The 72,089-nt window shown below is 43.5% G+C and overlaps 2 protein-coding genes across 2 annotated transcripts in view; one reads left to right on the forward strand and one right to left on the reverse strand.

Annotated features, from left to right (window-relative positions):
• Positions 1-23,053: 23,053 nt before the first annotated feature.
• CHIC2 (cysteine rich hydrophobic domain 2) lies at positions 23,054-46,969 on the reverse strand. The gene is made up of 6 exons (XM_044417858.1): positions 46,604-46,969; positions 34,624-34,678; positions 34,319-34,474; positions 29,200-29,256; positions 28,971-29,030; positions 23,054-24,883 (listed from the first exon to the last, which is right to left on the reverse strand). Exons 1-6 carry the CDS (start codon positions 46,720-46,722, stop codon positions 24,833-24,835), a joined length of 498 nt encoding a protein of 165 aa, XP_044273793.1. The 5' UTR covers positions 46,723-46,969; the 3' UTR covers positions 23,054-24,832.
• Positions 46,970-70,401: 23,432 nt separating this feature from the next.
• GSX2 (GS homeobox 2) overlaps positions 70,402-72,089 on the forward strand; it is a 3,806-nt gene continuing 2,118 nt past the window's right edge. Inside the window, exon 1 of the mRNA XM_044417855.1 lies at positions 70,402-70,936. Coding sequence (XP_044273790.1) covers positions 70,402-70,936 — 535 coding nt within the window. The remainder of the gene's footprint in view (positions 70,937-72,089) is intronic.

Genomic DNA, 72,089 nt, shown 5'->3' on the forward strand with positions numbered 1-72,089 from the left:
AGTTGTTTAAATTGTTTTAAATTTTGTATACTGAAAACTGATTGGATTTGTTCTTTATTGTCATTTTTCCTGCTGTACCTATGTTTATGAGCTTCCCAGAGTGTTTCAGTTATTGGATGGTATAGAAATGAAATTATTATTATTAATGATAACAACCCTGAATAATAACAAAGTTACCTAATCTTATAGGCACTAACTGCATGCATTGTGGAAAAGAACTATGAGAAATGTTCCCACTTTGCCAAGATGAATGCATTTCATTTTGCAGCAAGGTTCAACATTTCTTTTCAACAAATACTTTAGCAAAAGCATGCTAAAGATATTGCACACTCACATGGAACTAATAGACAGTTAATTGAAATTAAAACTGCTATTTTATTTAAATCTAGCCTTTCGTAAACAACAACAAAATGGCAGCACAGTTTCTAGGAGATATCGCTGCTATTAGCAAAGCCATCAATAGGCTTATTTTGGCTTTTGTTTCATTGTAAATAAGAACTAAGTCACAAATTCAGTCTGGACAGTCCACAGAGCAGTATGACGGCCAGGTGCAGGGATTCTATTTTGGTGCTAATCCCCTCCCTAACTCCGTACCACTTGGCAGTTAAGCATTTCCTGGTGTGCATGGTAATAACAGGCAGCTGTCCTGTCAATTCCCTCTGAAAAATGAGATAATAAGGCAAGCTAATGATTAGCATTTTATGCCCTACATCATCCATAGATTTTCTTCGGAAAGCAAAGGTAGTCCTGTTGGTAATAAGAATATTTGCAAAAAATTCACATTAGTGTAATAACTTGATTAGGCCTATGCAAAGGTCACAAAAGTGTGCAAACTTTCCTGATCTCTGCATCATCAGGTAAGAGGTGCTTCCAAGCACACTCACAAACCTGTGAAAGCTGCACTGGTAAGTTACACACAGAATCCTGATGAGTAAATTTATGCACACAGTCCTGTGGGTTGCACCCTCAACGACCATAGGCTTGAAGGGCTTTAATGATTTTATGGAGGGCAGGACGAGCAGCAGAGGCAAGCTTCATCTCCTTGTACTCCCTCCCTGAATATTTCACTAGAGAGGCATATTTGCCCTTCTAGCTGGGGCGCTGAAGAGATGTCAGGTCATGTTGCACCCTGCCCTTTGCAGTCTCTTCCCCCTCTCACACCCTGAACCTCCCTTTCACCCCATCTCTGAGGTCAAATCGCCAGCCTTGGAGAGGCAGCCAGCACAGTTCCTTCTGCACCTGCTGGAAAGGGAGGGTGTTGGAGCTCCACTTCCCAGCTCCAAGACTGAACACTCTTTCTGACCATGGAACTGGGAATAAGAACTATTTTATGACACACCAGATGCTGTTTAGGGGCTGTAACTTCCCTCCCTTAGTTTGCTAGTTTGAAGTTTAATATTCATTTTAAAACATTTTAGAATTTCTCTGTGCTTGTCCTTGGATTCACTTCTAACAAAGGGTATTTATTCATTTAGGTTAAGTTTAGATTACCTTAAGTTGTTCCTTGGTTGGCATGCCTGCAGCACATAGAATGCATGCTGACTTGGCTTTTGAAGGCATTTGGAGGACGTTCTGATGAAAGAGCCTATATATACACCTGGATTCATGTGCATGCAGCACACTAGAGGTACTGAAAAATGCGAGTGATGGTAGCAATACCTCTGGTACAGCCAGAGGTGGCTCAGTGTTTGGAGTGAATGCAGCAATGATCCTCCACCTGCTTGTGGCAGAGATATCTTTTGCTCCAATGTGCAGGGTGCGCTTCAGAGTGCCTTGCATATTCTTCTTCTCTCCTCCTCCCACAATCTCAGAAGAATATTGAGCATCTGCTGATAAAGACAAAGACTGGCTTTCATGTTGGGCAGCAGGGTTGGAGATGCAGACGTAAATCTTGCCTAATGAAAAGATCTGGAGATCTTGAAAGCTTGCCCATTCTTAAGAATGATCAACCTGGTCTGTGTGCGATGAGGACTGACCATGCTTAGTGGCCATGGAATGCTAAATGTCTCTCTCTCTCTCTCTCTCTCTCTCTCTGTGTGTGTGTGTGTGTGTGTGTGTGTGTATGTGGAGGAGAAAGAGGAAAACCAAGGCAAAATGCAAGGGCCTATCCTGGGAAGGAGTATGGCTGGTTGAAATGACTGGACACAGCATACATTGAAATAGTGGAACTTCTTAACATACCAAACACTTCCCTTACCCTCTAAAACAATGACAGGCAACCCGGCACCCTCCAGATGTTTTGAATGGCACCTCCCATAATTCCTCCACAGTGAGCAAGCTGGCAGATGGTCACTGCAGTTGTAGCCAAATACACCTGGAGGGCACCAGGTTCGTTATCGCTGCTCCAAAGACAGTAGAAAAGTCCATCTCCTGCATTGCCTACATGGGGAACTTAAGTCTGATGAAATCTCATCTCTACATTCTAACAAGACTTGCAAAACACGGGCAACAGGGTGAGAGATATGCAGTAACTCCTCTGGAAATGTAATAGTGCCTTCTTCTTTCAGGAAATCCCTAGGGTTCAACTTGTTTCCCCTGATTTCTCATCACAAATCAAAATAATTGAAAAAGCAGTGCACTGCATCTAAAAATAGCATTTTCTCAGCCTCTAAATTATTTTGCAGCTGAGATTGTATTTGAATGGAACTGAAGGTACTTGCAGGCAATAGTTTTTAAGGAAAGCTAAAAGTGGCTTGGGTGGGATGTTGCTTTCTATGGTGGACAGCTGAGTGCATGTCTTTCTTCAGTTTGCACAGTCACCTCCGCTCATGAAGGCTCTGCAGGCTTTGAGAACATTATATAGTACTGAAAAATGTGGGAACCGTATCAATCGTAATGGGAAAGCATGGTTTCCATTATGAGTAGAAGGGATAGCAAGCCTTGGACTCACGCAGTCCTTCCCCTCTTTTTCCACAGCAGAATAACCACAGTTGCCGTGATGTCCAGACGCAGGGAACATCGGCTTCTCTAAATTACCATCAGTGAGGGGAAAAAAACCAGGCTCAGACGATAGATCCAGATGCTGACTTGCTCTAAAACCAGAGCTTAAACAAACTACAGGGTTTTTTCCCCCAAGTTTTAATTTCACTTGGGAGTGTTCAGAGATGTTCAAGTTGGAAAAGAACCAAAGATCCTGCTCATGAAGTCATGAAGTGGTTTGGAGCCTTTTCCATCTCAGGGCCAAATTCAATTGCAGAGAAACTCTCAAGGGCAGTATTCCAATGGTGGGAAGGGCTGAAGGGCTGAGGGCAAAAGGCATGGGGCAAAAATACAAAACACACACACAGTATAATCTTGCTTAGATCCCCTTTTGCTGGCGAAGAGACATTTCAACCTCTTAGAATGAGAAAGGTCTGTGCAAAAGCCAGTAAACAAACTATTGGCAAAAGTGGTGGAAACCTGGGAAGGGAGCATGACCATCCTGGGAATGCCCAAGTGCCAGATTTGGATGCCAGATGAGCCTGGTTTGGCCTGTAGCTTGAGGTTAAGCACCCATGGGGTAGAGGAACAAGGCTGCTTGTACTGTCCCAGTTCCTAATATTTCTGTGTAGGTCAGATCCTGCTCCTTTCCTGACTCCCCCACATTGAGCATGGAATCTGAACAGCAACTCAACTCCACTCTCCATGTGGCTGGAAAAACTGACTGTGGGAAGAGTTCTACCCGCATGCAGGCAAGCATGAGTAGAACTCTTCAGAATGTGTTGCTCAAGGTGACTAGGGCAGGAACCAAGGGGACAGAGTCATGCACACCGTGGGACACTGGCAGCAGGCCCTGTCTGCACAGCTCTGATCCTCTGCATGCTGTTAGTCCTCATGAGTTTGCCAAATGCTTCAATGGGGTATAAAGTTCAGAGCTGATGGGATAAAATTTCATTGGTGTTTTCAAAGACATCTTGGGAAAATAAAAATATATGAAACAATCCTGCAATCATGCTGAAAATCCTTGCGTCGACCTTAAATGAAGACAAATGTTAGCTGACTGGTTTGAAACTCTGCACAGAACATCTGGTAAGTTGGGGGGTTGCATTCAGCAATTTTCAGCATGCTACAAGCATGTCTTTATGGCAGATATTCCAGTCCTCTGTTACAATTGCAACTTTTGCAAGTTGATTGTGTTGCAATTAAGCTGCTCCATAATTATGAGATAGCACAGGGCTGGCCAGACTTGCTCAAGGGAAGAGCCACATACAGTAAATGTCAGGTGATTGATAACCACGAGCAGGTACCCACAGGTGTTGAGTGGCAAGTGGGTGCCTGCAGGCAGTGGCTGTGGGTGGTGAGTGGCAGGTGGGCACCCACAGGCAGCAAGCCACAAGCTGTGAAATAAACTCAAAGAGCTGCATGCGCCTCCAAAGCCTCAGTCTGGTCACCCTGATAGAGCATAATTTGCAGATTCCAAGGAGGTTCACATTTTGTCAGTTGTAAGGTCCTGCTTGTGTAAGTCAAAACAGAGTGGCTGAGTCAAAGAGAATCTTCCAATTTTAAGGAGATATTCTGATTAATGTCTAGTATTTTTTATAAAGGTTTACAAGTCCAACAGAGGTTGTGTTTATCCTAAAACCACATTCAGTGAAACTCTCAATATGCCATGCCCAAAGGGCACCTGTATCTTTTTGAGCGTATGCTGATGGATTTTCAAAACTGACCCAGTCACTTCAACTGGTTTGTTTAAAACAAATGAAATAATGATCAATGTAAGGGGAAAGAGGAACACAGATAAAAATTGTAATTTGGTGAGAAGACCTCCTCACACTGCTTTTCCATTGCAGGGAGAAACATGTATCTTTCTCTTGGCAGCTGAAAAAGTTTCATGGGAAAGGAAATCTTAATTTCTGAAACATAATGCCACATTGTGGTGGACATGCACAAATTTCTGTCCTTTTGTGCTGTGCCAGTAAGAAAAGTGATTTTGTATGTTACAAAGCTTGGTTTAGGAAGACACCCCCATGTTACACTGTTCCGGAAGACACTGTTCACAGATAGGTTTGTCTTCTCACCCAGAAACTTCCTGCCCATACACAGAAAATGTACTCCTATCACCACTACAGGGACTAAAAGAGGGGAAAGATTTTATTGACACCAGTGGAGTCCCCCACCCCATTTTAAGTGCCTGAAGTACAGGTGCATAGATAGAGATCTCCAGGTGTTTGGGACTTCAACTTCCAGCATTGCTGACCTTTGGCAACGATAGTAGGGACTTTTGGAAGTTAATATCCAAAATATCTAGCAATCTACCTTCAACCCCTTCTGAACTAAGGTAAACAAAAGTATTGGGATCAACTGTACATACATTAGTTTAGAACTTAATCTAATAAAAGGTAGCATTTTGTCAGATCCATGTCTATCAGCAAGAATTTCAGCCAAGGATTTGTTCCTATCAAATGCACACAGACCGGCAGACCCAGGAGAGAAGTGTAGGATCTTCTTAAGAGAGACAGAAAGTTGCAAAGAATGGAATCAAAAAAGAGCAGTGGGAGAAAGTCCATTGGAAATTTCACTTTTAAAAAGAAAACTCACTTTTATCCTGTGAATAGAAGGCCAAGATTGTCACATTTTTCATCACTTCCCAGTCTTCCATTTGCTGCTTTGCTTTGCTTTAGGTTTCATTGGGAATAGTGACGCCTATTACAAGGAAGACAGACACAAGCTGCAGATCAGTAGTTACTTAGCTAAGTTCCAACCTATTTGAAATGTATTTAGCATTCTCTGTCCTACTGTGGGATTTGTCATAAATCTTGAGCAAATATACTTAGCACAAGGCTCAAACAACTGAAGACTTGAATTCTCAGAGGGCTCAGATCTTTAAGCCCTACAAACACCTCTTGTTTAAAGACAGATAAAGGAAAAGAACCGATTTGTCAAAACAAACATTATTGTCTATGTGGCGGAGCGTGGCAGGATGTCTCAAGAATACCAGACAAGCTCCTTGGAAGTGACACTCCTTTCTGTGCTTTGAGAAGCTATTTTTATCTAAGGAGCAAGACCTGTTCTAGGAATTAGTGGGTAGCATCATATCATAGGTCACTAAGAAACCCCTGAATATGCATCCCTCCCCGAACAACAGGATTCATAATAGCCTTCAAAAGACTCCATCCCATCTCTGGTGGGCAGGGCTCCCACAAGCCTGGACAGACACTTTCAGAAATAGCATCTCATTGCAGTGCTGGAGATAGCTGTAATTTTGTCTTCTCTCCCCTCAAGCCTCCTGTGCCCCATCCCATATTTTCCAGGATGAGTCCGCTAATTCTCAGGAAAGGCTTTTTTAGGGACTCAGGAGACTGCAAAGAGAAAGAGGAAATTTCCCACCTATTCATTTTCTCCAGTTAGCTTTTCTTAGAATCCAAATCAAATCATACAATGATTGAAGACATGCAGAGAAACCCAACCCTGTGGTCCTTTCCTTCCGGGGGCGGGGGGGGGGGTTGAGTAACAGGCCTCTGTGTGCCTCACATTACATTGCAGGGGGGGCCCTTATACCGCTCTATGCGACTGAGTTTCGCTTGGGGCAAGCTTGCACAGCCTGTACGTCGCCAAACTGAATACACCCCATGACCCAAGCATGGTGGGTCACCAGAGGCTTGATGAGGAGCTTAGACTGAGGGTGACTGGCCAGATACCACCGAGCACATTTTATGCTCAAATGGGAATTTTCACCTGGATCTCCCTCATCCTATTTATATTTGCTCTGATTTGTACCCCACCTCTGCATACAAGGTGGGCATAATTTAAAACTAATTAAAATGGAATACATTACAATCAAAGCATAATTACAGAATAAAAAGTAAAAGCTGCACCCAACCCAATAAGCCAACGGACAAGGCCAAAGGCCTTCTCGCATAAAGTGTTTTTTGCCAGCCAGCAGAAAGTCCCAGCCCAACATTCTAACAGCTACACCACACTGGCCCTCAGTTTAACTTGAGACCTCCCTCCCATCAACATTTGTAACAAGGTGTCATTATACTAAGGGATGTAGTATAACCCTAAGGGATAAGGGATATAGTTACAACCCTAACCCATGACTAGTTTTTACTGCATTTGGCATCCACTGTAAGAACCCATGGTTTGTCGCAAGGCTTGTTTGACCCACAAGAGGCCATTGTGTCATCCAAACCCAGGTGACCTGATCTATCTGAGGGCCAAGCCCCCCAGCGTGGAAGCTGCTTGGAAAGAGCTGCAAAATCCCCCCGCTGCTCCTCACAGCAAGCCTGGCTGACAGCCGCCCCAAGGCGCCCATTCCTCACTGCTCTGGCCAGCAATTGCAGGCTAGCAGCAGGGGCAGGGAGGAGCTGCTGCTGGCTATGCAAGCACCGCTGAGCGCTGAGCGCTGAGCGCTGCTCTCCAAGCACCCAGGCAGCATTGCCCTCCCTGCTGCCACCCCCGTAGCTACTTCAGGCCAGAGGGGGCAGCCGGCAGTTGCTCTTAAAATGCCTAAGCGTACCGTACCTGGGGTGGCTCTCAGAGTCCTCCTTTTCTGCTCACAGGAGGGGGGAGGGGGTCTGCCTTCAGGCCTGTTGCTTCAGCATACAATGGAGGTAGGTGGTGGCATCAGCCAGCTGCCCTGCCCTTCCCTGCCCTTGTGAGCAGAAAGGACGATCTTGTGTTGGTCGCTCATCATTCTGTGTCTCCACTCCAAGCTAAAAGAGGCTGAGGCTTGGGTTGGTCAACCTGCCATCTGGCTGACTCAGTCCTGGCTCCCCTGCTGGAAGCCGAGAGGGCTTGCATTGGCTCTGTGGGTTGGAGATGTGGTTGGCTGACTCACAGGCCCAGTGCTGCCATCCCCCTGCCTGCTGGCGAGCCAAAAGGGCTCTCACGGCCAAGCAGGCTGGACATCACGACAGCCCACTTGACGAACAGCCGAAGCAAAGTCTATGTGCTCATTGCACTTCAGGGAAAGAGGCCTGTTTGCAGCGGGGACAGCTCAGAATTGCAAAAACAATTTATTTAAAAGGCCCTGCCAGGCACAGGCAGCCCTTCTTGTGCATTTTGAAGAGGCAGCTCTTGTCTGCCCCTTAACAGGACTGCGAAAGCCTGTTCTCCCTCCTGCTTTACAGTCTTAGGGACTTTCTCTTCCCAGAGGGACGGTCAAAGGTCATGGTTGTCAGGGACTCACTGCACCTTTGGAGTTCCCTGGGATACTGTGGGGAGGAAGGTGTGGGAGGGAATCAAGGCTCCATCATGAGCCCAACTCACTGCGGCCGCTTCATGGCTACAGTGGACTATGTCACCTGCGGACACCACAGCTGAGAGGACGTCCCCTTTAAGGTGCCTTGCCCAAGGGCCCTCAGACCCTGACACTGGCCCTGGTACTCAGGTGCCAGAGGGAAGCACATTTCCAATGGCAATTTTGAAGGGAGAGTTCAATCCAGAAGTTTAGCTCTCAGGTGTTTTTGACCTCCTTCTTATGTTCCCTAGCGAGATGAGTCAGATGGCTTTGAGGAAGAGGTCCTTTTCTATGATTGCAGATACTTCTGACCTTCCCAGAGAGGCTTATCAGATGCTGCACTGCACAGTCTTGAGAAAGCCCTTCTATTTTAGTTTTTCAGCTGCTGACTTTTGGTGATTTATGCAGTATTTCAAATCTTTGCACGGCTGCTGCATTCTCTGTGGGTATTATTTTTATTTCATACTGTAGTTTTAAACTTTTATATTGCATTTCATAGTGTTGTATTTTACGGCTTTCATTGTAATTAACCACCCAGAAAGCATTGGATATGATGCAATATAGCAATTTGATAAAACATTACAATTTCTGCTGTCTGTGTGCTGCTGTTATCTCCTTGTTGGGCACAGAAACCATGCAACAGGCTTATCTATCCAGGCATCCTCCAGATCTATGGAATACAACTCCCATCATTGGGCCATGATGGAGTTGCAGTCCAAACTGCTTGGGAAAGGCTACCATATAACATGAAGATGGTGTGAATTAACCAGTGCTGAAGAAAGATGGCTTTTGTTCAAAAAAATGGAAGCAAGCAAGAATTTGTGGAGCAAGAGTGGGGGGAAAATTAAAGTATTCACCCTAATCTCCATATGTCATGGTGAGCAATGAGAAAACTCTGAGAAAGCGAAACATCCATGTTGTCTTGTGCTGTTTCAGCTGAAAATCTAGAGCTTTTGAGTCAGTGTAGCCAGAGAGTGTGTTTAATCCTACACAGAGTTGGCGCTGGAATAGTTCAGTCTGTCATGGGAACACTTAGCTCTGTGATTGGTAGAATGCCAAGCATTTCAAATGGTTTTGTGTCAGCACAATGATTACTCCCGTGAGCCCTGATGGGGAAGGTTGACATTAATTAAACAACTGAGTAATCAAGAACTTGTCTTGGAGGAACAGGAGAAGGGCTTGGATCCAACTGTCTTTGAGGTATATGCTGGCCTATCATGCCCCCCTCCCCCCGAATCAGGGCTTCAGTGCACTCAACATGCCAAACATCCCCATTGATGAACTGCAAGAATGTTGAATAGCCATTGCAAACTGTAAGACTGGTCTTCTACCAGAGCACCCTGCAGATGTGTGGCTGGGGATGATAGGAGGTTAAACACATCTGTTGCCCAGCTGAAGAAGGCTGCCAAGGACCATTACATGATTTCCACAGGTATTTTCAAATTGGAGAGCACTAGGTTAGAAGCAACTATTTGTAATGAGAGTTCAGCGTAGTCCAGTGGAGATAGACTGAAGAAATTTGGCATGTCTCGCGGCACAGCTAAAGATTCACAAGATGAACTTGAGCTACTCTGAGGGTGGGAAACCTGCAACTGACATGCCCCGGAGGCTTCTCTGTGCTTCCCCAACAACAGTTAGGCTTTTGAAAAAGCCAGTGAAAGCAAAGCAAAGCAAAGCAAAGCAAAGCATTTAATTGCATCATGGGAAGAGGGTGGTTTGTGTGCGGCAGCATCACACCCGGAGAGGCAAGAGTTAACCCCTCCCCCTGCACACATATACATGCTGTGATTCCACCCCTCCACAGCAAGGGGGGGAAATCTCCCTAGAGAACAATGTGTATGAGTCTAGGTCATGCGAGTAAGCGCCAGTCCCAGGCCATGATGTCCACAATGGCCAATTTAAATCTCTGGGAGTCCACCCTACAGCTTCTAGAACAGAGCTGCTGCTTCTGAGGCGTGCAGTTTCCATGCAATCTGTGCCATGTTGAACTTCTTTTGTGGTGTGTAAGCTTCTACAAATTCACATCTTCTCTAATGGACACTCACACTAACGTGCATTTAGGCAAGTGCCACAAAATTCTACATCCCTAAAAACAATTCAGATTCATCAATGAGGGGACCACTGAATATAAGACCCCCCCCCCCGACAATGAATGGAACACAGAAGCATCTCTCTCTCGCCCCATGTTTTGAAAGGCGTTTGGACAAATGGCCTCCTCCTGGTGGAGCTGCCTTGTCACCACAGGAGGCATCAGCTGCTCTTGCATCATCCAACCATCCTTTTCTCAGCATTGAGCAGACGAAGGCATCTGCTGCTCTTTCCCCCATATCCACTCTTGCCTGAAGCAAGCTGAGAGGAGGGTTGCAATGGCAAAGAGAAGGGACAGCTCCAAGGGGCCCTCGCCAGTGTGTCCTGCTGGGATCTCAGGACTGATGTCAATCCTGGGGCGTACGTGCGTGGCTGTGTAAAAATGAGGGGATGACCCACTGCCGGCAAGTGTTCCCCAGAAGGTTAGCCATGAGAAAATGATGTCCACAGGCTAAGAACACTCACCCCCTAATCATCTCCCTCATGTAGCATACTTGCTTGCGTGCGAGTTGCAAAGTCGTGTCCGACCCGTTGCAACCCCATGGACAACAGTCCTCCAGGCCTTCCTGTCCTCCACCCCCCCCCCCCCCCCCCCCCTCCCCCCCCCCCCCCCCCCCCGAGTCCACTTAAGCTCACGCTGACTGCTGCAGTGACTCCATCTAGCCACCTCGATCTTCTATAAAGGAAGAATTCACCTGTGGCTCCAAACCAAATCAGTAACTAACCTTTCTGGAGCTTTCTTAGAAATGGAGTAAGCTGGGGTGGTGAAACAAGACCTCCAACCCTACTCCTCTTATTCACTAGCAGATCCTTCCTCCATACTATTTATGTCCTTATATTGGGTAGTGGGACAGGATGCACTTCTCAGTGGAGAAGATTTTTGGTGAGGTGGACTCAGGTTTCCATGCCTTCTAATTTACACACTCACCTGGAACATAAGGGACAGAGTGCTTTATAAGCCTGATAAAAGGCACCATGAGCACAGCATCAAAAGCACCTAAAACCCCCACAAAAGTAATAGTGCTCCTGCATGATGATAAGTTCTATGGAGCTTGCTAAGGAGAGCTTCTTGCTGGGTGGGAGCCTTCATATTTTTGCTTTACATTTATTTATTCCTAATGCTGGCACTGGAGCATTTTTAAATTACCTAATTATTCCAGTTTTGATAATTATGCTTAATTCATCATTATTAGTATTTTTAAAATTTATGTACATGAGAGGATTCTATCCTAAGAGGTGGCTTAAAGTCATTTAAAATAAATGAATAAACAGTTAAAACTCTTGCTCAATGCAATTCTGATTCAGGTCTTTTCTGGGAAAATCAAAACTATCTTGTCCCCTATGCACCATCAGAGTATTATGCATCTTTCAAGTTTCTCACCACTTTTGCTCTTGGGACTCAGTTTCCTTATTTTCTCCATGAACTTCCATTGCCAAACACTACTTCATCAATAGCTCATTCAGACAGACAGACAGACAGACAGACAGAATTTACTCTCCTTTAGAATTCCACATTTTTATTTCCTGTTTCAGTTGGACCCATGACAAGCACATGGTAGAATGTGATCAGATTTACTCTGTCCTAAGCAAGGCAATTATACCAGGCATGCTTAAGAAATATCCCCCATTCTCTAGGAAACAACAGGTTGTATTGTTTCCAGCAGGCCAGGTGAAGCCCCTGATTTTGTCTGTCTCCCTTGCCTGGAGCAACTCAAGGGGAGTGCTTTCATCCACCAAGAGAAGGTTATGGGTGGTCCATGGTGGCAGGGCTGGGTAGAGAGGACTGACAAAAACCAAGTGCTTTCCCTCATTCAGGGACACTTTTGGATGCAACCTTGTGGCTATAATGCTGCAGCCATAATTTCATTTGCACCCACGGTAGCATACAAGGGAAAAGTGTGCCTGACTTCACTCAGCTTTCCATCAAGATGTCTTTGTGGGACCAATAAAATGTATTCTGTTTTAAAGACAGGCAAAGGATAAGCAACATGGCCAGGGATTCATAAATTCGTGGCAGTTCTAATGTCTTGAATCTCTCTGATATTTTAAGGTCTGCCTTTGTCTTTTATCTCATGTCTGGCCTATACCACTTCTGAGAGCAAGAAGCAGGGCTACCTAGTTCTCTCTACATAAGGCACTGGATGTCAGAGAGAAGCCTATTTTAGAAAATCTGGCTTTTATTATTATTATTATTAATAATAATAATGGCACACAGGAGCAAAACCTCTAGACTACTTCTTGGTGAGATCCACAACAGCTCTTGAGGGAGAATAAATCCTGGCTAGAAACTAGTTTTATGGGAAAGCTACTTTGAAAAAAGTGTGGTCTACCATCTCACCCAAAAGTATAGAGCCAGAAAACCCCACTGTTTACAGCTTCCTCCCCTATATCTTTTTTTCTTTTTTGATTTCTGAGCTGACAAGAATAACGTCAGATAGTGGATCTTAAGTGATCCAGATTTTGCACTGGGTCCTCCAATTCATGTCCTGAATCTTTGAGGTGGTTGCTATTTGGGGCAGTAGGAGAGTGTGTGTGGCCATTGAAGGTATTTCCAATTGAAGACTCCTGACCACTGCCCAATCCCTTACTTAGTATTCAGAAGCCCTAGTGAAGTCAATGAGATCCCTTGCGAGCAATATCATGAGGGCAAAATCAGGCCTTTTCGAGTGAAAGTGGAACTAGTTATAGCTTCAAAGTGCACAAGAGACTTCATTTCACATACTTTGAAAGCCATTCAGAAAGATTATCTCTGTGTATGCAAGGAAAGGGAAGGACTTTAATTAAGGTAATCATCATGCTAATGGAAAGTGGTGGAATAAAGGCTGCGAATAAAAGCTAATGGTAAAATTATGTTGGCAGTAGTTTTTAATGGAACATTTACCTCCTTGCCTTTTGTTCAAAGGAGATGAGTCATTTAAAATGACTACTTTCTGAAATTTTAAAAAATATATAGGTATGGCTGATCTAGTGGTATTACAGACTCTGCTCCCAATTCCACAAAACCCAGAAGCGTAGTTCTTACTGTTGTGAGTGATCCTGTTAGAGTGCAGAAACTTTTATGTCATAAACACTGTGGGAGGAGAAAGGTTGTAGCAGAACATGAGAGCAAGATCAGAACTAAAATGAAAGAACTTCAGAACTTTTGTTTGTTTTTAGAAAAGGCTGGCGCATGAAGGTTGCATTGTTCCATGAGCAGATCAATCGTGCAACTTATTGCCCTGAAAAAAGTCCCACACCATTATAAAATCTTGACCCAGGGCAAACATTTATTGTATCAAGATGGCACTGTATGAGCTCAAAGCTGATGGATATCAAAGAAATCACATAATTTGAAATTGGTGTGTGTTTCTTGAACAGCAACTTTTGGTCTTTGTTACTTTTTATGCTATTACTATTTAGCCAGATACTCTTCTATTTAACTTTTGGAAGATGATCTATCAGTACTATTGTTTACATTTATACACTGCCTTATTTGCTACATAGCCATAAAGGCAATGTACACCCATTTAAAACAATAAAACCTTAACACAATTAAAATATAATCATTATGAGTACATAATTTAAAAAGCTGAGACATTATGTCTTTCTAACCTTTTTAAAGTCCAAGAGAATTGGGCCCATTATTTTGGAGGAGATAAGTTCTACAGTTTGGGAGCAACACAGGAGAAAGTCTTTCTACACATTCCTGAAAATTAGGTCTATGCAAGTGAACCTTTCCTGAGTTCTTAATAACTGGACAGGTTCCTAAATGACAGGTGAGTCCTTAGGTAGCCAAGTTCTAAGCCATTTATGGCTCTAACAGTGAGAACCAACACCTTGAATTGATATTGGAAAGCAGTCATTAGGCATTAAAACACCTGACATTTGTCCTAAGAATATCCACTAGTTATCAGCCTAGTTGCACCAGTGGAAACTTTGAGCCAACCTTTAGGAGTAGCCCCAAATACAACCCAGTTCAGTAGTCTAAGCACTGTGTAATCAAGGCATCGGTAACTGCCAGCCCAATTTAGGAAGGTCTGCCCATGGCATGCCTGTATAATGGTGCAAAGACACTGCTTGCCACTGAGGATCCAAGGATGGATTGGTTGAAGGTATACAGCCAAGCAAGGGACCTTCTCCCTCAGGAGTACAACCCCTTTCAGAGGAGGCTCAGTCTTAATCTCCGGACTGGGCTTTCTACTGACCAACAATTCCTTGGCCTGGGGTGGGTTTAACCATGCCTTGTTTTCTGTGTTTTTCCAGACAAGCAACCACTTATAAATAGCTTTTCGTAAAACTTTGCTTTATAGTATTGGTACCCCTGCTTCATCCCAGGATCTCAGAACAGTGCATCTGGTTCTGTCCCCAGCCCATTTTGCCAATATTATTCTATGAAGGAGCTTATTTATTTATTTAATTTAGGGGACTTCTATGCCGCCCCATTCACTGAAGCCTCGGGGCAGCTCACAACCATAAATAAATAGAATTCAATGAAACAATATAAATTAACAATATAAATTAAGTCACCCTGGCCAAAGAATGAAATGAATAAATAATATTAACAATTAAAATAACATTTGAATAAAAAGGTCTTTGCCTGGCACCGAAAAACAAATAACGACGGCGCCAGGCGGACCTCTCTGGGGAGTGCATTCCATAGATTGGGCACCACCTCAGAGAAAGCCCTCCTCTGAGTACTTACCCTCCTAATTTCCTTCACGGAGGGTTCCCGGAGAAGGGCCTCTCCTGCTGATCTCAAGGGTGGGCAGACATATATGGACGTAAGCGCTCCTTCAGGTAACCATTTCCCATTTGCGCATACAACGTGCTAGGTGATGTCTGGCCAGTCACCTGGATCTCCTTCATTCTATTTTTATTTGTTCTGATTTGTACCCCACCTCTGCATACAAGGTGGGCATAATTTAAAACTAATTAAAATGGAATACATTACAATCAAAGCATAATTACAGAATAAAAAGTAAAAGCTGCACCCAGCCCAATAAGCCAACGGACAAGGCCAAAGGCCTTCTTGCATAAAGTGTTTTTTGCCAGCCAGCAGAAAGTCCCAATCCAACATTCTAACAGCTACACCACACTGGCCCTCAGTTTAACTTGAGACCTCCCTCCCATCAACATTTGTAACAAGGTGTCATTATACTAAGGGATTCTGTACTGATATTTCTTTACCTGTATAGACAGTTCACGTTCAACAGTAGCCACAAAAATTCTATAGATACTTAAACTCTCATTTTGCATTATTGCATTGGAATATTGAGGCAGATTCTTCCAACACCTCTATCGTATCCCAACAGAATTTGCTCCCCATTCGGTCTGGAGCCTGAAATGGTACCATCTCAGAGATATATCATGTTATTCTGTATGTGAACACTGGCTCTAGGGTCCTGTCACCATGCAATTTTGTTCAGTGATGCACAGCTCCTAAAGATGCAGGAGTGTTTTGAGCGTATGGTTTGCTGCCAATTTGTTATCAATGTGAGAGGAATAAATGTAAGCAAGGTAGTTGAGAATTGCTTTTCCATTCCAAAATAAGAGTTCCATCTAATTCAATCCGTGTCGCCTTATATGCACACTGCCGTAACGAACCTGTATCTTTTAATGACCCCAGCAATCCTTCACTTGAAGTTCAAAATCAGAAAGCTCGTCAAGGAAAAGAGCATGGAACCCAGAGACAAGGTTACACTTTTCCCCCACTGTGTGTGTGCTTTGTGATCTCCCATATTAAAATCCATGAGGTAATCCATGGGCTGCAGAAAGTGGGTGGTCTTTGCGGATGGAGGCGCTCTCTTCACCCTCCACATCTCCCTTTGGCCCAAGCCAGTTCCTGCAGCTGGAGCGAAGGCAGGCCGCAGACTGTCCTCAGCACATTTCTTCATTTCTCACTTGAGTGCCCTTCTTTAGTTGCTTTTCAACTGCCCACTTTATATCGGCTTCATTACACCACCGCTCCATTTATCATGCAAATGGCGAAACTCAGGGAAGTTTTTCTTTTGGCCTTGTCTAAGGAAGAATACCAAGAGGTATTCAAAACGTATTAACACAAATCAATGGCACCAATAAAAGCAAGATCTCCTTAGCAACATAATCTTGATTGCAAAGGGAGAACTGAGAGCATTTAGCAGAACAGTGGTCCACATGGAATACGCATTTGTCTGGAAGAATGCGGCACAAAGCCTAAAAGAGGGATGCTGAAAAAATCCAAAATTAACTCACACCGAACAGTTACTCTTTTTTTTTTTTTTCAGAAGTGCACAATTGGCTACATTAAATCTATCATGGGCTTTTCTGCTCAGCAACATTGTATCATACCGCTTTGCAAACTGAAATTACAACACCCTGCATGCTACAGAGCAGCTCCAGGGTGTTTTTTTTTAATTATACATATAAAGAGGCTGTTAGGGATTTTTTCCCTTTTCTTTAAAGAAAGTAACTAAAAGGACTTCTGAAGGGGGAAAGTGTCACACAAAGATAGAAGTAGATTGTTTAAATTCAAGTTCTTGCTTATATAATGCTGGGCAGTGTTGGGGGTGCTCCACACTATGGTTTAAAGGAGAATTTTGAAACAACTGGAACATATTAACAAATGAAACATTTAACATGTTCAACTGGATGTAAAGCTTTGCTGCTATTACTGCATTCTATGTAAGTAGCTGGAGTTATTTTTAATTTATATATCTGAAGTTCTTGTACACAAGACAGAAAACACATAATGTGACAGAATGAAAACCACAAGTGATTTGAACCATGTCCTTCATTTAAAAAAATAGAGGGGGACATAAATGGGAGATTGTGCATAAGATTCAACGTAATTTTGTTCAATGTCATGTTTCCCAGTTTTAGCAAATGCAAAACCTAGGAATACTAAGGTTCATATGCTCTCTGTTCTGTACAATTCTGCTAAAAGATTTCACAAAAATAGGGATATTTCATCCTTAAAACTAACCCAACATTTTTCAATGCTTTGAAATAAAACTTTTTTTTACGAAGGAAAGACAAGGCCATATCAAGGAGCATTAAGAGAGCCCAATGCCAACAGTGTCACCAAGTCAGAAATACCCTTTCTGCATTTTTAATATCATTAATAGTACATTCCTCAAACTATATTTTCATCTAGTTTTACAGCCACTTTCCTCTACACAAACATGAGTCTTATTGAGTTCAGTGGGGCTTACTCTCAGGCAACTGGATATATACTCACCAGGAAGCGACAGTGAAAAGCCTAAGAGATTTCTATTCAGAAGCAAGTCCAACTAAGCCATCCCCCCAGATAAGAGCATATAGCTTGGTCATTGAACTGGGTGGAATTTATTTCTAAGTAAGACAGAGAGGGGGAGTGCTAGAGCCCATGGCTTTGCAGGCAAAAGGTCCTAATCCTTGCTATATCCAGGTAGGGTCAGGAAAGATAGCTGTCTGAAACCCTCTGATGAGCTGCTTTAGTAGTGTCAAAAATACTGGCCCTGAAGCAAGGCATTGCTTCCTGGTTTTTACCTGCTGAAATGAAGCCAACCAATTGTGTGTACCAGAATGATTGTTTTTAACACATCATATCCAGTCTGGAAAGGAAAACAAGTCTTGATACGATAGCTTCACAATTTTTATTAGTTTGTAAGACATACAATTCAGGAAGTTTTCTAAAGACCTTCCACGTAGAATACATTCTAGAGCTGGATCAAGGCCAGGGGAAAATGGTTGCTATTTTGGGGGAAAAGTGGAATTTGGCTCAGTGGATTAACTTAAAGCAATCACAGCAGATTTTGTTAAATAGTAACAAAAAAAAATAAATCGACCAACCCCAAATCACCCTATCCATCTTCCTTCCTTTTGGCTTATCAGCTTCACACACAATACTAGCACCTATGGATTTGCAGCCTTTTTTCAGTTAAAAAAAAAAAAGTTAGATGATGCTCCTATTTTTTAATGAAACAATTCCAAGCTTTATCTTTTTACGAAGCTTACACATGGTGGCAAACTAAAACATTTCAACTGTTAATAATAAAGAGTATTGATTGCCTTCCTATCTGCTGTGCTACCCCAGTCATTAATTAGTACAGGATAATTATTCTGGTAAGCTGAGAAGAGGCCATTATTTCATATCTATTTCCTGATATACTACATTAGAATAAGATTAACAGGATTTCCACATAGTCAAATGTGTGTCAGCCATGTAGAAGAATCAACTGAATTGCACACAATGATGACGATCTAAAAGGCCACAAGTGCAGAAGGACTCCCATTGGTTGAATATGAAAAGGCTAAACACCATGGCTGGGATCCAGAAAAACTACTTTAGGCAAGCCTGGGGCTTTGGTATGCCCAATGTTGTTGTTGTGTGTGCATTTTTACAGTTCTCTTTGACAACGCAAGCTGTGTGACAAGCAGCATCTGAAATGTCCCTCTGTTTCCATCTAGCATGGAGGTCTGTGGCTTTAACCCACACCTTGGATACATGAAATTAGTCCTGTAGTTCTTTGAATAATACACTGCCACAGGCAGGGCTCTTTTTCAAAAACTGACAATATGAAAAACCTGGTTGCATATCAACCCATTCTTCTTCTGTATCAAAGCCAACAGGGGCCATCAAGCAACATTTAAGTATGCTTAAATCTCAATGGAATCCAAGAATTCAGGATGCTGTTCTAGGTACCTAATAGCCAGTCCTATGCCTGTTTATTGAGAAGCAAGTTCTTAACAAGTGTATATAGGAGTATAATATATAGTTCTGAGTAAACAGAAATATGGCAGAACAGTTGTGTTCTCTAATTTGTACTGGAAGAAGATCTAGGTCTACACACTGAAGAACGCACTTTGGATAGGAATATTAGGCAAATATCAATTTTTTCATAATTCACATTTTGTGCTAATATTATTGTTGTTTCTCTTCTTTGGATGGTATACAAGTCCTAGTAGCCACTTCTCTGCCTTGAATTAACAAGTTTGTTCAACTTCCTGGTCACACGAATGCCATCAGAAGCCTCCATGATTTGCAGAATTAGAGAAACTGCTTGTGTAAACAGTAGAACGGAAGAGTATTGGAAGACATTTTATCCCACCTAGATAGGCAGATTAACACTCTCTCTCAAGTTGTAAGAGCATCTTATACAAGATCACTGAGTCACAGACTATGTATTACACTTGTCATAGGAACGGCATTGTCATTTGCTCATCCACTGCCTTATTTAGTGCAACCTACTGCATGAGCTGGCACAGATCATTACCCAGCACATACGGGAAGTTGTACTATATCAGCTTTCCCCAACCTGGTGCCCTCCAGATATTTTGGATTATAGCTCCCATCAGTCCTGGCCATGGCCAAGAATGATGGAAATTGCAGTCAAAAGCATCAGGTGAGAGAAGGCTGCACTGAATAATATGGACAAATTTGAATGCTGATCCACCTGATGAATGTAGTATCTATAAAATGTACAATATAAAATGTATTTACAACTGTATAAAAGCATGCACTTGATATACCTTTGGGACTCAAGGTAATGAACTGACCAGTTACATACTTCAAACCGTGATGCCCCATGCTAAGCATTAAACAGCTTGTGATGCCATTTGTAACATCTCTGCCATACTACCAGAGTGACATGCTTTGTCACATTATGCTAGCACAGCTCTTAGTATACAGCCCAGTGTAAATTACCATGTGTTAGTATCTCAAAAATGATGTAATGTAGCCATCATAACTCATACTTTTAAGAGCCTTTCAAAGAAACATGCACATTAACACAGGACACATCCAAATTTATATTGTATTGACACATGATATCTATGGTTTTTTTTAAAATGAAGAATTAAGTTTCCAAACACAGTAATTCAATTAATACAGGTAACTTATTTAAAAAGAAACTTATATTTAACTTTGTTTGGATGACACTGTGCCAGTATAGTTGATTTCTTAAAATGTCTTCATAGCCAACTAGCTGAGTTGCTGTTTTTTTTAAAAAAGCAAGGGCACTGCTAAAATTAAACAGCTGGATGTCAATGACATGACACCCAGATGCTGAAAACTACAGTACTGAGAAAAATTAAGGAAACTGTGCTATCCTGTTGGATGCAACATAACTTTGTTAAGCAATTAACAAATATTTAACTGGAAATTATGTATGTCCTCTTGTCTGACAGGAATAAACTGGACAAACTCAAGAATGGTTTTAGAAAACGGACATTTTTAAAACTAGACAGGTGAATTATGTCAAGCCACTCATGTGTTTATGCTACATTTTCTCAGTCTGTCAGTTGGAAGTATCCTATTACAGAAGAAATTGGTTCAATTTCTAATGCAAAGATGAAACTCAGTTTTTGGACTGAATCATACAGGTTAGAAACTGGCCAGCCATCTGAATGGGATGGTGTAACTTGATGTCCTGCAATAGCAGGGGGTTGGACCCAATAACCTTCTTGGCCCCTTCTAACTTGACTAGTCTATGATTCTATGAATGTGCTCAAAAATCAAAATCAAATCATATATGTAAGAATGTGAACAGCTGCTGACCAAAACAGCTTCAATCTGAACACAACTCTCATCTTGATATGCTCATAGAGACAGGGGAAAGTATATTTGAATAGGTAGTTGTGTTCATTCTTCATCACTGCAAGATTGCAACTCTATGTTGTTTGCTCAGAAGTCAACCCAAATGTGTTCAGTAGGGCTTTCTCTCTACAGCCTTAAATTTCATTGATAATTATACATAAAAGTCAATATGTACTTAAAGCCAGGCCTGAACAATTAAAACGCCTGATGTTGTAGAGGAAAAAAAAATCAGCTGTGTATAATAACCTATCAAGTATCTGATAAATCTCTCTCTCTTTTTTTTTTTTTTTTTTGCTACCTGGCTAAAACAACTAGAATAAGGAGGCTGAAAATACCTCGTGGGCTGCATTCTGTTTATTGCATCATAGTTAGCTCCAAATCACTATAACTTTAAATTGGGCAATGTGGTCAATGATACCACGCACCTTCTCAGAGTTATATATAAGCTAGAAATGCCTTCTAATTTGCATATTTAGATCACTCACAGATCATTTAAAAAAATAAAGCAAATGCTATATTTAAAGGACATTTTGTGTTATTCCACAATGTTCTTAATTCAACATTAGATTAGAACATTCCACAATGCTCTTGATTTAGAAATGTGGACATAAATCCATTAAAAAAACTTTATGTAACTATACAAATTCAACAGAAATGATTTAGGGCTTTCTCCTGTCTCCTAACTTCCAACTGTAGCAGTTTTACTAGTCGCTTTTCAAATGCATTCAGATTATATGGGATGAAAAAAATGTCCATTAAAATATACCCATCTGAAGAATTCTGCTATTTCTCAGCTTTTTGCTTGTAGCTTTGTGAAGTTCCCATCTTTATTTCCAAAGGCCCAGCAAACGGAAAAAACCAAACAAACAAACTAGTTTTCTAAGTGTAGCATATACAAAATAAACTTCAAATGGCCAATAATCCTTATCGTTCAAACAGAAATGGCTGAATTAGTTACTCAAACAGCTACAAAACTGGTCAAGTATCTGTGCATGTTCAGAGAATCTCAGCTGCCTGACTCATGCAAGTAACTGCTTGCTAAACTGAAGCCGCTTAGAGAAAGGTTAACTAATGGGGACAGATTGTACTGATGTTCTTCTCATCCTCCATAATGTCCACCAGGCCCAATCTATCATTAGATACAAAACTGGATTTTCTGGAGAAGAAAGAAGACATCAGCAGTCCTATGCAAGCAGGCTGTAAAATGGCCTAAGTAGAGATTAAACTGACCAAAAGTTTGGTGAATGAAGGAACAACAGGCCAAGGAATTCTAATGTACCCATTATACCAAAATTGTTCAGCAGCAATTTTATTCATACAGGAGTGCCAACATACACACAGAACTCTTGCACATGAAAGGGGTCTCCCATCTGCTTTGACAGAGAAAAACTCAGCATATGCAGAGCAGATTGGGGGGAGGGGGGAGAATCCTGCCTTCCTAGAAGTGAATGGAAAAACCTGAAGTCCCACAGTTCCAGGAAGAAGCTAGGAGTGTATATAATGGTATTCTCAGTTCAGTTGTCATTTTTTTCTCTTAATCAAGACCACATTCCAACACAGAATGAATCACAAATAAGCCCACTCAAAGCAACAGACTTAAGTAAATTGAGCTACATTGTGCTCCAAATCTATATTAGTAAAGGCGTACCCAAAAGATGTAAATATCACAGAATGTTCATAGGTGAGAGATGTATAAATATATTTTTAGCAGCCTTTCCTAATTTGTTGCCCTCCGCATGCACTGGACCACAACTTCCACTGTTTCCAGCCAGCTCAGCTGCAGGATAGTGAGAGCTGCACTCCAACACAAATAGGACACCAGGTTGAAGGAAACTACTTTATAGTTTCTTTTTCACAGAAAAGCACTTCATGGTTTAGAAAATTTTCATACATTGTTAAGGCTCTTCTGTCTTGAAAGGAACCCAGACATATATTTTCAGCAAACAGTGCACATAATCCAGGCAAAACCAGCTGCACCATTTTCAGCTGGATGGAAAAGAGAGGAAAAAAAGATGGGATATAAATATAGTGTTGTCCTCATCATCAATTCTCCCTTAATTGAAAACAATAGGATAAGGAATGCTCCACCTTGGATGGATCATGCTAATATTAAAAGACAAAAGCAAAATGGAAGACCTGTGTATTGTGATATGCAAAGAGAACCCAGGTAAAAGGTGATCTAATAATATTTATGGGAAATTATTTCTATTGCAAAAGAAGTATAACCTATGAAAAGCAAACACTGACAAATACACAACAACATATCTGTATAATGATGGTAAAGTGAAACTTGTATTTAAATGAAGGGAAAATGATATTCTTGCAGTTGGTAAACTTTCATTAATACAAATATTAAGCAGGTTGCATTTGTTGGCTATTCACATTATTGCTCTGCTACATGAAGAACAGGCCCTTAATATATGTTATAGTTCATGTACATTGACATCCCAAAACCACACTTTTTCAGATATTACCGCATTAAGGAGGCATTAAACATAATACATGACGATATGCACAGCCAAGAAACTAAAACCTGGCCTAACTGAAACATACTATCATATACTCAATAGTTTAAAAATGCTTTCTTGTGCAAACTATACAAACAGGAAACAGAAAGCTAACTGTGTAAACAAAAAAATAGAACAGAAGCTGGGATGCTGTAAATATTACCCAAAATATTCAGTATGCTATTCAGCCAAATAATCAGTATTTGATTTCCACATCCGATAAACAAATGTAAAAATCAAGGCATTGTTAACATGCCCATAGCTTCTGGCACAATGTTGTCAATGTTTTAGATATAAAGGCGCTGCCTCTAAAAAGGAAAATAGGAAAATAAAATATTAGAAAGTTAAATTGCACTTAAATCCCAATGAAATTAATAGGAATTTTAAAAGTTAGTCACCACTAACTTATCCATTGATACTACTGGGACTTAAGAACAGCCAACTTTCTTTAACTGGAGCCAAAACTTGTAACTCTTAAAATGTAAAATTGAAAAGTATTCATTTAACATATATATTTCTGACAATCTTGCATCCTTTTGAATTATTAGATGTGGTAAACAATAAAAACAGTAAAGCTGTTACATGGCATTAGCCACAATACATACACATACTTTAGTGTGTGCAAACACACTCTCCCTCCCAAACAAAATATTGGTCTTTTTAAAAAGTAAATAAACAAATAGAGAAACAAACTATGATTAAGAGATTGGGAACAGGTTACAAGTTGCATCCACCACTCCAATCTCTTAGCCACAGCAGGGTTGACCATGGCTGTACACACACCAACCCTCTGTGAAGTACTAGTGATTTTTATGATCCTGAAGAATATTATCCATTGGTCACATGCAAATCTACCATCAATTATTCTAACAGAATAATAGCAATCTTATTTCAAGATTCTTGGGGATGAATATCCTTATAGCAATGGGATTTCTTCATGGGATAGGAAAAAATGTCAAGGTGAACCAATGTTTGGATTTCAAGGAGTTTATCAAGAAATGCTGCTTGCCTCCTCACAAATGACTGACTTTATGTTCCAAAAAGGTAGAGAAGAAAAATGGATATATACAAATATATCACTGGCAAAATAGCAGGGATTCAGAGAAGATGCAAGTGCATAAGTTGGTGATTGCCAATTTTCACAATTTACAGATGTGTATCTTAGGGTTCAAGATAATTTTTCATCTATAGCTATTTGTGGTTGAATGTTTATAGCTGTGTGTGTGTAGAGAGAGGGAAGGAGGGAGAGAGAGAGAGGGAGAGAGAGAGGAGAATCAGGACTCATTGACAACAAAAATAAGACAAATAACTTAAATCACACTGACATTTGCATTAAATGACTTCTGCAGAATTTGACATAATGCACTTTGAACATGCTGTTATAAAGAAGGGGAGAGATAGAGATGGGAGGGAGGGAGGGAGAGAATGAAGAACACCACAAGATTCTGTAGAACCAACGCTGTATCACCACCAGGAGAGCACCAAGCAAGGCACCATTGGAAAAAGACAACATACTTGGGAAGTCTCTAGGTAAAATAAATGCTAATCTGGTCGGAAAATTGGTGTCTTTGGTAAAAATTCTATAAGAATGACCTGTGTAAAAAGGAAAAAAATACATTTAGTAAATTGAAAGCACTGCCCATTTTAAAACAACTCAGCAATCTCTTAAACCTTTTATTGTGACAAATGAATAAATATGCCCATGACTATCCTACCTTAAGGCACAGCTAAGAGCTTATGTGTACCCAAGAGTATTTTGACTTTGAATGTGGGGCCTCAAAGTTTCATGAAAACCTATTTTTGAGATTCTACTCAGTTGTCATTAAGAAGGGTCAGAGATACATAGAAAACGACTTTATATTCAATCTGACTATTTGTCTGTCTAGCCAATATTGTCAGCTCTTTTGAGGAGTACCTCTTCAGCTCTTCAGGCACATGTATTTCACATACTCTTCTACATGTTCCCTGTATTATAGATACTGGCAATTGAACCTAGAACTTCTACATGCAAGGATACACTAGTAGCCAGGCAGTCAGTACTGACCACGTATCCTTCTGGCAACCACCTCCCCTTGGGAGTCCTCTGCAAATGTCACGGATAGGAAGGAGTTTCTCCTTTGCTGATGAAAGGGAAACATGACCTACCTCGAAACTCAGAGGAAAGGGTGTCTGTTTCATTTCACACTTAGGCTTTAGTAATTTAAATAGAGAAACACAGCTAAAAAGATTGTCGTTATTTTCAAAGCTAGGCACTTATTTAAGGACTGCTCTTCTCCCAAATCACAGAAAGCAAAGTGGGACTATGTGCTAATGAGTAACAACCAGAAATAGTGCCCATAGGAATGGTGAGGGTGTTTGAGAAACACATATTTGAAGTCCTCCCTGGGTACATGGAAATAGTTCCCCTATTCTTTGCATCCTGGCTTGTAACTATACACATTGTTCACTCATGCATTTTTGACAGACTCAGTTGTTTGATTCACAGATTTTACTCAGGTAAAGCACACAAAGAAATGTAACTACGGGCCTTGAAGTATGTAACTACTTGAAATGACCAAGAACTTTTGTTTCTCAAACAGCCGCATACGCATGCCCTGCATAGCAAACTGCCTGTGGAATTGAAAGCGGTTTCACAAACAGTTTCAAAGGAGAAGCAACAGTGGGATCCAAAGAGATTGCCTAAAGCAAAGGGCATGATGCCTGCCCCACATTCCACATACAGAAGCTGACATAGCTAGAGAATAATCTGATTTCACTGCTGTCAACAGGACAGCATCTTCTGCTAAGACCAGTCCTAAGGTAGCCTTTACCTGAGGGCAGGAATTTTTATCTTAGGACCAAGCATCAGTTTCTGTGGCACACACAACTTTGCCCTCCAACACATTTAAGGTGCCATCCACACATGCATAATCTGAAGCAATGCCTCACTCTGCCTAATGCAGCATTGGCCCTGCCAGCATTTCTACATCCAGACCCCTCCCTACCTGGGCCACAGTTCCCTCATGGCACCCCAAAAATTTCTGAGCCACTTTTCTCTTTTTTTTTAATGAAACCTGAAGTGACTAAGGAGCCAGAATTAGCATGTTTTCAAGCTAATGTTACCCTCCTGTGCATCATAAGAGCAACAGAGTACTCAAATGGCACCAAAATAAATAAAAATCTCAAAATAGCCAACTGGAGAACCATTTTCTTAAAATACACATGCATACTTGTGCAGGGAGCAAGATTGGCAGGGGCTCCAACTGGAGCTGTATGCAACCCACAAGCACATTACCTACTCCTGTGCCCCAAAATTTGTGAAATAAAAGTAAAGCTGCTCGAAGATTAGATCACTTAACACTCAATCAAAATTAAGTTAAACTTTCAACTTCAAATATTTTCAACACTATTTTCATCCTAGGCCCACCTTTCCTTTCCTTTTCCACTTGTATTCCTGTTAAGAAAGCAACCTTTGAATACCATCTCTCACATAAGAAAAACTTGTTCTAAGTTTAACTGTGACTATATAGCACGATCAACTTTATGCAGTTAGTTTGGTGGAGGCAGGATGGTTTTGGGCACAACTTATTAAGCGATCTACTAGAGTGTCTTGGGGGATAGTGGAAAGGAAGTTATATTAAAACCATGTTCTCTCAAAGTTCAAAACACTACACATGACCTGATGATCAGTTTATTCCACCTTCTCCAGTTTACTCCAGCTTCAGAACCAGGTGAAACCACAAAAATACAGTGTGCTTATCATGCTGTTTTTTTTGCAAAAGCAGTGCTCCTGCAATTTTCTTATTTACTACCCTTTTTGGTACTGTCAAAGCTTAATACCCAGCTAGCAGTAGGAATATAACAATTTAAACTTTTGCATGACAAGTTTTATATTTGAGAATCACTTACAGGAACACCATAGAGTTGAAATGATTCAGATCTGCTATGTTGATTAAGTAGTAGTGTTTAAATACATAGTTGCTCATAAGAATTATAGTCTAATCCTATGCACATTTACTTAGAATCCTGTGGGTTGGAATTCTAGTGGGTTGAAATCTGAAATTATCTCCCCTGAACATAAAAAGCTTATTCTAACAGGAAAAGTCCTTCGGTTAAAGAAAAGGAACCTTTAGATTCAATCCGCTAATGGTGTACCATTGTAAAAATACTTAATATATTAATGTCATGGGCCAATCCAGCAATTGATCACATTCTTACTAGTCATGTCATAGCAAACACTTTCTGCACTGGTCCTGGGAATGAATTGCAAACTTCACATTGCTTCAGTGGGCTTGAATACTACAATTTTAACTTTTATTGCCACCTTAACACCTTGAAGGAAAATTATGATTTTAGTTAGAATGTGCCCCCATGTATGTGCTTAAGACTACAGTTTTTAAGTGCAAGTGGGGTTCAAAAAGGGCAGAAACATTCAGTAATTAAAATACAGAAGTGAATTCTTTTACGCAGGCCAACCTCAAAAACCTGTGTCAAATTTCCTTTCTTGTCTCCAATTATTGCAAAGTTACCATGTGCCTCTGATCATAAATTAACATGTTCACTATAATAGATGATCATAAATTAACATGTTAAGTATAATAGATGTTAAAAAGAAACAGTTTGTTGAATAGAACTACTCTGCAAAAAAAGGCATTTTAGGAAGGCTTTTATGTTTTAGGCTAGATATAGGCCTTAGTATTTCCCCCTTTCTTCAGTACTAACAGAAAAGATGATTTTAAGATAATTTGTAACTATTTAAGCACTGTTTTAAATCAATCTTCTAACATACTGTCTGTAATGCATGTATTGTGCTAAATAATAGACAAGATATATAATTAAAAAGCATGGATTAGTTAGAAATAGCTAAAGCTAGATGCTTCTCAGGGTTAGTCTTAATTTGTTAACCCCTACTTGTATCCAAATTTTGGTACAATTACATATTTTGCAGTATACATTTGTTTTAAACTGATAAATATTTTATTAAAGTTATTTTGCTAGAACTCCAAGAAAAAAATTAAAGCACACTAAGTAAAATGATATAAAATTACATGCACTGATAATTTATGTATGCTTGAGGGGAGAGATAGAGAAATGAGTGAACCCCACAGAAAGTCTAAAGCAAACTGTATTTCCTGTTTAGAACTAGGGAATAACAGCAAAACTCTACACATTTCCACTCCCTCCTTACCATTCAGGCTTTAAAAGCAGGGTGAAGCTAGTAAAGTTCAAGCTACTTTCAAGACTCCTGAAGTATGGAGGCAGTTAAAATCTGCAACATCTAAAGGTTTCCTAAGCTCCAGCAGCTTAGTTGAAAGGTCTCTTTCCATACACCGAGACTCGATTAGCATGATATAAAAACAGCCCACATCTAACTCACTGCGTAACCAAAGTTGCAGTTATTCTTTTTATGCAGCATCTGAAAATTTCACACTCCATCAACACACGTTCAACCCATTTTATCTTGGCAATTAATTTATTATTTTTTCAGGACACAGTGAAGCCTTGTTTTCAAGTCATTCATAACTTTATAAATCAGCCTTGTGCATGAAACCATACATCTGTGAACCGTAGAAAATCCTTGCCACTCAGGCGATTAAGCTCTTGACACCTTTGCTGATTAATAATCATGGAAAGAATAAGATCAGAAGCAAAATAAATGATCATTTAATAGAGAAACGCACAAAACAGCCCTTTAACTTACATATTCCATCATGTTATTCGATTCACATTTCCTTTTGCTTAGCCTCCAATGCAAGCACAGCTAGACAACAGGGAGAAAGGGGGGAAAGAAAAATGAGCTGTATTTTATTGCCGGCACAGAGACTAGCCCATTTGTCCACCTTTCATATTTCGCGTTCAACAAAAGCATCTGTTTCCATACTGTGCAATTCAGGCCCCAGCAGTACGAAGCTGCTCCCTGCGGCACTCACCTTGTGGTATAACCTATTGTTTTCCCATTCTAATAACTTCTCAATCGATCTTCGTGTCTGGAAGACAAATGAGAAAGAATTTTACTCTTGGGTAGTTTTAGAAAAAAGTTTGTTTTGCAGCTGCCTTTGTGTGGAAAAGGTGGGGGGAGAAGAGGTAAAGGACACACACATATTCAAAGATGTGCATTAATACCATTTTCAACTACTTTTAACAAGTTTGTTCATTGCACTGCCAAATAAGCCAATTTAGATCCACTGAAACTATTAAATAACCTTATAAAATGAATTGCAGATCAAGAATGGAAAGTTTCCATATGCATTTCATAAACAGTAGTATAACTGTGCCACATACAAAATACAGTATAATGCCATTGACCAAATTACCATGTTGGAGCTCTGAATGTATCATTTCACATTTAAAACTTCATAAAGAAATATGTCTGGAATATTCTGAAATCCATATGTCAGTCTGTTAAATATAAGTTTTCCAGTTTTGATAAAAGTATTTAAATCCCCTTGCATCAAACCTATCATTCTAAAGATGCAGTTAGTGTTCCAATTTACTTATATTTGCATGGTAGAAATGCATATTGCTGTTTATGGTCACTTGACAGCCATATCATCAACCACTCAGCAGTGAAATGGGATTTACTAGTCCTTATGAATAAGAGAGGATAAATCACGACACCAGGTGTTGAGATGAGACCAGCATTGCAGGTGCAAAAGCATGGATCACTGAATCTTGTGGCAAATTCAACTTCGTACAGCTGCAACTTCCTTACAAGGCAAAAAGAAATGGGGGGGAGAGGGGGGGAAGCATCTTGCACTTCAACTACTTTTGATAAACAAGAGATACTATAAACTTCACACTGGTACAGCAAGCATACTTTTTTTAAAATAGTATGTAAACTCATCACCAAACTTACTGAACATATTCCCCCCCCCGGGGTGGGTGGGTGGGTGTGTGTGTGTGTACACACACACACAGAATTCTTCTTATTTGCAACAATTCCAAGAGCATAAACCTGAACTGTGGCAACATGAAAGAATCAACTCTGTTGTGCATGAATAATTATCCATCTTTACCTTTTCATGGTTTCTAAAATTAAATGGATTCCCAAAAACTCTTGAGGCACTTTTTAATAGCAGCAGCGACATTATTATATTGTATTTCCAAAGTTCTGTTTCTTCTGGCTAATACTTTTATTTTATTAAAGACAGTGCCTGCCCTCTAACAATGATCGGCAGACCTCACTTGTTTCTTTGTAAAGATAGCCTTTTAGAGTCTGCTCTCTTTTTAAATGAAAATAGGGCAGCAGTTATGGTCACACTTTTGTTAATTTAGTTGCCAGTCAGCTCCAAATCAAAAGAAAATAAGGCTGCAGAGTGTAATTAACATTCAGTTCAGTCGTTTTGTCCCTTGTCTAGCCCCCTGAGCTTTGTTAAAATTGCCATCTGAATGCTGAAGGCTGTAGGGAAATCGATTTGATTCTAATCGCACCATGAAAAGAACATGATCTAACTGCTTTCAGCCCTCCGTAAATCTGTACTAGGTCTTTAGCACAATGCAACTTCCAATTTAAAAAGCACTGAATGTCTCGTCAATGACTTTGTGAAGAAAAAAGAACAAGGAGCAGACATAAAAATTCCAATAGTTGTTTAAGCATTAAAGCTCATTTGCATCACAGCAAACCTGAAAAGGGCTGACCTCTCAAACCGCCTCTCAGGTCTATGAAGTTGTAGCCTTGACAAGCTCACATTGACAGAGCTCATTGACTCTGAAAGGCTACTCTATCAATGGTGAAAAATGGCAATAGGTTCTACTCCGAGCAGGCATCTGCCTGCCCACCCGCTGCTAAACCAATGGCAAAACTGATTCAAAAATGTGAAGCTACCTTGTAATCTTCCTTGCCAGAACCTTTTAAATAACAGATTAAGACTGCTGTACAATTTAACTTTCATTGCAGACACAGAGGGGAAGGAGAAAAGATGCAAAGGAAACCAACTCCTCAAAAACTATTACAATTAAAACACTTTACACTTTAAATAAGAAACTGGATGCAGAAGACTGAAGATTCTGAAAGGGGCCTGAGACAAATTTCACAGTTAATTATGGTTACTGTTATCAGGAGGATTTTTTTTTAAAGTAAATGGTTTGATAGGGCATTAAATTCTAAGGAAATGTATTAGCTTTTTTTTTTAATGCAGCAATTCAATATTAAGCAAACATTATATATGTCTAAGACAAACTGTGCCTTATTTCCTTTTAATGCATCCTCTCTTCAAAGACTCACAGTAGATAACACTGTGTGGAGTTCAAGGCAACAAGAACACCTAATTTTTGTAAATTTCTTGTACCTATGGCACACCCTATTTAAAAATTACTCAACCAGTACTCAATCCCATCAGCTATACAAACAATGAATGAAAGTTTAAATGAAAAATTAGCTAGTACTTCTCAGCTTGGGGAAGAAAAGGTGAATTAAAGAGCATCGCACAATTCTTTAACCAAGCTTGCTTTTCCCTACTTGACAGGTGAAGAAGGAAAAAAAAGACTTGCACGTGCAGCTTAATTAATCACTGCACTTGACAGCTCAGTGATTTACAGTGGGGAGCAGGTGAAGACATTCAAAACCCCTAAGAGACTCTTGATTTGAGTGTAACACTCAGATGACAACCCTGTAGATTCTTCATCAATGGCATACAGAAAACTCAGAAAGCACATTTGCTGACAACAAAGCACAAGTTAAGTGGAAGAGTGCTTATTAGGAAGGCTTAGAAACTAACTACAGTTGTTCTTTCTTTTTTCAAACTGATATGCAACCAAAAATAAATTTTGCATCTTAAAAAAAAAACCCTGTATCAGGAAACGGAACCTGAATTATTTGTGTGAGCCATCTTAAACAAATGTAGAGGCAAGTAAATAAAGGAACTACATAGGACTGCAACACGCAAAGATTTTCCTATGCATGTTTCCTGGGAAGTAAGCTTACTGAATTTGATGCAAGTCCAAAATAAGTATGCATAGGACTTCAGACCCTTTCCTCTGGATTATATTCTGTTGTAGAAAGAATAATTTAGTAAAATGAAAAATCCAAGTTAAAAATTTAAGATAAAACTTAAACCATTTAAATAAAACATGACTAAGACCACTCTTAATTAATGCAACTTTTCATTAAGCAGCCAAACATCTTATGAAAATCCTCCTCCCACCTGCCACTAAATTTCAGACAATTGTTTTTGGATTCGGTGCTCCCTATTCTAAGGCTAAAGGTTGCTACTACTGTAGTTACCTCAGTTGTTGTAATTAATTAATATCACAAGCATACAAGTGCATAGAGGAATACAACTTCAAGGACAGGATGGAAGTGACACCCTCCTTCCTGGAAGGCTTAACCTTCCAAACAAAATATTAGCAATATTTGTGCAAACTCTGCCATCAAAAGCTAGCACAGGTCAGCAAAAGATGCTCAGGGCTCTATCATGATGATATGTATTCTACTGAATATACAAGCTACAACCCACATTTCCCCATACATATACATGTAGTGAAATACACGTATATATGACTAGCTGTAAGTAGCTTGGTTTCCTATATTATAAGTAGAAAAGCACACACAATGAAAAAAAGCCCTATTTCAATGCTTTGAAAAGTCTTTAGGGAAAGAAAACCCATTCTTCTAGGTCAACCAAACTGAATACTTCTTTATGTGAGGGACTATGTATGATTTGATTAGGGATGTTGGATGACTACAATGGGACATGAAGAGTTTATCTATACAAGCCTGAAGAGCTTCAGTCCATTACACATTGCTCTTTAATCAGGATTTGTAAATAATAATTTAAAATGAAACAAAATGTCACTTTATAGAGAATATGGCTGTTAGGGAAGCATTTTGTAATTGCAGGTAGTTAACTTACTTCTAAGACTTACATACTAGGAAATGCTGTATAAAGCCTTCATGTTTGGATATAAGGAAAAATGGTAGGGTTCAAAAGTAATGTGGAAGGGCCAGAATTTAACAGACGGTACAAGTGTGGTCTGTGATGGATAGTTACCTACTACAGGATTTTCCAAGTGTATGATAGTAAGATATATGCCTAACCAACTTGGCTAAATAATTAACCAAACTCTGGTGGAAATTGCAGGATGATCCTATCAGTAATAACTAATGAAGCTTCCCAAGCTCAAAATTATTGATGCAATGCAATGTCTGGCATGTTCACAGTTCTCTAATGTACAATGAACCTTCATGCTGTTCCTTAAATTGCATTTAAATTTAAAACATTCATTTTTGTCCTAATTCAGAGTTAATTCATTTTTTCTGTGTCTGCTTTGTGTTGTCTGCAAGATTTGGGGCATGGGTAGTCCTAGTATACTTACAGTAATACAAGGTGATTTGAGGGCTTTCTTGTGAACTTTCTTTTGAAAAGTACTCTCGGAGCATTTAGGAGATACAGCTCGTGATGTGTACTATCAAAACAGAGCAGGAATTTCCACTGCACATGACACTATGTGATCATATAACATTGTTTCCAAGAGCTGCAGTGACACAAGAAAAGATGGCTGACCCCATGGGCAAAATCTCACAACAAAACATTCACTGAACTTAAAATGTTATATTCATATCATGGTGAGCAAATGACGAATGGGGTCGGCTTAGCCATCACTACTGCTCAGAATTAGTTGGAGAAGCACCAACAAAGAGCCTATAAAATGTTTACATTGCACATCAACAGTTTCTTTTTCTGCAGTAATTCATGCTATTTTTCTAGAAACTCTCAATAGTACTCCTCCCAATGAACTTGCCATCAACAGAGAATCACCAATGCTAAAGTATATTTTGGACATTTAAAACTGAAAGTTATCAGAGGATAGATTAACAAGAAGCAGTTTTTTAAAAATACAGCTCTTCTTTTGTTGTAGTTTGAAATCTAGCCACAATTAGTAGTAACCACAATATCATATGAAAAATACCTAAGAAGTATTCCAAGTTAGAGGCTTTTCAGAAATCTGTGTTGTAAAACAGAGTAAGGCACGCACGGGGGAAAACAGTAACAAACTTGAAACAGATTATGGGACAACCCACATGAATGAGTTAAGTGCAGTCCAACTTACTCTTTTACTGAGGCAAATAACTGGCCACATACTACAACCTAAAGTACAACAGCAGCAAAGGCAGCCACAGAGTAGCCATCGGACATTAACAGGAAGGTTCTTCTTAAGACAGCTATTCACTCTGCTGATGCTGGCTTTAAACTCCTCAGGTGCAACCTGCAAGAAATAACCATAAGGCACTGTGATAAGAATGCTTCTAAGGGCTGAGTTAACCCCCCATCCCACGGCTCTAACAACAACATGGAACTGACTGAATTCTAATCTCCATCAGTTCTGCTGGCCAATTTTCTCCCATGGATGCTTACTTTTCCTGTTAATGATGAAGGAAACTCTGCTTCAAATTTGTTGCTTAGGCCAAACCTACAAACATAAAAGGAAGAAGTTATTTCACTCCACATGATGCAACCAATGGATGCTTCACACTTTAAGTATCAATTATATTGCCACCGTCAATGTGTCAAGCTTGAAAATGAATTTTTGCTGAGGAACTACAGTGCACAGCATGGTTTTCAGAAACATAAGCCAACAGATACTGGAATCTACAAACACTTCCCTCCTTTCACATTTCACATTTATAGCAACAAGTGCTATTGCAGCCCTAACACAATCGTACATAGAATTGTGAAACATCTCAATTGCAAAATATCTTCAGGCTGGTTAAGAAGTGTCCTACCAACATGAAGAAGGAACAAACTTATGTTTTAAAGACTTCTCTATTTGCCTGGCTTAAACAAAAGTAATGTTTAATGTTACAAGTTCAAAGAAGAAAGATTTTGAAAAGAACAAAACTTCAGGATTTTTAATATAATTACTTTTTCTTAAGTTTCCAAGTCAGCATGGTTCTACCATCTGGAGCATTCATACTTTAATTTCCACATTCTTCTCACTCATCTGAGGCTGTCTTTTCAGTTCTAGGATTTCTTTATTTTTATAGAACTGCACACTGTATCTACAAAATTTTCTTTCCTCAGCTTATCTTCATCTCATTTCCTGTTAGGGAGGCATGTGCTGTTATAACTAGCTTATGATTCTGATTAAGTGACTGAGATACTTTTCTAATGACACCCGCTGCTAAATTTGTTGTTGTTTCAATTGTTTTGCTTTGTGTTTTTCTTATTTTTCTGCAACCCACTTAACAAAAATAAATACAAGCAATGTATTTTAGTATAAATAAAATAAATGTTATGGTAACATTCCCAGATATAGTACTACAAATGCTGTTAGATACTTTGACTTGGGAGGAGGAAACATGCTCACAGCTTATATGCATACTGTAAGGAGTACTTTGATCATCTCTCTGCATCCAAGCATCAAGTACCAGTGAAATTTTTCAATTAGTACTAGAAAACATAGAAAGAAGGTTGAGAATTCTGTATCTGTATACCCTAATAAAGTATACTGATGAACGATAGTGACTGCAGGGTGGGAGTATTACTGACACCTCTGAAGACTAGGATGAATACATGGACTGGACTAATTCTTAAGATACCAAAATGAGATGAAAAGAAGCTACAGTATCTACATTAATGTTTATCTCCCTACAACTCTCAGTGTTCCATTAAATAAGTTATACCCTTCAATCACACCCAAGTTGTTAATCAGGCTTATAAAACGAACATCTAAAGAGTAAGCCAAGGAACTTCAGCAGAAGCTCTGTAAGTAATCATGTCATCCTTAACCATAAGTGACTCTGCAAGGTCAAGCGGCTGCATTCGAAATATCTTAAGCTCTTAGGGCATGTGTTATTCTCTCATCTTGACCTCCCTCTTTCTAGTAGTCAAAAAAGTCTGACCTTTTGCTCCCAAGAACACAATTAACTGTGGAGAAGAGATTATACCATAAAAAAAGAATCATAATGAACCATGATGGCCTGATAATTAGCCACTAATAACTCCCATGCAGAGAATAAGAACATAGGAACTAGAATAAGTGCTCTACAGAGTGTTAAAATATGTGCAAGACTTCAGGAACTGGTGCTGCAGTTGTCCTACCATAGGGACTGAAAGTTATTTCATGCTGGAGGAACTAAGGCTGAACAGCTACAAAGTTCTGCATACTTCAGCTACAAATATACTTGGGGCATCAACCTCTCACTGACAGGGATATCAAAGCTTCCACAACACAAGGAAACATGAAATCTAATCCATCTTGACCACTACAAAAACCTTAAGGATTGGAGTTTACTTGGCTCTTTTGAAACTCAGGCCAGGACTGCCTCACAACAACAGCCAACAGAGCAAATGAAACCAATAACTGTAATTTAAGTTCAGTACGTAAGTGTCCCTTTAAAAATATGAGCAGCCTTACAATTATATTACTTTTATATATTTTACGTAAGATAAAAAAGTCACAAGAAAAATGAGCATTTTTGTAACTATAATAAGGTACAATGGATCCCAGATCATATTCAGTGTTGTAGCAAGCTGTAATTTCATCTTATGGACCAAAACTGCTTTTCCATAACAACCACCACCTTCATGTTGGAGCACTTACATCACAACACAGCACCCCTCTCTAATGCAGAGGTGGACTATCACATACAGCACTGTTCTTATTTTATGTGCTTCCTGGCAGGATACCATCCGGCACCACCTACGACCACTGCCACAAGAAAGACTGGTAGGCTCTTGATTATGATTCTAGGTAGCACAAATGTATTTAGCTGCAAACCAATATATTTATTTGTTATACCAAGAAATTAGGCAAATTTGTTTAAGAATCCATAATCTACAAAATAGAAAAATCTGATTTAAATCAATCCATCATGGCAGCCAATATTTCAGTAAGATCAAGTCATGAGAGACAGAAAGCAAGTTCTCCATTTTCACAGTTTAACTGTTTTCTTACTGTAGAAGTGACCATGTTCAGTGAAAGCCAGGAAATATCTAAAATTGCAGGATTCAAGCTGTATTTATTAGTACATACATGCATAAACACAAATACAGCTATCCCTTTTCAGTGCAAGGGCTGTTATGACATGTCCAAAAATCTATTTGAATGTTTCCTCTTTATTTACCAGCTTTAACATATGCGCTATCCAAAGACAGTGGCAGTTGTCAGCAAAGCAATACCAGTACGTTCTACCATACCAGTCCTACACTTTAGATTGGTCTCCTCTTAAAACACTGATTTTCTAACACAGCAGTTCAGAGGAACAGAACTAATTCAAGTCTCTCCCCGCACCCTCTCAGAGTTCCCTTTCTCTTTCTGCTGAGCCATTCCAACAAAGACTTCCAAAAGAAAGTAGGTAATTAAATCATTTAATACTACTACAACAGTTAACACCATTTTTAAAACCTAGAGTTATTATTCCATATGTGTTCTTCAGGTCTTGTGCGAGAAAGAAGTTCAAAAGCTACAATCCTATATCTTCTTGCCTAGAAGGAAGCCCCCACTGAACTCAATGGGATTTGCTTCTGAGCAGGAATGTAGAGGGTTGCACTGCAACTTAATTTACACAGGCCCCATTGAAATCAATATCAAATGTCAGTCATAATTAAATTAAGCCCCACTGATTTCAGTGGGAACTCAGTGTCAGCCTGTCCTGACCAGGCCCAAACTCTTAGCAAAAGTGAGTCACACATTTCAGTCCATGGCTCCTCTCTGATTTTGAGGAGGAGTGCCCCCTGCCCCAAGACACCTACATAACTTTTCCTTTCATTTTCTCAGGAGGTGGAATATTTAAGCAACTATTTTCATATTATGACTACAACCCCTCATAAGATCAATAAGGAATTCAGTCTTGCAAAATATTTAATAAGTATTCAGCTCCCAAGCCAGTACCAGTTCACAAATCATATTATGTGGTGACTGAAGTCCCTTTAAAATCCTAGTTTCAACTGGAATATTACTGCAGAAATATTTTAGATCTTTCCTGTGTTATTATTTTCCCTAAATGCTTGTAGAAGTACTACAAACAGAAATCAAGTTTGAGAACAACCTTGTACAACACTCAGTTAAAGTCTGATATAAAATATACCAGATACAAATCAAAGTGTCAGTACTGATTTAGAGATGCTGGAAATGAACTATAATTGGCCACAGAAATCTTGAAACACTGAAAGATAATCTGAATTATCAGAGTGTTATCTGATATGACAGAAATGTCTAGAAAATGGATACAATTATTTTAAGAGGTTTCTTTTTTCCAACAAGGCATGTAATGTACTCTATTTCAAATATGGATGCTTTTGAAAGAAAATAGTATTAAGAATTGTATTGACACAAAATGACAGTTAAGGAATTCAGTTTATGGATTGTTGCTCAATCTAGAAATAACAGTAAGACAATTTCAGAATAAGTGGGAAAGGATTTTGAAATAACCAATTTCAAATATCTTCAGAAATAGTTTTGGAAAAACATATCAAATGCTGATATGTCATTATAATTGTAAATGCTTCACAAGCACTATTTCAACTGAATCTAACCAAAAAGGATCAGTATATAGTTGTTGCTTGAAGTCTGAGAAGAAAATGACCCCAGTCATAGATAAAATTTTAATATGTGGCCTCGTCCCTCCATAACCTAGGAAGCATATACACTGTTACTCATATCTCCTGGGAAGACAAAATTATATTTCCAGCTAGCAGTTTTCCCTTGAAGCCAGCCCATCTTTAGTTGATGTCTTAGTCAAAGTACTTGTTGCTCCCAATGGTTTTTCCTTCAGACCAGATTTTCTGAAATCACCACCCAAACCAAATCCTCATCAACAGGAAGACTGGTTTACAGCCTGATGCTGCACACCAGCCTCTCTCTGCCTCCAGCTCCTCCTACTTCTTGAGGCATCTAAGATTATTTGGATGTTTTAGGGACTACTTGCTCAACTTCCCTCTGGTCAGACAAACTAGTAATCTAATATGCATTATGTATAACTTGGTTGGCTCATAAAAATATCATGTTTGCTGTATCATTCAAGTAAGAACGAATTTATTCAATTGACTCTGAAATGTTTTAAATTCGCCAATAATCTAACAAACAAATCAAGTAATGCACAATAATTTTATGTTCCTAAAGTAAGTAAGAGTGCAATACTAAAAATATCAAAACACAATATAGTCCTAAGACTCCTATGCTGGCTAGGGAGCACTGGGAGCTGTGGCACTTTTTCCTGATTGACATGCAAAGGAATGCACCTTAATCATGCCTTGATTAGAAATTAATTTTAAGCTGTCCTTCTGACCTGCAACACTTGAACTTTTCCATGCATCCATATCATCCCAATGTACCTGTAAACATATCAGTGGTCACTAGAGCTTTGTGAAAGAGAGCTCCTTGAAACTCTTCATCTGTATTAATACAACAAAATGAGAGTCCTAAGAAGCAGCAGCTGCATCAAGAATGACAGCTACACAAACCTTGTACAAAAAGTGCTCAATCTCCACATTCCTTATGGTGAGCACAACCATTCACTAGCTGATTATAGCTCTCATCCTGAAAAACAATCTCTAAAGATACAGATACTTCTGATTAACCTTTATTTTCCTAAAGGAAATACTGTTATACTGTACTGCTATACTTCAGTGCAGAATATTTATATTCTGTAAAGATCTCCCAAGTTCCTTAAATCCAAGATAAGACAATAATTCCCAGTTCTTTCAGAAATTCCCTCCTTCCACAAAAGTGTTCAAACTGCCATAAGGAATTCCCTCATTGTACACAAAAGAATATACACAGACATTCTTCTTCCTATCATTAAAATTGTCTCACCTTTATCATATTCCACTGGTTTCTGATTAGCTCCAAGCAGATTGGGCAGGAATACACCCTCCCTTCTGATTCCCAAATGACAAACTTCTTATGTTTGTTCTACCTGTTATGGCAGATTTGGTGGCTGTCAATTGCAGCCTGCCTTACTGTAGACAGAATAACAAAGGTAGCCACAAAACCCTACTGACTGAATTTGAAGGTTCTGTTACACTAAAAATCTCCTGCTGGATGGAAATTCTGGGAGTTTCAGTCCAAATGCCTCTGAAGACCACCAGGTTGAGGAATGCTGTACTTAAAATGCACTTTACACTGGTATTGCTAGGAAGTTAGCAGTGGAAGGAAGGAAGTTACAACTAGCACAGGAGTGGACAGTACTGAGCACTTTATGGAAAATGTGTATACAAACAGCAATAGTTTGGCCACAAAAGTTGTTGGTCTCTCAACTTGGCTGGTGTGAGTGGCTCTGCTTCCTCTCTGCAGCTTGATGATATGGCAGCTGTTGGGTGGCAGCTGGTACAAAGTAGTAATGGGAAAGGGAAGGAGGTAACTACAGGTAACTAACTATTGGCTTGAGAGCCAGTTCCATCAAATATCTTCTTCTCTCACCCATCACCTGTCAGCAGCCAAACCATCAGACTTTACCAGAGGAAACAATGGGAAGCACAGCCACTCCCATCAACTGACTCAGCCAAGAGACCATCAACTTTTGGCTTCTCTTTTGCTTGAACTACTTGCGTTCTAAATGACTGTTATATGAACTTTGTAACTAAAATTAATAGCCTAACTTTGCTCTCCCTTTTGTGATTGTAAGCCTGAGTACAGGGACTATCTTCCATTTGAAAGCCCCTGATGAAATACGAAGATGAAATTAAAGTTTGTTGTTGCTTAGTCGGTAAGTCGAGTCCGACCCATCGCGACTCCATGAAACAGAAAAATGCCAAATATCCATATAGCCCAGCATTTTGTACCACACTGTGGGAACCAGCTGTTCACAGGATCACTCAAGTAGTATGGGTGCAAAACCTTTGCATGCCCAAGTTCCTCATCAACTGGTGTATTCAGGCACACCTCTCTAGTAAAAGAGCTAGCACACAGCCAGTAATGCTAGTAGCCACATATATTTCTCTACTCCCATTAACCTGCCCAATCCCTTTTTAAACCCTGGTATATTTGTGGCCATCAATACTTCCCATAGTAGCTCATTTCATAATTTAACTATACATTGTGTGAAGAAATATTTTCTCTTGTTTGTCTTAAACCTTCCCCCAATCATAGGATGACCTCATGAGTGTTATGGGAGAGAGAGAAACATGTCTCCCTCTCCATTTTCTCCTCTCCATGCATCAATTTAAACACTTCTACTATGAATCCCTTTGCTTTCCTTTTTTCTATGCTGAACATTCCCAGGTTTTGCAGCCACTCCTCATAGGGGAGATGCTATAGTGCTTTAAAAAAATAAATACACCCCAGAAGATAAATATGATTTATTAGCAGCTGAAGTAAAACCTGAAAAACTTGTCTAATCGATTTCCAGAGACCCTAGCTCCTTTAGAGTCAAATGCTGCATTCTATATCAACAGAAACCTCCAAAACATGCCACCTTAGAGAATTCAAGCACTATTCTGCTTAGTTGTTTACTGTGCATAAACCTTTCCACTAGGGATTTTATCACTTCTATATTCTTTAGAGGGCACAGCACACTCTTGGAGCTACAAATGTTAAAATAAATAATAGAAGTAATAGAATAAATTTATGTTAGTCACAAACTCATCCTCTAAGACTGTATCAAATATGTTCTAAATAAGCTAGGCTTAGGAAACAATAAATCAAGTATCTGTTAACATCAGCAATTTCCTGTCCACTGACAATTTTCAACGATTTTACTAAGACTGGATGGGAAGATTTCCCCACTGCCTGGGCTACATAGGTCTGGTTCATACCAAATTTCTTCCACAGAGACTTTGTCAGTCTAACGGTCATCTCTCTGTACATAGTGAAAATTGCCTCTGAACCCAAAGTACATAGGAAATTCTTTATGTGTGACTGGTGCAACAGTCAGAATATTCTGAAGCTGCCCCAGTAGCAAGAACTGCAGCAGTTATATGTAACCATGTACTCACACAATGCTAGTTCACAGGTTACTTTCTGCACAGATCAAGCACAAGAAGTGAAACAAGCACAATTCAAAAGACATGGTATATGGGAAATTCAATGGCATCAGCCTGATGCATGAACAGGCATGCAGACTCTTAGGAGAGGAATATGTCACTCTCTGAAGACTACCAAGGTCTTGATGTGACCATCTGCAGAAGCAGTCTGTAAAAGTACCAAAGCTACTGCCATTATAATGCTTTGCATGGATTCCTTTTAGATATATCTGTCCACACAACAAGGCAAAGCATTACTAGCTGTTAAGAATGTTGATCACACCTTGCAGAGCCCTGAGATGACTGAAAAAGCATGACCCACTTCTTGTTCACTGCCAGCACTTTTGAGCAATTCAGGGCATAGCAAACATTATCATCCTTTCTTCTCTTTTTCTTCTTTTTTGGGAGGGAGGGGGGCAAGTTCGTGCAATGTAAAATAAACCCTAATACTAAACAAGCTAAATTGATTTTAACCTTTTTTAAACATTTCAATTGTAGTCCTTTAAAAAATAACCTTATGGTTAAATACAAATTTAATTCAAGCATGCTCAAGAATAACTATATCAAACTAAAAACATTAAGCTTTAAACAGATGAACTGAATTAATTATAGTTCAGGACAATAACTTGGAATATGATTTTTGAGATCAAGCATCATTAGAAAGATCATATATTCCACTCCACACCGAGATCATGCATGCATGCTACCAAGGTGTTTTCATGCTTCTACTTTATGCACAAAAATGACTAGAATTCTTCAATGTTTTTCACCTCTGACTCTAGTAAGTGAACTGTGAGACTGCTGGTATGGGAAGTCAGCTGGCAATTCAGAGTCTGATGCAGTAAGCATCAACTAGGGAAACTCAGTACTTTCTCAACTTTCCATCTACAATTGCTTGGCTAGGATGGAAGTTTCTTCTCTATGGTGGAACCTTTTGCCTTCAGAAATCCATCTGGCACTCTTTGTTATTGTTTTGGTACCTTGTAAGGTATTTTGTATTCAGCAGCCATTGTGCCTGACTAGTTAATTATTCATGTTTGATTTAAGACTTTCAGTCTAGACTCCTCACATTGGATTTTTCTGATTTTTTCTTTTAATTGATAGCCACCTTTGTGCATTTCTTAGAAGTAGGATGGCAGCATATAAATTCTTTTAAAAACAACCACTTTTAAAATCTCACAAATAAACACCGCCCATTAATAAAATGCAAGCACACTTTTGCGCATATTTAGATAGAAAAGAGTCCTACAACTCCCAACATTCTGTAGCCAGCGTGGGTCACTAAAGAATGCTGGAAGTTGTAGGACTCTTTTCTGTCTAATTATGCTAAAACTGTATTCAAGTAAGCAAGAATATATTGGGTTCTGCATCCATACAGATTCAAATAAAAATCATTATTTTTTGCAATCTCTCTGACCTGCAAATACTTAACTATACAATACAGCATGGGCTGCACAGTCATTTAAAATATGTTCCATACATTTTAATTGTGAGAGCAACCAGTTAGTATACATATTCATTCCAAAAATTACAATAACGGAGACTATTGAAATTGGTCATTTTTCATTGTGATGAAAAATGGTTCATTCCCTCTGAATGGCATTATCTTTCTGTACTCCTTGTTATGTCTTTCAACATCCTGGAAGTGCTCCATTTCAGGAACGGAAACAAAATTAACAGAGTCATATAAAATGAGACCTAGCTTTAAAAAAACCCAACAAGTTCCACATGCCATACATCATATTATAAAGGCAATCATACTGCTCTAGGCACGACTGTCGTATTTGCTTTCTGTGTTAATGGGAAGCTTTAACACCACAACTAGGTAACAAAAGGTTAAACTTGTTATTACCTGAGTAGGTTGGACTGTGATTAACAGAAGCACGAACAATTTACATTCATGTATATCACTCCTGGCTATGTGCAAAACACTCTGTTATCCAACCCCCATATATTCTACTTCCTGATAAGTCACCATTGTTTAATATAATATTTTGCATTCTGGTGTTAGTCATACAGAACTTCATCATTTTAGTTTCCTTACTGACCTAGATATTGTGTCTGTCTACATATTGACTACAAATAAAAATAGAGCATGCATTAATAATAAACAATCATTGTATTAATAAACTTGAGCTGGGGGAGCATCACTTTCTTTTGACCTGTATGATATATTCTGGAAACTCATGCAGCCACTGTGAAAACCAAAGCCAAAACATGGCACAAAGTAACATGAAACTACCCTAGATATGCCAGCATTCCCAAACCTGGTGCCTTCCAGATGGTTTAGACAAAAACAGCATCTATGATCACTGGCCATGCTGGATGGGAACTGAAGCCCCCAACATCTGAAGGACAATCTGCTGTATAAACCTGGGATTCAATGCAGATTTAACTGGATCAACAATACTAATGGAAGTATCCCACTTCCCCCTTCCCATATATCACATCCAGCCCTCTGAAGATGCTACAGGGCGCTGAGAGACACTACTATGCTGTGGAAGGCAAGGTGGCAAGCCCTAAAATCAAGCAGAGGAAACTTCTGAGAGCAGATCATTTTCTCCTACAGAAGTTCCCACTTCTCACAGAAAGCGTATCTTGGATCTTGCCCCTGTTATATAAATTAGGGTACAACAGATAAATATTAGATCTGTTATTTTGATCCAATCACATTTACCTGCTCTATGAATCTCAGTACATGGACCTGGGAAAGCAGAAAACCAGACAGAAGAGTTGGAGCTTTCAAGATAAATCTAGGTGGAATATATTGGATTATGTAGGGTTTCAACAACTAAATGAAACTGGTCCTTCAGCTGGTACAGAAAAGCAGGGAAGTCTCACTTGGAAGCTCATTCCCTAACCAGGGAGGCTCAACAAAAAGTGTCCTCTTCCTAGTTGCTACCCCCCTCACTTCTTTTAAGTGGAGGGTCCCAAAGGAAGCACCAGTGAAGAGGATCTTAGGGCAGGTGAATCTGGGAAGAGACTATCCTTCAGGTAATTGCCCTGCAAGCTGTTTAGAGCTTTGAATGTTAATAGCAGCACTTTGAATCATGTCCAGACATGGACTCTCAGGCAGTGCAGTTAAAAAACACACCAACATAATATGATCACCTTGGCCAGTCCCTGTTAACAATCTGCTGTTTTATTTTGGACCAGCTGGCATTTCCATGCCACATTCAAATGCAGCCTCATGGCAATACTCTAAAAAAGTGGTTAACAGAACATGGATAATTATACCTAGTCTATGTCCAGAAAAAGACACAGTTGGCATATCAGCTTCATCATACCAAGTCCACCTGTGCCTCTATTGATAATGCTGTATTCAAGAGCACTCGCAACCTGTCAACCTAGGAATACAAACTGCTCCAGAACCAATTGAACAATGCGGAGCTCAGGTTCAGAAAAGTTCTGAGATGAATTGTCCTTCAGCTCTGGATTCACTCTGCAGGTTGCAAAATCACATGCATTTTTTTTTAGCCTATTCCTTATCCCTTACCCTTACAGAATCAAGGATGTCCTACCTCACCAAACTAATGTAACAAGAAACAGCACAATGAAAACTATGCTTTTAAACCTGCCTTCCCTAACTTGGTGCCCTCCATGTTCTGGGTTACAAGTCCCAGCATTCTTGAATATTGGCTATATTGTCTAGGGCTAACAGAAGTTGAAGTCAAAAACATCTGGAGGGCACCATGTTACAGAAGGCCGTTTAGAACTTTGTACTCTCCAGTGTTCAATACAGCTATTGAGGAAAACAATGATGCCTTGTTTCAAAAACAAAACACACATATAGGACAAGACATCTTTGGCTGAATCTTTATCTAATCTATAATATTATATATGTAAAATGCTGGTGTAGCATAGCAGCCAAGGCATAATACACAAGCCAGTTCAAATGCTGCCTCAGCCACGCTTTATTTCTTGATTTTAAAACCATCACTTCTGATTTTCAGCCTGCTATACTCTCATCTGCTGTGAGATATAACTACACTGTCCTATATAACAGTGTAGGGTATATCGATAGGGTATAATGCAAACTCTCAGAAAGAATTCGGCATAAATCACAAGGGTGACATGTATGTTTTGCAACACTAAGCAGCATGTATTGCTGTTTACTACTTCAGAGGGATCAAACCTCTTTCAGCCCGAAGACCGAATACAGTTCGGAAGTTTCCAGGACCCACACGCCAAGGGGTGGGCGGGACCCAAGGCCAAAGGGAGCTTTACTTTGTAGTAGTCGTCTATGAACTTTACAAATGCTGAAAGTGGAAGGGTTGCCTCGAAGCCTCTGACCAGAGGAAGCCACGCTGAAGCCCAGTGGTCTCTCTCTGCGGAAGTTGTCGAGCAGGAGCCCAGCCGGGTCCAGTTGAGGCTGGGCCCACTAGAGACTCTTCGCTTCGCCCCCCTACCCGCCCTCGCCGGCCCTCCTTACACAGTGACATGGCCAGAGCCGCGCACCACCACCGGGTCCGGCGAGTGCTTCAGCAGCTGCTCCTCCAAGGCCCTCTCCTCGTCTTCCTCTTCTTCGTAGATCTCATCGAAGTCCGCCATGGCCGGGCCCGGGCCGCGACAACACTCCCGAGGACCAGCGAGGAGGAAGAAGAGACGCCGGGAAGGAGACAGATGAGGACGGGCAGGAGAGGACGGCGGCGGAGGCGCGAGAGCAGCCGCTTCTTCCACCACCGGGACGCTGACGCTCCGGCCGCAGGACCGCCGAAGCCTCCTCAGAGCCGCAGGGAGGAAGCGCCCGTCATGATCCCGCGGAGGGGGATGGACAGGAACAACAACAATAACAACATCCGCTCTCCGGCGCCGCGGCAGCCACTGCCTGAGAAGCCGCAGGCGCAAGGCCCCGCCCCCTGCTCTGCCGCGCGCGCGCCCGCGAGAATCTCGCGGCGGCACGTTCGCGAGCTCACGGGCAGGCACGTGGGGGCGGGAGGGAGGCCGCCGAGCGCACGCGCTGTTCGGAAGGCGCTGTCGCCCAAGAGGACGGTTGATCGGCAGCGTGCGGCTCACGGGAGGGAAACGCTGGCTGGCCTGAGGTTACTTGAGGAAAGGGATCCCTGGAGCCTGGTTTTACGACGGAGGGCTCCTTTCTTTTAATCCGCCTTCACTTCGACGCGCATGGTGATTACCAGGAAGTTCCCCTGGAGTCTTTGGCAGATATTTTCGCAAGTAAAGGTGCAATCCTATGCATGTTTAGATAGGAAAAAAGTCCTATAGCAACCATGGCAGAAGTTGTAGGTCTTGTTTTTTGCTTTTGCAAATCTCAGTTTGCATAGGGTTGCCTAGCAGCTTGAGCTCAACCATATCGCCTATGAAATAAAGCCTATTGATTTCAATAATATCGACTTGCAGAGTTTAAGATTGAAACCTTACAATGCAGTCCTAAGCAGGTTGATCCCGTTGAGTTAGAGGGGTCTCCTCCACTGAAAAGTGAGCCTGACTGAGTTCCAAGGGACCTAGTCCCAAATAACTGTGTGTATAATTGAAGCTTTAATAATTAATCTTCATGGCTGTAATCCGTACTTGCTGAACCGTGCAGTGAGACTTGCTTCTGAGCAAATATGAATAGAGGGGCCGTGGCCTGTGCAGCTACAATCCTTATGCACTCGGAGAACAAGTCATTTTGAACACAGTGGAACCCACTACTGTAAACATAGGATAGGGCTGCAAGGGTGCAGTCTTGTGGCTGCTTATTTGAGAATAAGGTCAACCAAGGGCAGTAAAATGCACTTTTTAATAGATAGACTTAGGATAAGATTGTAATTACAGCTCTTGTACAATAATTTTTATTGTAAACTGTTCAGAGAGCCATTTGGCTAGTGCAAACGGTATACAAAAGCTCTAATAAATAAATTTGACCTTTATCCTTATGATTGCAGTCAAATCATTTTATAGGATATGGCTGTAAAGAGGAAAACTGTATAGACAGCTTGCTGTTTCTTTGAAATTTCCGTACTAGTTACTTATACTGTTGAAGAAGTGAGTTGATTTTCAGGTTCATTTCTGGAATGGAAATAAGGCGGTGCAGCATGTGATAAAAACATCAGAGACCTCATGATTTTCAGCACATTCTTCAGCTTTCAGACCTCATGATTTTCAGCTTTCATAACAATCTTGCCTAAGTGGATCTTTCTAAAAATACTAGCCACTACTGGTGGTCCCCAGTTCAGAGTTCAAGACAGTTGCTGGAGAGAATGATTCCTGAAATCAGTTATTAATTCAAGCTTTTTCAACAGTGTACCGTTTCTTTTATTTAGTTGTTATTTATGAGAAGTTTACCTACAGGACAACTCTGTGACCCTGCTATATCAGTTGGCTCAGCTTCCAGGGCCAGCGCTGATACAATATAGTTGTGATCCTACACACACGCAGCAGTAAAAGCAGACAGCACAATTCTACATTTAATGGTACATTTGAAGACACACCCACAACATTCCTAGCAACTTGGCTGCCTTTCATCTGTTCCAGTGTCACTCACTAGCAGTTATTTCCCACATGCTATCCTTTAATGGAAGGCAAGGCACCAGTTAAGATCCAATGACAGTGGTTACACCGTCCCTGGGAGTGTCACCCTATATGTTCCCCACCCACACAGGAGAAGAATTCTAGGAATGAACAGCATTTCCACATGCTCTGTCAAAGCATTTGATGGCTTGCATGCTGTACAGGGAAGCCTCTAAAGAGAAGGGTGTGAATACTAACCCTTTCTGGAATAATTGGAATAATACCACTGGCATACTAACAATTCCATACAAAGAAGGCACACAGCATGTTCATATTGATTTCTGTAAGAGAGGGACAGGCACTGATAGGCTTCATACAACACAACAAGCAATCCTGTGTGGTTACCACAGGCTTTTTTTTACCATGATCTAGCTGACAGACAATCATGGGATTTCTACATTGCTGTGGTTTCCATTCTCCATGCTCGGTCTGCCCACCACTGGCATGTATCTCATCAGCCGCCATGCCTGAAATTCAGTTCCAAGCTGCATTACTCCCTACTTATGTTGCTTGCCTTTTCCTCATTGGTCCACATGTCTCTTATTAGGTAGAGCGGGATGGTAAAGCTGCATACTGGAGCAGCTCCTAGCATGGCTGCTCTTTCCAAGGGACTCTGTGGTATGGCATAGCAGGACCATTGAAACCATGATCCTGGGTTCAGTCAACACAACAAGCCATGTTGTTACAGAGAAAACAAACCAATTTTATCCTGGTTTCTAAAGACCAAACTTTTATGGTGACCTACCGTGACTGCATGGTTAAAAAAAACCATGAGGAAGACACAACAGACTGAAATGGTTAAAAAAACCATTTTTTCGTGGCTTCTGGTGCTGTCTGAACCCAGCTACAACGAGAAGCAAAACAGATGAGAGCATATTCAAAGTAGGGGAGTAAAGACCACAAATGGCACTTTTACCCTAAATTAACCCTTGCACTCTGCCATTTGTTCATTGTCCATGTCTCTTTACCTGGTTCTTTTAATGAAACAGCACTGTTCCCGGACATAGCACCAAGGATCCCCTTCCATTTTCCTCTCTCTTTTGTTACCGTTTGCTGTCTATCACACATCTATCTATTCATACCATTTATCATTGTATAGCCAAAGTTCTCAAGGAGAATGAAAGCAAAAATGGTAAAACCAATAAGAAAATGCATTTAAAGGTATGGTTTTTAAAGCAACAGCAGAAAAGAAAAAAAGACAAATCAGCATTTAAAAGAGATAAACCACTGAGCAACTAAGTAGAAAGAATATGACTTTAAAATGCAGCATTACCTATATTAAAACCATGCAATTAAAATATTTAAAAAGCCCTAGGATCTTACAGCTTGACACTGAAAAGTCAACAAAGTAGACACCAGGTAGATTTTTCTAGGGAGAGCATTGCACTGTTTGTGGGGGACACCAGATGAGCAGCCACTCGCCAATCTCCATGTTAGAAAGCCCATCTGAGCAGGGCCTCTTCTTCTGCCCTTTTATAAAAAGTAGTCTTGCTTTGACCTAAGTTTATTGACTTCCAATCACTCCCTTGCTGCCCTGACACTCTTAGTTCTGAGGATCCAGGAGAGGGTATCCGGTCTGTGTACACACAGGAAGTGGAGAGGGGAGGTGCTGTAACCATTTGCAGTGAGCTGATGGTGGCCATGTGTTGCCCAGTCTCAGTCTGTGCAAGGCATCCCTCCCGCTGGAGTCAGTGAGGCTTGGTGTTGTGCAAGTTCACATGGGAATGTGGCCCAGAGGCTCGTTCATGCCCTACATTGCATTGCCACTGGCTACCCCATGTTTTCCAGCTAGCAGCCCCACGCATAGTTCATTGGGTGGGGTGTCTGATTTCCTCATCAGACCCAAAATTTGTTATAAACTCTGCACATGGACTTTCAGCTAAATTAGTTTGCTATGGCAGTTTCTATGTAGCTGCCATTCTAGAGAGTTTCCAGAGTATGGCATTATTTCATTTTCTTGAACATTGTGTGGGGTGGGTGGTTTGATTACCGTTTTTACAGTCTTTGTTCTTCACGAAGCCCTTTGCTTTGGGCTTAGATCCAGCATTAGTTTAGCTTAAATCTCATTCAATTATCAGACATATGCTGGGAGCAGGATTCCTTCCAGCTGTTGCTTTGGACTGCTTTGGGTATGTTGCTAACAGCCATACGATTTCCATACATCAAACTGCCTAATGGATCCCCCTCAGCTGGGAATGGTGATGAAAATGTTTCATATTGCTGCTCCCTTTTTCTGGCCTGGAGGCATCTTGTGAAGAATGTCCTGGTTGTGGGTGTGGAATGGCTGGCCAGCTTGCTGCCCATCGATCGGAGGTGTTGAAGGCCTTTCAGACCAAGGGATGAGTTCCATTTGCATTGCAGAGGAGCTCTTGGGAGCATTCCCAAAAGGAGCATTCCAGTGGTAGGCAGAACCAAAAGTACCAGCCTGTTATAGGTTAAAGCTGAGCCAGGGGCAAAGCCTTGAGAGATGCATTCCATCTTTTAGAAAGGGTGGCAAAAGCCAGGCAATGAACAAGAGGTTGCAGGTAGAGAGCAAGGGGGTGAGGCCAGTGGAAGGAGCACAGCCATCTGGGTAGGCCTGGGAAGCCAGACTGAGAACACAAGCATGCCTGACTTGCTTCCTGGGCCCAGTGCCTTGCAGCAGAAGCCATGTGTTGGACTGCAGATCCCACCAGCCCAGATAGCAGGGTAAATGTGCACCATGCTGAGAATGATGGGAATTATAGTCCAACACATCCAAAGGGCACCAGCTTGTGCAACGGCTCTGTGATGCTTTGGACTATTTTGCCCAACACTCACCTGTATCTGTAACCTTAGATTGCCATTAAGAGAGGGGGAAAGCAAGGGAGGAGAAAGCACTATAGCCTCCGAGCTCATATGCAAGGTCTACTAAAGCCCATGTGGAGACCCAGAGGTAAAATGAGAAATTCCTCTGGGCTACTTGGAAGCAAAAGGGACTCTGGGTTTGCTGTATGCAAACTGAGACTGTGGAGATAGCCCTGGAAAGGGAAGGCCTCACAAACTACTGAGGTTAGGAAGACTTGCCATTGAACTGACAAACACAAACATGAACTGTTACATTTTGAGTCTAGTTCTTTTCTGCCCCTAACCCAACAAGAGTGCGATCCTATGCATATTAAGACAGAAAATCAGCATTCCCCAAACAGTTATAGGCATAAACTACACCATTAATTTGATAGTTCTGGTTCACACAGCACTATGGCTATGATTCACAGAAGCACTTCTGGTGTGCTTGGAAATCTCATTCATGCTAGCCTACAAAGCCCAGCTGTCTCAGGCTGCCTACATGCTGTTGGGGCAGGCTAGGGAATGCTGGAAGTTGTAGGACTTTTTTCTGTCTAAGCACACATAGGATTGTACCCTAAGTGGCTGAAATCTTCCCTGCTTGCCTCCCCACTTAAATAGGCTGTCACTTGTTAATGTGTGATTACTGGAACCCACCAGGGAGAATTCAGCACTTGCCTCCAGTCTCGGCTATACAGACATGATTTATACATTCATTGCATGACTATATACCTCAGGGGAGGGAAGGAGGAAGGGTTACCTGTAATTGGCACACATAGTTGACCCTGAGCTCATGCCCAGTGCCTTATTGCCAGATGTTTGGCAGCAGCCTTCTGAAAGCTCCTACCTGCCTGAGTCTGTGCTGCGCTGCTATGGCTGCTGCCTGCCCTTGCTGGGCAAGGAGCTGTGTATGCAGAATGACTTTCAGTATGAGGCTGACATATATTTTGGGGAAGCTTTGCAGAGCTGAAGACTGCAGGGGCTTGTTTTACTGCTAGCAACTATGCCTTCAGAGAAGCATTTCAACTCCATTGAATGTGGGAAAGGGCTGGTCAGAAAACTAACAAATGACTGGAGATTGATAGGTACAGGTGGGGCCTTCTAGGAAACCCAGAAAGTCCAGGAAACCCCCTAGACTTTCAGTTCTGCACTCCTTTAAATCCTGTGATACATTTAGAAAGTGGTCTTATGGTCCCTAGTTGAGCATTCCTGCAAGTTTTCCCTTTCTGAAGTCATAAACAATGCTATGGCCTTGGGAGGAGATCCAACTCTCCTCCCTTGCCCTGTTACAGCTAGTGTAGAAAGAACCACACTGGCTGCCCTTCATGGTCAGAAAAGCAACCTCAGAAGAAGAGGAAAGAGTGTTCTGGTGGGAGGGGAGGAAACTGAAGAGGCCAGGATATGAGTTATCCTGAGCATCTTCCAGCTTCCTTCCCTCCTCCTCTGAAGTGCCCTCACTAGGCAGGCTAAAAAGCTTTGAGGAAGGACGGATGGACGGATGGAAGGAAGGACAGACGGAAGGAAGGAAGGAAAAATCCTGAACCTTCAACAGAGAGCCCTTTCTTGATTTCCATGCTCTGGATTTCCTGCCCAAAGTCTCTCTTTACAATTTTGTTTGAAAACATCTTGTGATTTTCTGTACAATTGCATTACTCCCAAAGAATGAAGGGGAGGGGGAAGCAAGCAGCAAATAGTCCACGTTCCAAACCATAATTATAAAAGCATTATGAAGAATCAAGCCTTGTAGCTTAATCACTGTTAAAACCATGGATGGATGCAGCTGGATGCTGCTCAGAAGGACCACATGATACAACTCATTATTGAGGGTAGAATCTCTTAATCCAGAAAGAATCTGTAACATGATGGACTTAAAGAACTACTTGTGTTCCACATTTTACTCTGCCAAGAAAAACTCTTGGATGCTTTTAAAATTCCACTGGTTTTTTTTTGTTTGTTTTTTGGTCTTTCCTTATTCTTTGTATGATTCATTAAAACAAGGAAGATGTGTGGTCATTTTTATTCATGCCCACTCTGTAAACTGTAATCTTGCTTCCTTTGCTTGTGATTATCATCCTAAGAATTTTTTTTCCATTTATCTTTGCTTAAAAAGAGAATACCATAATAGTACACCTGCCTAAGCAGCCAGATCCCACACATGCTTGTCATCTAGAAGGTTCCAAGTTCAGTATCTGAAATCTCCAGGTAGGGCTATGATGCTGGAAGTCTGGTGTTAAGGTTAACAGAACACTGTTGGTCCATGTAGACCAGTGGTGTTGAACCTTAGGCTCATAGGCTAAATCCAACTCACCTAGGATCCTCACCCAGCCCTCTGGAGTTTAGGTAAGAACACCCTTCCCCTGGCCCAACCCCAAGGTCATGGATTATCTGAAAATATAGCATAAATGGTCCATGAATAACAATTTAAGAATGACTCATCTAGTGTTGTGCCTTATTAAAAAGTATGTGTATTTTAGCACACCCAGTTCTCTTCAACTGAAAACCCAGAACCGTGTGATTTCCTAGTGAATTTGCTTGTCAAATGACTGTGCTAAATCACTTTGTAATATCTTTTCCACTAATAGCTATGGCAAAGTTTGATCTAGAGAAAATAATACAAAAAGACTAGTTTCAAAGCTGTCAAAATGTTCATATATAATTTTTCATAAGCTACCTTATTGTCAGTTAACATTTGGGAATGCAAAGATATATGTACAATTTGAAGTTTAAAAGTTTAAACCCTTATGTTTTGTCCAATAGACAACTTTCTTCTGGACATAAGTAAATCCATACTTGTCTATTCTATCAGGAAACACAAATAAAACATCCACCAAAATTCTACAGTTTAGTATCATTGTATATTTTTAAGTGGCTATTTGGATGTCAGGCTATTTCTTTTAAAAGGACCAGAAATATAAACTTGGGTAAAACTTGGGACTTTTATCTCTCCAGGCTGTTACGTTACTAAGGTTTTTAGTAAGGTTTGTCTCAAAAGTGAAGAGGCACTTTTTAAAAGTCTTTTTGCATGCGGTCTGAAGAGGTACTGTCCTTAATTCAGTAAGTTCAGTCTACCACGACTCCATTAAGAATCGTACGTCAAACAGTGTGCTTAGGACACATCTTAGGTTGTGCTGGCATGAAGTGGCTGCTGTTCAGCTCCTTCCCACACTGCCAGAATCCCTGCACTGTGTGAAGGAGCCCAGCTGGACACCCCTCAGCATGGCCTTGCCATCCTCTCCCAAACTGGGAGTGTTTCCAAATTGGACCTGGATAGTGCAATCTCCTTGCCTCATTCACAGGAGTGTGCTCAAATTCTGAATGATTCCTTTCATTTGTAGTTATCCTGTGTTTTCCTGCTATTTCTTTCGCCCCATTTCTTACCACGGAAAATCAGTTGAGGAAAATCAGTTGTGCTGACTGCACAAATTCTTGAACATTGGTCATGTTGAGAAAGGCTTCTGGGAGTTGAGGTCCAAATCATCTGGAAATCTACCTTCTACCCATTCTTTCATAGAGCAGGGGTGGAAAACTTTAGGACCAAATGTGGCTTGCCCGGAGTCCCAGTCTTGCCATGCCAGAGCTTCAGCTATGGGGTGGTATAGAAATGAAATAAAGTAACTTTCCCCTGGCCACTAATCATTTCATGATTTTCCTGTTTCTGTGTCTCTTTATAAACAAGGCATCTTGTTTAAAAAATATGAAATGCCTTTCCAAAGGCGTATGATTGGCAGAAAGAGGTTTATATGGTGGTATTTTGTGGGTTTCCAATTCTTGCCTTCAACACCACTCATTACAAGAATGCATCCCCCAAAGGTTCAACATCTGGAAGCACCCTGGATCAATACTGGTGTGAAAAGAAGGCACTACAGGAGCTTCTCTTGCATGACCCAAAGCTTCTTTGTTAGCATTATCTTGGTGATGCAAAGAGGTATCATGGGGGCCAACAGAACATCAGAACCAACGTGGCTTATTGTTTAGACTGCAGGACTGGGGCTTGAGCAATAGTTCCCATTAAGCCATGAAGCTCACTGGGTGACTTTGGACCTGTCATGGACTCTCAGCCTAACCTGTCTCACAGGATTATTGTGAGGACAAAATGGAGAGGTGGAGTAACATGTAAGCTGCCTTGGGTTCTTTACAACAGGAAAAAGTGGGATATAACTATAACTAATTAATAAATAACTAAATCATATAGTAAGTGAGGTTGTCCTTCCTTGCCTATAGAGAGACACTGAACCCTCCAGAGCAGGCTTGGCTCAAACAACGCTCCATGTCACATGTGCCTTGTGGAGATTTGCATACGGGTGTCCCATGCCCTAAAATGCTAACTGGAACTTCTTGGCACATAATAGCTAAAGTCTCACTTACGAAAGTGCAGTGTAGTCACACCTGCCTAATGAGAGACCAGTTAAATATTTCTGATAGGACACATAATTTCTAATTAAGTCTATCATGGAGGCAGCATCCTGTTGTGTCCTCACAAACCCAATTAAACTGCAGAATTTGTGTTTAAGTCAATTTAGTCCTGTTGGCTCCAGTTGTGGATGGAGCCATTGTTGGCTCATTTTCAACCAGGTTATTCTCTTTGAACATTTCACTCCCCCACCAAAAAAAAAAAAAAAAGAAAAGAAATTTCATGATGTTTTCAATGCAGACAAATTATCTGGATATTTAAAATACATGCACACATTGCCATCAGTAGACTTCTGGATATGATGCAAAACTGTAACCAAAGTTAAACCAATGCCATTTGCTCTATAACTTTGAAACAACATAACTTAATATGCAGAATTTAACTTGTGGGTTTCTTCACAAGCTCTGCTGAATCTAATAAAATAAATCATTAGGAATATCAATCATGGTAAACCACACAATTGCAGGTTTTGATATTTTCCTTTATCCCCTTTTCCCTTTTAAAATTCAATATTCCCACAGCTTCATAGCCATGATTATTAAATTATTAGAATTGATATGGCAGAGTGCTCACAAAGTTTAGGCAGCCTGCCAGCCCACAGCTTGCCTACCTATGAAAAGGATGAGAATACTGGCTTCCCTAATAGACAGCCAGCGTGGTGTGGTGATTAGAGTGTTGGACTAGGAACCCAGGAGATCTGGGTTCAAGTTATCACTTGGCCATGAAGTTTTCTGGGTCACTGCCTCTCAGCCTCACCTACTTCACAGAGTTGTTGTGCAAATCACATGGAGCTAGGTAAGCTGGAACCAAAGTGAGATATAAATGCTATGCAGTAGCAGCAGCAGTGATAGAACTATTGCAAATAGTCCTATTAGAATACCTAGGAAAAATGTAAATATAAATATTTAAATATTTGTATAATTCATTACTGCCCTGGTACCAGAAGGAAAAGTTAAGCTTATCACTGCTTCAGGCTTGGGTGGATGGAACCTGACTTTATTCTGTGATGGTTTGGACCAAGCAATCTCATTGGCACACAGACTTGGACAGGGCTGACTCAAGGTTTCCTGCTGCCTTGGGCAGAATGGGATGTATGACAGTATCCTGCATGAACTAAGCATGTGTCCAAGAACCCTTCTCTGAGGATTTTGTGGGCCAGCTCACACAGGGGTTGTCAAGGGAGCCGGCCCCTGTTCAGCAGCCTCCAGCCAGCTGCTGCTGCTTCTGGCAGGTGCTTTGGAAGCCCCATTTGAACCCTTTTCTCTGTGCTGCTACTTGGTTTTTTGCCCTCCAGCATGGCAGGATTCTTTTGGCAACATGCAGTCTGCTTATATACATTCTGTGAAAATATGAGGGTGCCAAACAGGTTGTAGGATATGAATTCCATAGCTTCAGGGTGTCAGGGGAGATGATTAGGAGAGCAAGTGTTAATCTGGGTCAACAGTGAAATTGCAGGCTACATTTCACAGAAGAGAAATCCTGCCAACTTTCTCTGTTCCAAGTTGGCCTGTTATTGATCATCCACTTCAGGGGGAGTGCCCTCCCCCCCCCCCCGATTTTTTTGGGGGGGGGCTCCTATCAGCCCTAGCCCATGGTGAGGGCGATTGCTGCCTAGTAGCATTTGGAAAGTCGAGAGTTGCATCCCGAGTTTCCTGAATGTTGCAAGTCCTATAAATTTCAGGGGGAATTACCTGCATATATTAAAAAGGCATTCTGCCTCTGTTGTCACTTGTAAGCAAGTTCAGTCACCACTGTTGTGGGATTGTGAGTCTGAGCGACAGGAAGAGACACCCACTGGTGCCATGGCCTCATCTGTCTTGGTCAGCAGCCAAACATATATAGGAGACTGTGTGCAATCACAGCAATAAAATTATAAAATTATATAAACATGAAAGCATTTAAAATACTAAAACCCGTACAGAGCCAGCAGTAAAATTAATAAACAGAAAACAACAGATTAAGTGACTGGTAGAAAAGGAAGGTGTTAGCCTGGTATGCAGTGAAGTTGCTAGGCAGATCTCCCTAGGAAGGGTATTCTGCAGTGGGGGGCCACTGCAGAGAAGGCTCCTCGCCACAGTCTTCGCTCACACCATGAAAGAGGAGAAATAGTGCTGTATCGAAGGAACATGGGTCCTAAATTGCGCCCCAGAACCTCCTGTTGTTCTTGGTCCCTAGCAGATAATGGATGTGAAAAGAAGTCCCCAAGGGCACAGTCCCTGGCCACTGGACACCGCGGAGGAAGAGCCGGCTCCCCTGCAACAACCTCAGAAAAGGGACTTCGGCATGCTCTCGGTCCCCACTCGTAGGCAACATGGCTCTTCCCGCCGTGGCTCCTAAGCCTGGCGATGCTTCCAGTTCGTCTCTTCGCCCGCCGGGGTAAAACACGTACGAGCGTTCAGGGAGGCAAAGGCAGCGCGGAGGCGGACGTCGCCTCCACGCCTCTGCCGCCTTCCATCGGGTGCACCTAATTAGTTACGGGGAGTTCTGGGGCGCCGCGCGGGACGGCACCGAAAGGCAGTAAGTTTGGAAATCTCTCTCTCTGCGTGTAAATTCGCCCCTGCCCCCCCACACGCGGGGGGGGGGGTGTCGTTGCCTGTTGCCCTCTATCTTGTGGGAGAGAACTTCACGATTCCGCCTACCTCCACTAACACTCCCCATGGACAATCCGATTCTTTACAAAGCCTAAAAAGGGGGCTGAGGAAGCGCGCGCGCGCGCGTGGGGGAACACGCCCCGCTTGCTGCTGAATGCACGCGTCTCCTGGCCTCTCCGAGGTAGCGGCCTTCCGAGGTGGCACCACAGCCCTTCCCACGGCCAGATGGTCTCCCCCCGGGCGGCGCGAGGTGCTGGGGCTCCTCCGCCGGCAGCCACGCCGCCCGCCTCCGCCCTGTGCGGGGTGCGCGCGCGCGCGCGGGGGGCTGTGCCCCGGGGTGCTTTAAGTTTGCAGAAGCGAGCCAGGCGAAGCGGAGGGGAGCGATCTCTGACCCCGAGCAAAATAGAAGGGGGCCAGGTGGGGATCACTCCCCCCTCCCCTCCCCTGCCGCCCCGCCCAGCCCCCTCCCGCGCAACCTTAAAAACTAGGTTTCCTTCCCGATGGTCTTGTAGGTTTCAGATCCCTGGAAACGCCTGCTTCTCTATCAAGGCAAAATTTATGATTCTTCAACTGTTGGGAGTGGGGAAGTGGGGTGGGGGGAGAAGAAGAAGAAAAGACTTTGAACGGAGAGGAAGAAAGCGAGAAAATTAATATTGCAGCTGTTCTTCTGATTAATGAGAGATAATTGCTCTCGAAAAGTCACCCCTGTGGCATTTTGTTGTCTCCTGGATCTTTGTTCTTTTCCCCCACTATTATTGAGGACTTTTCTTGAAGACTAAGCGGTTCTTTTCAATTTTTGGTATTCAGAAAGTGTTGCCTGGTTACGGAGAAGGGAGAAATCGGGGGGCGATATTGGGTAAGATGTGCCACAGGCAGGCAATATCACAATGCCACGCTCGGGAGAAAAAGGAAGGCTACAAGTTAACGATGGGCTTTCAATAAAACATTCATAGGCTTGTTCACGCTTTTAGAATGGCCTCATTAAGGGGAGCGGGCAAGGTTCGGCTTCTGTTTGCCTTTTACACACGCACGCACACCCGGCGCTCGCTTGGGGAACTTTCCGGGGAAAACCACCAAGATACGTGGAAAGAGTCTCTTCTTTTTTGCCCTCGTAACTCCACTGCGTACGCGCCCCCTACACTTCCATTCCGCCTTTCCTACCAGAGACCGAGGCGGCTTACGCAGCCCTGCTTTCCAAGGGACCCAAACAACTAGCCTGTGAGGAAGGTTAGGCTGAGCAGCAATGCCTGGCCCAGAGCCACCCGGCGAGCTTTGAGGGGAGTAGGGTCTTCTTAGTCCTCTCCCCTGCGCCGTGCTGTTGGTTAGCTCCCGCACAGATCTGCTTCTCAGGGCGCTTGACACAGATGGAGAGTGCCCGGGGGCCATCCAGGCCGGATTCGGACCGAGTTAGAAATCACCACCTCCCGCCCGAAAGGAGCGCGTTTCGTTTTGCAGAGCATCATCTTCGGACATTCCGAAGTGGCTCCCCAGCGATGCGGCGCGGGCACACACACCAGAGCACGGTAAACGCCAGCACTCGGGAGGAAGGCAGGCCTATCCCTCGCGCAGGGGTTTCTTTTCCCCCTTCTGCGAGAAACTGCGTTGGATCCAAAGTTAAGCATGCGGGGAGCAGATCTGGATCCAGCCCATAGAATTCGAAGCGCCCGCCAAACTGGCAGAGATGGCGGGAGCGGTTCCAATGGGACAGACTTATTCCAAAGCGTTGGCCTTAGGCCCTGTGGCTGCCAGAGGTATTCTTGTCATGACGATCGAAAGCGAGACAACTGTTGCAGTATCCACAATCTTGCCAGGAGCTTTCCACCCGTTTCCTCGGAAGGAAGGCCCACCTGAGCCAGACGAAATGAACGAAAGCCTCTATGCAGTGCAGTCAATGGTGGAAAGCCCCTCTGAGTGCGCCTTGGCTCGGGCTGTGAAGCTGTAATCCCTGAGCGCACCGACCAGCGAGTGCAGTTGCTTGAACTCAGGGCGATCGCCTTCCGACCGGGGCGGGGTGGGGGGAGTATTGTGGGAACCGAGACCCCAACCTGGTCGCTGCAGCGTACCCCTACCAGTACTGGATCAACATCCCGTGTACTGCGCTCTCCTCCTGGGCACGTCTGGCTCAGAGGTGCGCGCATGGAGTTCGGTGCCACATCAATCTTCTCTGTGTGTGTTTTCGAAGAAAGCCTTGTTTATTGTCCTTGAGCTTCCAGTCCAGGGAAGCTCACACTCCTGGCCCCATCCCTTCGGAAAGTGAAGCGCCCAGTTCTCAAACGCGTTTCTGATCTGGGTGCCAGCTTGTGTATTTGGATGCTTGGCATCTCTTTGGGGACGTTGCCAAATCAAATCAAACGGAACGACTGGATTGCTTTAGGTTTCCCCCAGCCATCTACTCCCTCCTCCCTCCCGGCGCCCTGTAGATGCGTCAGAATACAGCTCCCACCATCCCCTGCTGCTGGGGATGGTGGGAGCTGTAGTCCAGCAAGTGTAGAGAGCGTCAGATCGGGGACGGCTGCTTGCGTGAATACTCTCAGAAAGGCCTGGAGATGCGAACGTGACTCTTCGGTCCTACAAGTTGTTGAGAAGGAGGGCCAGCAGTGGGGGAAAACTCTGATGTTCTTTTTGAGCAGCTCTGGCTTGGCTGGCTTGGCTTACACACACACACACACGCACACACACACAGAAGGAGGGGCAATTTTGCTCATTTGCATTTGTTACACTGCCTTGAACTGAAAGCAGACAAAGCTATACTCTGTCACCCCGAGCAGAATGAAGGGAATCAAAGGATTTTCCCTTAAAAGGACTAATTTTCTCCTTGAATTATGAAAGTAATGGCAAGGTAACAGCCCGCGCTCTGTACCCAACTGCTTAATACCTTCTAAATCCTTCCACGTGGCTCGACTAGTCGTGGCAATTAGAGCTCATTATAGGCTCATAAGAGCTCTCATTTCAGGGATTACTTAATGGACAATGAAATTTTATCGGACAGAATTATTGAAAAATAAAATGGTAACGAGGGCGATGTGCTGTGGGCGCACGCCTTGCATCATTCCGCCTGGCTTGGAATAACTCTTGCCTTCAAATCGCTGTTCGCATTTGCTCGCCCTCCTCGCTGCACTCGGTTTGTTAGAGCAATTACAGGTTCAAATGCTGATCCGGGGATCTTTGTGTATTGCCTTTGAGTTTCCTTCCAGCAAGTGGGCATTTCCAGGCTGCCCGGATCGCCCTTAGAATTCATTGCACACGGAGGGTGTTGCCAGCGGACTCCCGGAGGCAGGGTGCCTGGAAACATAAGCCAGAGGCGGCTATCTTGCACCTGTGTCCTTCCTGGGCCACGCACATTTGGCTTGCTGTTGTCAGGGCAGAATAAATGGTGGGGAGGGCAGGCAGGCAGTCAGGCAGACTTTTGGACTGATCCAAAGCTGTGTTTGGCTAGGCTATGTCTGACCTTAAGTAGCCTTGGGGAGCCCCAGTCTCAAGGCTTCCCCAAGGCAGCCAGTGGGAAGTAGGTGGCCGCCTGTTCCTGCTTGAAGAGCCCTGTGGGTCAAGATGGAAGCTGAACGGCTCACCCCACCTGTTTGCTGGGTGGGAGTAGAGAAAGTCTCCTCAGCTGGTTTTTGCTGGCTTTCCAGTTGGTAAAGACATGGGAGCCCTGCTGGGAGGAAAAGTTGGCTATTCTGACTGAAATCCTCGTGACTCGCTTTCAAGCAAAGCTAAATCAGGTTGAGGATCTGTTCCCCCTATTTCAAATTCTTTCCCCTTAATGTTCAGCTTTGATACTGTTGTGGCAGGTTTTGTTTTGTTTTGTTTTGTTTTGTTTTGTTTTGTTTTAAATAAGGCCATAGTTGATAGATTGCAGTAAGTCTGGATGAATTCAGTGGAATTAACTTTGGAACTGACATGTACAGGATTTCTATCCTCTCCAAATGCTTCTAGGTTGCCCCTAAATAAAATAGCCTTCATAAGGAAACTCGCAAAAGTCGTAATACACATTTAGCAGCTTACTGAATATTAAAAATAAAAACTGAAAATAAAAGGGTCAATGGTGCTTGCTCCTAGGTAGATAGATTACAGCCTCTGAACACTTAACTGGGAGAAAATCTTGCTTCTGAGTGGCTTCTGCTGTAAGTCTCTCAAACCCTTTTATTTGTGGCTAGATTCATTCAATCTGTTTATACAGAAAAATACAAAGGGGAGTGCCCTGTGAGAGCAAACAGGCATAGATCAGGCCGCCTGAGCAAGCACACCTGGGCCTGGTTTGCACAACCATTTATTTCTAAGAAAGTGTGGAACTTCTAGTTTAGAGAGATGAATCTCATGGAAGTTTTATAAGAAGGTGGGGTGGGGGGCAATGTCGTCAATGGCCATTTGCCTCCCTTACAGTATTCAGCCAAAGGGGGGGGGGGTGCAGGAAAATGTCACTGTCCAACACGCAGACTTGTCCTCTTGTCCATCTCTGCTTAAATGACCGACTCCTAAGTACCGTCCAATCCTATAGACGGCAGCAATCCCATACCGACTTATCTGGAAAGAAGCTCCATTTATCTCAATGGGACTTACTTCTGAGAAGACATGCCTAGGCTTGCACTGCAACTATAAAGGAGTCTCCGTTCCCACTGAAATCGCTAGATTTCGGATGTTTACCGGAATCCCTGCTACCCTGACTATCTCGACAGGGAACAAACCCCTTCCCCCTTCGATGGAGCTTCTCGCAAGGAGCGCGCCTCCCGCCGCCGACGGTTCCAGCCTCCCGCGGCCGCTGCTTTGCACCTGAGCGTGAAATCCCCGTGTGTCCCACGGACCCCACCCACGAGCAGGTGTGCTTGGGAGTGCATCCCCAGTCCCTCTAGCAAGGGTGCGTGGGATTTACAGCCCGACTGGCAAGTCTCCATTTTCTCTAAGCAGGTGCGTACAGGACTGCTCCGTTATTTAAGCCCCAGAGAAGCTGCCTATGGCAGGGGACTCAAATCCATACCTCGATCCCTTACAGGAGGATTAGGAATGCTCTCCTCAGATCAGGTTGCAATCCAGTGCCCGTAACTGGGGCTGCTGGGCGTAGCCCTCCTTAAGAGTAAAGCCACTGCGATGAATGGGGTTCGAGCCAGAGCAACACTGGACACGAGCCCACGGGACTTTCAGGAGACGGTGGAGGATCGGAGCTGGCCAGCCTCGCTCCTCCTGCCCGCGTTGTCGGCATGCCCGGGCGGGGGTTGGGGGGGGGCGCCGATCCGGGCAGCGCCTCGCCCGCGCTGCGCTCCCCGCCGCCGGGGCTCGCGGGCAGCGCTGACCTGCCTCTCCCGGGTTGCCTAATTGTTGTCACAAGACCCTGGATTAGCACATTTCTGGAATAGCTGCCTGTTTACCCTCCGGAGACCCCGCCGTCCAGTAAACACTTTCTAATTGAATCCTAATCGCCTTCGAATAGCGGCCTCGCCGGTCTCAGCAGCAATTCATAAAACTTTAATTGCCACCTATAAATCCTCGGGCGAAGAGGAGTCTCCGCGCGACCCGGCTGGCCCAGCCCAGCCCCGCCGCAAGCCGGACTCGCAGTCGGCACGGCCAAGGACGGCCCTGGCCAAGCAGGCGTCCTCCCAGGCCCTGCGCCCGGCTGGCTGCGGCTGCGGGGAGCGCGTCTGCGGATCTGACTTCCCACCGGGGAAGCCTGGGGCCACGAAGAAAACTTGATGTTTCCACAATGCTTGAAGCACCATGGAAATGAATCCCTTGTAAAGCTAGGCAGCTGGAGGCATCGGGGACTTACCACCGCCTTAGAGCAGGAACGGAGTGGGCTTCTGGGCGTGTGGAGTTCATTATCTTTTAGGGTGCGGTAAAATACAGGTTCGCTGATTTACAAGCAACCGAGCAAACACGTGCGTGCATTCCGGATGCACAAAGGACGGGCTTTCACGTCCCAAAAATGCACGAGGAAGAGGTGCGCCTGCGCTTTTCAGAGCTGGGTACAGGAGAAACTGCGGCAGGTGGTTCCCTGCTCAGCTAGAAGTTCGTTGGGCAACCTTGAGCCGGTCGCTTTTGCGCACAGGGTTGTCTGAGGGTAAGGAAAGGAAAGGAAAGGAAAGGGGAGCGCACTGCCCTTTAAGCTCCTTGGGTGAGGTGGGCTAGAAATATAACAAATTATAGCCTAGCTGGAGAATGCCCGCATGCACCCATGACTAAGCACCCACTAAGCTCCCGCTGTGCTTTACACAAACAGCTTTCCAGGCGTAAATCCAATCAATGGGCCTTCCTGTCCGCATACTTTGCCCTAGGTTTGGTTACGTGCAGGCTGAAGATAACATTTCCTATCTTTCGGGGCTTGTACACTATGTCGACCTTCCCCAAGCTCACGCCCTGGTGGATTGCAACACCCCTCTTCCCCCTCAAGCCATTTTGGGCTGCACTAGGTTGCTAGCATATCGGGGTTGTCTCGAAGGTCTCACGCGCCACTCCTTTGGATGCAGCTTCTCCCATGTTCAGCATCCTCCAAACGTTGTGGACTACCAACTTCCTTAATCCCGGATGACACAGGGCCATGCTAGCCGAGGCTGATGGATGTTGTAATGCAAAATATCAGCGGAGCGACATGTTCTGGGGAACTGCTTAGGCGGGCAATGTTCCTCTGCCTGCTCCTACTGCTGAGTGAGGCCCTGATCCATGCGAGCTTCTTCACTGGCTTAGCAAGCCTCCGTTTTTGCTACGGTTAGGGTGCAATCCGAGGCATCATTAGACCTTTAGAAGTCCTATAACTCCCAGCATTTCCCAGCCAACAGTGTTGATTTTGTTTATTACATTTATATCCTGCCTTTTTCTTCTTGAACCCAAAGCAGCTTACATAGCCCTCCTCTTCTCCATTTCACCCTCACAACAGCCCTGTGAGGCAGGTTAGGCTAAGACTCAGTGACCAGCCCAAAGACACCCGGGGAACCTCATGGTCAAGGGGGGCGGCTAGAACCCAGACCTCCCCAGTCCCAGTCCAACGGTCTAAGCTTGGAGCCTTCCGCTGTTTTGTATCATGAGCGGCAAGCTGAGAACTCCGCGAGTTTCTTCGAGATGACTCCTTAGCTGAAATATGACGGACGATCCAGAGGATGGGGAAGGAAAGGTGGGTGGGTGCGAGGACTGTGAAGCGAAGAGCCCGTGGACATGGGGAGAGAGCACCGAGCAGCTGACCTGCGGTGCCAAGTGGTGGGGCCAAGCACAAGTCCCCAGCCGAAAGAAATTCCCCACTTGCTTTCGTCCGAGCCGCCTATGCGCTTGATGCCCTGTGAAAACCACCCCCGCTTTCAACCTGTGGGCGTGCAAAGCGGACAACAGAAATTCCGCAAACAGGGAGGGTGGCTAACAACCCCGTGGTCAGAAATTTGAATTTTCCGCCCTTGCAAGTTTGAAGTAGAGCTCGAGATCCTATGAGCTATCAGATGTGCTCGGATTCCAGCTCTCATCAGTCTCAGCCAATTCACACAAGATCAACCCTGCTTCGTGTCAAAGGAAAGCCGAGTGGCACGGCTCTCGCTGGTTCTCCAAGCACCCAGAACATCGCGGCATTCCTCCCCTTACGCCCCCGGCGTGCATCCGCGCACTCGAAGCAACCTGCCACAGTTTCAGTGGGGCTCCCCTCGAGTAAGTGTGCTGCGGATCGCAACCTTCCCGTTCTTCCCCCGGGCAGTTGGAGTCCATCGGTGGCCTCTGCGGTCCTTCCCAGGCAATGGGCCCAAGTGGAAGTGGATCGGCAGCAGTCCTCGCACCCGACCCGGGCAGCGGCTGCGATCCTGCCTCCATGGACTCGCTAAGCCCCTTCTGAGCCGCCCACCCCGCAGCAGGTCAGTGGGAAGCGGCGCGATGGGCTGCGTTGTGTTTCGGGCCGCCTCTCTCTAGTGCCCCCTGAAACGTGCTGGAACGGCCGAGCGCGCCTTTTCGCCATTTAGCCAATTTCCCTCGGCCTGACCGCCTCGGTGCACTCGGGGGAGATCAAAGGCGTCCTTCCGGCCGACGTTTTCTCTTTGCATTAATGTTTCGGAGTGAAGGAGCCCTGCAACGATCGCCAAGGCTTCACTTGAACGTCTTCTGCTGTGGCCCGGGAGCGAACAGAAGAATCTCCAAGCCTCGCACCTCGAGCTAATGGCCAGTGTGGCAAAACCACTCTCCCTCCCTTTCGAAAAGCTTACAACCACCTCTGCGAAAACCCAGAATAACTCCTACATACCTATCCCAAATACATTTCCTCTGAAGTAAGGTGGTCCCACGGAAAGTAGGGGGACTCTTCCACCTACCCTATTTCCCTGGACCTTACGCCAAAGCAAGCATGCTTTGAAGCAGGCTGTTTGCCCTTCAGCCCGGGGCACTTCTGATTCAGGCCATGCTCTGCGTGTTTAGACAGGAAAAAAGTCCTACAACTCCCGGGAGAACCAACCAATGCAATTCGTGTTTTTCTATCAACATGCACAGCATTGTGCCGTTCAGCTCCAAAGAAGTAGAGTTAGGCTGTAATCCTATTTTCACAGAATTATGCCCAAGAGAACTTGATGGGGCTTAACTTCAGAGTAGACATAAATGAGGTTGTGCCATTAGATGGCAATTCTATACACATTCACCTAGGACTAAGTCCCATTGAACTTCTGAGCAGATACAAATGGGATTAAAACTACAGTACAGTGGGACCTATTTCTGAGTCAATATGCATAGTACCTTGTTGTAAGTATGCTTTACTCTTCCAGTCTATGCACCGGGAATGGGCAAGCTGTGGCCCCCCAGATGTCACTGGACTGCAGTTCCCATGATCTCCCATGATAGTGGGCTGTTCCAGAACTATCTGGAGAACTACGTGTTACCCACTCCTGTTAGGCACTAAGCAAACTGCTTACTAAGGGGTGTGTTCAATGGTACTTACTTGCCATAAACTGTAGAAACCCACCTTGGTCCTTGACCTCCTCAACCACTGTCCCCCCCACCTATGAATCTTCACATAATTTCAAGTAAATAGCTTTACTGAGATAGGGTAGTCAAGCAAATAATATGGATTTTATCTTCAACTAGATATGGAATGAACCAACTGAAGACATCTGCTTCTTCTTTTCTTTGTCTTCTTCTTTTAATGTACCTGATGGACAATTATATGCATATTTAGACAGAATAAAGCCCCAAAGGCCATGTTGGCTGGGGAACGCTGGGAGTTATAGAGCTTTTTTACGGTATAAACCTGAATAGGATTGCCCCTGTAGAGAATTGTCCATTCTGGACCATCAAGTCAAAATATCCTCCTGGTTCCCTATCCCTTGCCTAGGCTGTTCAGAACTAGAAGGATAAAAACAGGCACTTTGCACTGAGTCTAGAACCGGACACTTAACCAGAAAATATGGTAGAGATTCAGTGTAATGCGCTCAGCCGAAATCATGGTGGTCCACATCCGCGCCAGTTCAAGTTTTCGAACTGTCTTCATGGCCAGGCCCATGCAGAGCACACGGTAGTCATCCAGCCTAGATGTGATCAGCGCGAATGCCTTCGGCCAGGTCAAAATAACCGAGGGCACAAGCCTATGTAGGTTTAGGGGGGAGAAAATCTGCACTTCCCAGCATTCCCCAGGCAGCCATGTTGCAGTTGTAGAGCTTTTTGCTGTCTTTACATGCTTCTTGCACCTTTAAAATAGGAATCACATGGTTCATTGCTGGGGATAAGCAGTACTTTTTTTTGCAAGTCACATGCTAAAAGCAACGGCCATGTTGTTCCTAGGAAACATGATAAAATCTATATAGTGTGATATCTATATTAGCACAACTGGAAGGACACAATAATTATGCAAGCTTTAGAGACCTCCAGATCAGACAAAGATGTTACAAGGAGCAGGTTGTGTGTGCTTGTGGCGGAAGGAGGGTGGCAGGATTTGAACTGACCTAATAAATATATTAAGCAAAGTCGTTTTTGACATTTTTCTCCAAGAAATCACTACTTCAAATTACAATTCTCCTCTTCCTGTTAAGTCTATTACTTGCCTCTCAAACTCCGATAAATTTTCGTGTATGGAAGCAAATCCCACTGTGTTTTATTGTGCTGCTTTACACTAGGTAATATGTTGAAAAATTCATCCTAATATTAATAAATCTTCCCCATTTTCTGGGGGAGTGTGCAGTAAACCTGCTCACTTGGTTTTTACACGTTTACACGAATGGAAATCCCGCTTAATTCAATAGGACTCACTTCTTTGCTCCTGAATGAAAGTATACATGGACAATCCTACACAGGCTTAGACAGAAAAAAGTCAAACAGGGCTGGGAACTGCTGGAACTTGAAGGACTCTTTCTGTCCAAACATGTATAGGTTTGCACCCTAAACTGCCCTGAATGAACTGCACTGACATCAATGCAATTTACTGCCAAATGGACTGGAGCTCTGGACACACCCGAAATTCAACGACGTTAACAGAAGGAGAGGAGAGAACAAGCGGGGTGGTTAATTAACCTGATTCCTGGAAAGCAAGGGTCCAAACTGCAAAAGGCGCCCCCGGAGCCGATGCAGAAAACGGTTAAGCTCCTGCTTAAGCGTTCGCGGCAACAGGCTGAAGATAGAGCAGTGGGGCCAGTCGGTTGCGGACTCTGCATTTCTACCCTATGTTGCGCCCTCTCGAAACGGCAAAACCTCGAAGATCCGAGCCTGAGAGCGCAGTATTAGCTTTGCCAGGAAGCATGCCCCACCAGGTTTCGAAAGGACCTATCCGGTGTGGGCAAGACCACGGAAGCCTTAGCGCAGGGCTTGAGAGGCCGTGATGGTTAGACTGCTACTTCCTTCAGTCCTCATCATTGGTCAGAAGGGCTAGGGCTAATGGGAATCGGAGTCCAAGGACAGCGGAGGTTCGCCAGCTCCGTGGGACAAGCTTTCCAGCAAGGTGGCACGGCCATTAAAACGGCCGCACCCTCATTTCCACGCTTCTTCCACGCAGTCAGCGGGACGTGCTGCACTTCAAAGGCGCGAGGACGGGAGCGCGGAACGACGCAGGAGGCGGCTGCTGGCGAAACATTACAGAAATGCAAGCGTGGGTTTCTTTCCATGGGGTTTCATCCTCCCACGGCACCGGGCAGCGTCGTGGGCTTTGGTGGCTCTCCCCAGAGTCAGACGCGTGAGCTGTGGCAGACACGTGGCCACCAAGCTGGTACCCCCTGGGTGTTTCGCACTTGCAAACCCAGCAGCCCCAGGCAGCAAAACTTCCGGAGAGCACCGGGTTGGGGAAGGCTGGCTGGAGGAGAGAGGGCTACTGGCGGCGGGGCTGAAGAGCCGAGGCCGAATCAAGAGGAAAGCGGCGCACAGGCCGGACGGCGAAGGCGAGCGGAGGAAAGCAAACTTTTGGCCCCCCGAGGCGCGGCGTTGGCGTGAACAGCGCCTCGCCCGGGGTAGTCGCGGCTCTTCTGGTGGGGAAGGAGGAGAGAGGCGGCTGCTCGAGAGTCCCATGGAAATTAACACAACACACACGCCCTTTGCCAAGAGCTCCCCTCCTTTCTCTGTTTTGTTTCAGTCCGGGAGGAGCGCGGGGGAGGGGATCCTCTGAAAGGGCTCCCGAATCAGAAGCCCGCAGGGCCGGGGATGCGCGTCGATTGCCCGGCATCACGTGCCAAAGAGTTGCTATAAATCCCCGCACTCGCAGTAGGCGGGGAGGGGGGAGGCGATCCAGGGGAGGTCTAGAGAAAAGGGAAAGTGGCGGCGGGGGGAGATTGGCTCTTTTAAGACCAGCCCTCTCCAGAGCCCCCCTTTGTTCGCCTCTCAGACATAAGCACCTTCCGGGCTCGCCCAAGGGGCTTTGGCGGAGGCGACTTGGCCCCGGGAGGACTGGCCGGGAGAGCGGGAGAGGGAGAAGCGCCCGATCCAGCCAGAAGCGCCCGATCCACACAGCCGCGGCTTCTCCTGCCCCTCCCCTCCCGCCGCATCCCGGCCATGTCGCGCTCCTTCTATGTGGATTCGCTCATCATCAAGGACTCGGCGCGCCCGGCGGCGCCTTCGCTGCCGGAGCATCATCACCACCCTCCGCCCCCCGGGCAGGACTTCCTCATCCCCCTGGGCGTGCCGGCGTCGCCCCTGGTGCTGTCGGTGGCCGGAGGGCCCGCCTGCCCGGCGTCGCGCAAGAGCGGCGCCTTCTGCGTGTGCCCGCTCTGTGTCACCTCGCACCTGCACGCCGCGTCGGCCCGGGCCGCAGGAGGCGGCGGCGGCGGCGGCGGCGCGGCCACGATCCCGCTGCTCAAGGGCCACTTCCCTCCCGCCGCGGCCGCTGCCGGGCCCGGGGCAGGAGGAGAGGCCCCGTACTGCCCCCGGATGAGCCATCACGCCCCGCAGCAGCCGGCCCCGCAGCAGCAGCAGCACCAGCAGCACGGCGCGGCGGCGGCGGCGGCTCACGCGCTGGGCCACCCACCTGTCTGCTCGGCAGCCGCCTACAGCGTGAGCGACCCGCGGCGATTCCACTGTCTCAGCATCGGTAGGAGCCTCCCCGCCCGGACGGGGGGCCACGCAAGGGAGCGGTGGACGGGGCACGCCACGGGTGGGTCAGGGGAGACAGGCAGGTGGCCTCGCCAGGTCCGAGCGCGCTTCCCCAACCAGTCCTCCAGTCCCGCAGCCGACCCACGCACCCTCGCCATCCGCCCCAAGAGTCCAAGCATTCGGCAAGCGGAGAGCCGCCGCCCCCGCCGCCGCCCCCGCCCCGCGCGCTGCCCCGTCGCGATCCCTGGACTCACGAGCCGCCTCTGGGAGAGACTCGATCCTCCGGAGTAATCCCACATTTTCTCCGACGGGTGGTCCCACCGCCCGTTCAGCTGCGGCCCTCCGCTAGCCGCCTCACCCCCTCAGTCCATTGGCCCCGCCGGCGCCCACCGCAAAAGGAAGGTGGTCGCCTCGTCTCCAAGTCCAATAACCCGCATCGACCCCTCCCAAAAGACCTCAGCTTCTTTGCTTCCATTGTGGCCCCAGGGAGTTACTCAGCTCCTCTGTCCCAGGTAGCCAAGGAAGGACTGCTTTAGTGAGCGTCCCCTGAAGAGGAGGAGGGGGCAAGTGCCATCTGGAGAGCTGTTGGGGAAGGGGATCAGAGGAGGAGTGAATTCTTGGTGCACCTGACTATCCCTGTGTCCCTGACTCGGCACCAGATGCGGATAACCTCGGTCAAAGTCTATCGAGGATTGCTGGACTATCCAAGCTTTTGCACTGGGGTTTAACTAGTCAGGGGTGCAGTCTGGGTGGCTTCTGGACATTCGTGGACTGCAGCTTTCATCATCCCTTGGTACTGGCTATGCTGCTGAGGGCTGATGGGAAGGCAGTCCAAGAAGGTCTGGATGTGAAAGATGCTTCCACGTGCCTGCGTAAAGTGGCGAGGGTAAGTGTGCTCCCTGAAGCTGCGGCAGGGCAGGGACCTGAACGGACGTCTTTGGCTCTGATCACAGGCTGAACCAGAGCCTAGCCACAGGGCACTTCTCTGCTTCTGAGAATTGCAACCCTCCCCACAAGCCAATCCCTCCGAGACTGGCAAGTTGTCCCATTAATTTCAATTGAACGCTTCTGCGGCTCGAGGATCCAACTCTGGGTCCGGGTCAAACTGGCATTCAAATCACTTTTATGAGATGCGCTTCTCTGATGTTGAC

Source organism: Varanus komodoensis, unplaced genomic scaffold (assembly GCF_004798865.1).
Source record: "Varanus komodoensis strain SLA01 unplaced genomic scaffold, ASM479886v1 scaffold9, whole genome shotgun sequence".
NCBI classification, from domain to species: Eukaryota; Metazoa; Chordata; class Lepidosauria; order Squamata; family Varanidae; genus Varanus; species Varanus komodoensis.

Bases quoted from the DNA above. Each gene is read 5' to 3' on its own strand.
- CHIC2 (XM_044417858.1), bottom strand. From the start codon at position 46,722: ATGGCGGACTTCGATGAGATCTACGAAGAAGAGGAAGACGAGGAGAGG. The intron at 29,031-29,199 runs GTGAGTGCCGCA...CCTGTTGTCTAG, and splicing joins ACAATAGGTTATACCACAAG to CTGTGCTTGCATTGGAGGCT. The intron at 24,884-28,970 runs GTAAGTTAAAGG...CTTTTTACACAG, and splicing joins CGAATAACATGATGGAATAT to GTCATTCTTATAGAATTTTT.